Source organism: Lycium barbarum, chromosome 4 (assembly GCF_019175385.1).
Source record: "Lycium barbarum isolate Lr01 chromosome 4, ASM1917538v2, whole genome shotgun sequence".
NCBI classification, from domain to species: Eukaryota; Viridiplantae; Streptophyta; class Magnoliopsida; order Solanales; family Solanaceae; genus Lycium; species Lycium barbarum.
Window position 1 is genome coordinate 26,544,300 of NC_083340.1, and position 67,715 is coordinate 26,612,014.

The window sequence follows — 67,715 nt, forward strand, 5'->3', positions numbered from 1 at the left end:
TGCACATTTGTCTAGGAATTAATTAAATGAAAAGAAAAAAAGAAGCATGAAAACTTGTTAGTTCACGATGGTCCAAGAATTTTCAAGATTATAGTAAGGACATCTCGCACGTGAGCATCCCTCTAAAGTATATATGTTGGTCTTCTGTGTTAATCAAAGATTTATGTTTTTGATAAATATACCCAATATATAAGGGTATTGATCACCAGTCAGCTTTTACCTTCCTTCTAACATAAAATATAGGGAGGGAGGAAGATTAAAGGTTGTTATGTATGTAGTAAAATGATTTAATTTTGAAAAAAAAATTGACATAGAAAAATGAAGAAATAGTATGAGAAACAGTGATTAGTAAAGGGGATAAAGAAAGGCATCAATAGTGAAAGAAATACTAGAGAGAAAAGGGAGAAAGATAACTTATAAAGAGTAGAAAGTGACAAAAAAAAAACAAATAAATAGATGTAATGATACGTGTAATAGCAGCAAGTGAATAGAGACGTAAAAATAGCAATTGATGAAAAGACTTATTATATAATGTTGATGATGAGATAGTACAGAAATAATCGTAAGAAACATGATATAGACTATAATAAAAAGGTGTTGGTGAAAAACAACAAAAATTACGAATAGGATGAAAATTACTATAGAGAAAATATATAATGAATATTAGATTTATGATATTGTTAACAATTACAGTAAAACAAACAGTGTATAGATAAGACACGAGAACTAGAGAAGAGGAAAGAATACAGACATACAGTGTGTTAGATAGACAAAGAAATAAAATGGTTGATTTAATGTATGTGATATAAGGAACTAGAATAATGACAAAAGATAGTGAGAGAGACAGAAACTGAGAAAATGAATAAATTAGAACAAAAAGAAACAAAAAGCAAATGTAAGATGTTGACAGAAGAATGATATAAAGGAATAGAAATAATAGCTACATGAATAATAACACAAGACAGAAATTGAACGCATATGGAAGGAGAGGAAATTTAGGTACAGAGATGCAAATACAGAAAAGAGATGAAGTTTTGGTTATAGTTATAATGACTACGGGATAAAAGAAGAAGGTGTAAAATGACATAAGTTGTAATAGATAATGATGACAGGGACAAAACATGCTGGAACCTGCAGAGCAGACAATAATGTAAGTTGCTGTGTGTAATACTATGTAAAACAAATACTATTTTAATTAGTGTAATAATAATAAGAAAGTGATGGACAAGATATGAAGTAGCATATTACATCAGTATAAAGTAGAGATGGTGGAGCATGTAGGAGTATAAAAGCAATATAGATTAGGATCATATGAATTTGAAAATTGGAAATGGGGACATAGAGTAGAGTATAAACAGATAATGATGTGGGTACACCCTAAAGGGGGGAAGCGAATGAGAGAAATGCAAGTGTAAGATGAAATCAACTGACACTGCAACACGTTTAATGTGAACACTTAAACTTTAAGTGAGATCCCATGCTGAAATAAGTTGGTAAGATCTGAGAGCCAGTGGTAAACGAACAGTAGTCAAGATAGTATTTGAGACAATGCTGAGAGTTATTTGTAAGGACCTTGGATAATATGACATTAGGAAGTATATGCTTATAAAAAGGGAGAATGCGACAAGAGAATGGTAGCAAGTAACTTAAAAAGACATTATAAAGGGTAGCAAGCTATACTGGATTAGGAATTAAGATGTTGGCAATAGAGTTGTATGCTAAGGATATTGTGACTTATAAGTAGCAAAGAAGAAGGGATAGGGAATCTCCCATAGTAGAATACGAGAAAATTGAATGGTAAGTAAAGGAAGGGAAAGGAGTATGACAAAATAGACAGCAAGTGATAATTAAAAACCTTTAAACGAAAGTCGAAAAGTGACACATGATGCTGAAGATTTCAGGATACGGACTGTAACAGCATAGCAAAGCAAGGTTATTGGAGTAAAATAATGTTACACCCTGGGAAATGTCATTTATTCGTAGAAAATCTGCGAAGGGTCTACAAGTTATCGAAGGTATGAAATGCTCCAAGGATTGTAAGGAGGGGTGTCTGCGCGTTACAAGATCTTATTTAAAGATTAGAAGGTAAAGTGAGGTGAACGATACGTCATCTTAAGGAGTAACTATAGGAGGAGAAAAAGAGTCAAGTTAAGACTAAGTGCACCAGGAAGAGAGTAAGATTTCAGCGGAAGAGCTCACAATACAATCGTCAACCAACTGCGAAATGAGAAGGAGAGTAAAGACAACAACGTGGAATTACCACCTCGAGAGGCAAGAGCAAGAACAAATATTATGGAAATGGTTACAAAGATAGCTGGAATGCGTTATAATAAAGTGAAGGAATCGACCAATGAAAGAGGCATGTGAAGGACATAATTTAGTAAAAGGACATTTAAGAAAGTATTGGGGGTGCAGGACTAGTTTAACATTCGAGGACGAATGTTCTAAAAGGGGGAAGGATGTTACATCCCGTATTTTCATGTGTTGGAAAGCGTGCGAGTTAAATGATATTAGTAACGAAGACGAGGCTATCCTCCCAAGCTTATGGGTGGTTGTAGTGATGGTACAGGTGTGTTATAAATATTTGAAGTTAAACAAATCTAAGAAAATAAGTCTCGTCGAGGTTCAAAATTTATTTGAATGGAAATGCGGTCCGAGCTATAATACCCCGTATTTTTGGACTAGGAAATTGGACCGACCAACATGAGTAAATTTATTTAAGCTCGGAGAATTTGATCATATTCAAGCGTGAAATGAATATCTTGGTATATACAAGGGATGAAGTCCTGAAACAATTTAAGATGGAAAAGTGTGACGACGATGACGGGAAATAAGATTTTATGTGTGGCAAATGAGGCTATGGATTAGAGCCATGTCATATGAGCGTAATAATGAGTATATGAAGTATGTTAAAAGTGATCCATGTCTAAGTGAATTGACATCGAAGAATTAATTATGTGCGTAATTGATTAAATGTGGGATTGTAATTGAGATAAAGAATTTAATAAAAATTCATGGGAAGGGGCTGCGTGGCTAACATTCTCCAGGTGGCAACAACTGGTGACTAAGATTGTACATCCAATTATGTGGCATCTTTAGGGAATCTTCTTTTGAAAGTTAATCCTTAAGAGTGGGACCCATGGTCCACTTAGGTAAACAATTCCTATCTAACTAAAATGAATATCTATGTGGGCAGCAACGTTTCAGACCTTTTCTTCAATTAACCAGATACTTTGCTCCTTAAGAAGCTAACCAGTGACGTACATAGGCAACAACACTATTTTCCAATTTTTGCTTGTGCAGCAACAATATTTAGCTATGCAGCAACATATGCACAACAAAAATGTGCCGTACAACAACCTTTTTTTTATACATATGACGATACATATACAACAACACAGGTACATATTTCCATGTTTGGAGGAGCAATAGCGTGACTTTTATTTACATAGCAGCAACACCACTTCAAATGGATATAGCATCAACGTGAATGTCAATTGTAGTAGCAACTACATGAGTAGGTATTTTACGGAAGAAGAATATTTCTTGGCACATAAGGTAATAATTCTCCACTCCTAGATATATTTAAATTCATCTAGGTCATAGTTAAATTGTGAGACGGAAACTACGAAATTAATTACGAAAAATCGAATAAATTGTTATTGTTATCATGTGGACTATTTGGTGATTGTTATGAATTATTTTGTAGGCTGGAATATTATAGGATTGGCTGCAGTTATAATAAAAAAAAAATAATTATGTGAATAATTTGTTAAATTTTTGGATTTAGTGGAAGACTAAAAAGGGTTAGCTAATGAATTAAATAGATAAGTGGGAAAAGACCCTTTCCACATGGGAGCCACTCAGTAAAGGTTGAAATGATTCATTCTTCATATACGTATTTGGTGGAAATCATAAAATAGTTTTAGAATTTATAATTATTAAGGGTGGGCCCCACATTCCAATAAATAAAGGAAAGATAGTTCATTGAGTTTTCAACTTGCAAAGTTAATTCCCTTAAACTAGCAGCAAGCATGTTCAACGTAATAACAATACAATTATATTTAAACTTATACCTTTGCTTTATCAATTCTCATTGAAGATGAATAACTGTACATCAACCCTTTTAAGGTATCCCATCTTGAATTTAAGATATTCATCAAATGGAGTGGAGGTAGCAATGAAAACTATATGCATCAACGTGTTGTGTTTATTTCCAAGTTGTCGAAGCCGCTTGTTTCTTAGAAGCTTGAGGAAGAGCGGACAAATTCCATCTCATTTACGGTTAACGTGAGAATTGGACGGACTGGTTCCGTGGTAGCTATTTAAAAGGAAGTATATAAGACTTGCAGGTTCAAGAAATGAGACATGGGATGAGTGAGTAAGCGATGAGGTATGTAAAGCTGTCCCTTCCTTCTTTTGGCATGTCTTAGACTTAGTGATGACTGATATGAACTTTGGGGTAATTCCATTCGTAAGCTTTGAGTGATATTTATGATTCTTATTCACTTCTTGATATTACAATTCTCAAGTGATTGAGCCTCCCTTTTCAGTTTTCTGTACGTTGGATAATAGTCGATGTCTATCCGTTCCTATTCTGGGGAACTCTATGATAACTAATGTTCGGATTTCTATAAGGTGTTTCATAGTATATTGACATATGACTATGATTCCTAAGGCTCTTGATATACTTTATGATGACATTCGAAGGATGTTGATGTGGTACCGAGTGACATTCGAAAGATATTTGATACGACTATTGTCTTGATTTTCAAATGATAACTCGTGTTGATTATTCCATTGAGTCTTTGAAAATGTTTAAATTTGCATATAGTTGCTCACTACTCTGCTCGTGCGTGCCTCAATATGTCTTTCACTGAGTCCCGGGCCAGGATATGTTTTCGTGCATAGCTTCACTGCATTGTTCACCGAGTCCCTCACTAGAGGGACGGGACACGTTATATGTATATGTATATGATGATATGATGATACGGTGATGGCGGCCAGGATGGCATATGATGACTTTATCCACCGAGCCCCTCACTAGAGGGCCGGGACACGTTATGTGTATATATATATATATATATATATATATGTGTGTGTGTGTGTGTGTGTGTGTGTGTGTGTGTGTGTGTGTGTGTGTGTGTGTGTGTGCATGATGATGATATGATTTTATTTACCGAGTCCCTCACTATAGGGCCGGGACATGTTATATATACATACGTACAGGATGATTATCTAATTATGTTACTACGTCCCATAACGGGCTGAGTATGATATATGATATTGACATGCATGATTGACGTTTCAAAGGCAAGCATTTTGGTATTCTGGATATTGTATTCGTGTTCTGTACTCCTCATTTCAGATATGATCCTGTTTACTGTATTTCATGCTTTACATGCTCAGTACATATTCCGTACTGACCCCCTTTCTTCGGGGGGCTGCGTTTCATGCCCGCAGGTGAAGATACCCGTTTCGGTGATCCGCTAGCTTAAGACTCCCTTTCTGCTATCTTGGAGAACTCCGTTGTTCCGGAGTTCAGCTTTTGGTACAAACCCTTTTTGATGTATACATGTATATGTTGCTTAAGGGTACGACGGGGCCCTGTCCCGTCATATTTCACTGTTGAAACTCTTAGAGGTCTGTAGACATGTATGTGGGTTGTGTTCAGACGTGATCAGCTGTGCGTATTATCAGTATGCGTGTTCTATTGTTGTAGCAGCCTTGCCAGCTTGCATATATTGTCATGTTGTGGTAGCCTTGTCGGCTTGCGTAGAACAATGATATACACAGTAGCAGCCTCGTCGGCTTGCGTACGTCATTATGTTGTGATTGACTGAGGATCTATAGTATCAGTCCAATTATGTTGACAGGTACATATGGGTGTCCAGCTCGGGCACTAGTCACGGCCTACGGGGCTGGGTCGTGACACCGAAGATATATGCCAGAAGAAGTACAGAAGATAAGTGGCTTATCCAGAATATCAAAATGCTTACTCGAAACACAAATCATGCATGTCAGAAACGGTGTCCGGTCCCTTGCGGGACTCGGGGAACGTGGTCGCCACCCCGTCCTTGGCGCCACACACATCATACTCCAGAAGATTTACTCTGTAATCTCCGTCACACATAACACATCATAGCATATACACGGTACCCGGGAACCGGACATATATACACGCGAACCCGGGAACCGGACACATCGTACTCCATTACATATACACGGTAACCGGGGGCCGCACACATATACACGGTACCCCGGAACCGGACACATCATACTCCGAAATTATATATATGGAACCCGACACTCAAGCAAGGGACTCGGCGAACCATACGCACGATACATACCGGCCCGGGACTCGGCGAAAGAAGTAATGACACATGCACGAGCAGAGTAGTGAGAAACTAAATGCACATAAATCAGTTTTTAAGACTCGATGGGTAAGTATACTTGTCGACACCTGAAGGCTCAAAAAAACAAGTTTCAGGTCAATCCGACTTAGTATAAGAAAGTTATGAGCGTTTGAAGTACAGAACCTTCTATGAACGTTTTGGAAGCTATTTTTGGAAAATTGAAGCAACAATCATATCAAGTGTCCCTCGGATATCGTTATGGTTCAAATCAAATAGAGCTTTTGGAACCATATGTACGCATCAAAATATATCAAAGACTCGATGGAGTAATCAAACGTGTTGTCATACTTACAGAACTCTTTTAAAAACATGTCAAAAGTGAATAAGAATCATAGACAAACTCGGAATCACATAATAGAATAACCCCAAGATGCATATCATACCTTACTTGGCTCTAGGACATGCTAAAAGAAAGAAAGGGTAAGCCTTACATTGTTTTCTTCCAATTCATGAACTACACCAACAATCTACATATTAACAACTTCGTCAATCAATTCAAAATACATTCTAACGTTAGTAATTTCTTTTACATAATTCGACAACACTTTTCTTATGTTCAATTCAATCACAACAACCAACTCACAACCTTCCAAGCTCAATAAAATCAACACATTTCTCCCTTCCAAATTCATGCATTATACCCATAACTACACATTGACAACATTATTCCTACAAGTATAAGATTTCAAGCTAGTGTCACATTAGCTCCTTCAATAATCCCACAATGATCACAACTTCATTTCAAACAATCAAATCTTCATTTTACATCATGGAATCCACAACACAACAATCAAACTACTAAATAAAAATCAATTCATTTGTCCTTCATAACTCAACTATGTTCGGCCACAACATCAACACACACATGTACCATGAATTCTATCCATTTCTACATACTTCAACATACATAAGCATCTCTAACACATGTAAAAGAAGATTAAACACATACCTTTTTCACTCAACTTCTTGGCTTGGCTAGGGTAAATAAATTGCACCAATGAAGACTTTGCTTGCTCCAACAACCACTCCATGTTAATTAGGGCCTTCAAATTAGTTGGAATACTAAAAGAAAATAGTTTTTCTTGATAAATTTCCATGGCACCAAATTTTGGCACCTTGGCCGAATGGCCCTATTTTTTTCCTCCAAGTTCTCTTCTTGAGATTTCATGGATAATTTGTCTAGCTTGGTCATCTCTCTACATATATATATATATATATATATATATATATAGCTCCCTCCAATAACATGTACATGCCCTCTTCTTGAAGTTTCTTAAATAAAGATGACTAATTATTTTATTTGGTCATCACTTTTCCTTATTTATATATATATATATATATATATATATATATATATATATATATATATATATATCACACGGCCAAAATGGCCTTCCTCAAGAATTTTCTTGAACATTTTGTGAAATTCCCATTTTGCCCCTAGCCTTCCACAATATTACCATAAGCCATTTTGCGAATTTCCCTTTTTGCCCTTAGCCTTTCTCAATATTTTCATACTAACAATATTCATAACAACTTGTACATTAAAATAATTTTTTTGAAAATGGTCTTGCCCCCAACTTATCACGACTATCTCGAATTATCCGAACGTACAAAATACGGGCTATAACAATTCGTATGGTTTTTAAATATTTTAAATTGTTATTTATTGTGACTTATAGTACTTTTTTATGTAGTTTCTAAAGATGTAAAATATTTTTAAAAAACCTTAATAGATTGGATGTTGGAATTTACGGTAAAAATAAAAAAGTTTGACTCTCGACATCCGAACTTTTAATAAAGTGAATAGTAAATCTGAAATTCAAACCCGTAATATTCGAATTAGGAATTACCTTTATTTCGAGCAGTTATGAAAAATTCAATTTTGACTCTAAAAAATAATTTCAATATTAATATCAGTGTTTAAACACCTTCCTTGAAAGCAAAAATAAATGGTTACGTAAACAACAAAATCTTCAACGATGACCTTGCTTTAAAAAAAAAAAAAAAAAATCTTCAACGTTGAACAATGTGCCACAACCCACAAGAAATAAAAATCCCTGTCATCTGGAATGCTTATCACCTCTTAATAATGATGCCCATAAATTGACAGTTAGCATGGGACCCACAGCTGCCATGTCATCAGATAACACCGATTCCATCACCCGCCGCGTTACGGATAAATTATCTGCATTATGATTCATAAATTAGTTATTTCATTTGGGTAGTTGATAAAATAATTTCAAAGTTTCGTCAGATAAGGTGAGAAGGATATTTCAGGAGTAATTTATAAAATATGCATATTATGAGATCAATAATGTATTGTGAAGTTTATCAAATTAATCTATATAATAAAAATAAACTATTTTTATTTTTTTGATTAGAGCATGTACAAGAAGTAAATCTTTTAACGTTGGGAATCCAATAATATCAAGTTACTATGTGGCCTTTTCAATCATCATTTAGATGTTACTGTATTGTCTAAGGGTAGAATTGGAAAAAACTAGTTAATTTATTTCTTGACTTCCGAAGGTGACACTTATTATGAGATAATTTTTTTTGAGTAAGGTGACATGTATTATGAGACGGAGGGAGTATAATGTTTAATTGACGATATAAATGGTATATTTACATTTAACATAGTATAAATTTAATTTTGGATATTATTCCGTGTACCAAATGACCCTTATAACAAAATAAATCAATACCATCAACCCAATAATTTAATCCCAAGCTTAATTGGACATGCAAAACGACGCCTATATATACACACAAGGGATTTTTAAGGATCAAAACGTTCAAAAGTAAACTGACCGAAAAAAGGAAGCGTAGTTTAGCAAGCGAAAGTTGGGTTCTGCTAAAATGCACACACAAGAACAACAATCAGCGTCACCTTCGGCTGAGAGGAGATTAAGTGTTGTGGCGAGACACCTTGAACCGTCGTCCTCTGCCGCCGCGAACCACTGGATCATCGCTGCTCCGACGTCGTCAGGAACACAATCTGTCTTCGCTCACATCGTGCGCGCGCCTGAAGATCCTATTCTCGGCGTAATTCTCTCTCTCTCTCTCTCTCTTTCAAGTCTTCAATAACCACGAACACGCACACAAGGTGTATCTGTATGTGTGTTCCTGTTATATAGTGCTTCTCTTCTCTTATTATTACCTGAATTTGAATAATTTTTTTTTACATCTTTTAGTAATACATAATTGAAGCATCTTTTGTGAGTTTGATCACTTGAATTTTCGCAATTTTTTTTTTTTTTTTTTGAGTGAGGAAGAAATGAAATTGATTGATCAAGTTCTCAGATTCTGTTTTCTCTCACATCGTGTGTGTTCGTGTTTAATGTTCTACGTATATTTATTTTATTATGAGGGAATTTTAGTTAGTTTGTTTTTTAATCGTAAGAACATCCTCATTTTTATGTTGAATTGAATATTCTTTTTTCTTCTCTTATGATCTTTGCCGTTTTTGAATTGCTAATACAAATTAGTTGTAGCGCACACTCGCTGTATTTGTGTGTGGATGATATCTTTTGTGAGTTCAATCACTTGAATTTTTTTTCAGATTGATAGAAATGGAAATGATTGAATTTTTCAAATTCCGTTTTTTGCTTTGGGTGAGGAGGAGATGACATTCAGTGATCAGGTTGTTTGATTCTGTTAACATATCAAATGAGCGCGCAAAATGAAAATGAATATTAATATCTTGCAAAAATGTGTTTAATTGTAGAGGTCTGCTGTGGTTTAGTTTCTGTTATGATATCATTGCGATTTTCTTTTTTAAATTTCGAATATAGATTGATTGAAGTCTTCATGACATATATTGGTGTTATGTTTTTGTTATTAGGTTACTGTTGCATACAATAAAGATACCAGCCCTGTGAAGTTGAATTTGGGAGTTGGTGCCTACAGGACAGAGGTGATCATTCTTTTGCCTGATTATTTCTTATCAATGCGGCAATCATGATTCAGATATTAAATCCAAAAACATGAATAAGATGAAAATTACAATTGACAAATGGATCTGCTTTTTAGTTTCTCCCGGTTGACGTAATTCTATTAGTAGAAAGAAATTATGATTTGTTTTGGTGATTGTGTTGTTATATTGGTTTTGAATAGTTCATCCAATGCTGACCTGTTTGGCTGGTGCTTTGCTAAAAAAGATTGTTTTCGATTATGGTTGCCATGACTGATAAAATTTATATAACCTACTTGGCTGTTCTGGGATTACAAAGATATGGAAAAAACTACCTTAGATTGGCTAAGTTAGTGATATTACTCAAGTTGCTTCCATTTTTCTGTTATATCACTGTCAAATACACTAAACAGTTTGTGATTTTTCTTTTTTATATAAAACAAGAATAAAGCAGAGTAAACAGTTTTCCTATATCTGCTAAGTTTGGCGCCTCGTGATATATTTCTATTTTTAGTGTGGACCGTCTTATATTGTCCACTCAAATGTCCAGTCCTGGGCGTGCGGGGAGGTGTTTATCTCTCGGGGTTTGAATTGCTCCAACCTTTTTACGGTGTACTCAAACGATGAATCTCTTGAGTTGACGTGTTGATTTTTCACTCACAGACGAAAACAAATTTTGTTATTTGCCTGTTGGAGCCAATTGAGCTGTTAAAGTTCTTAGCTGGATTTAAGTTTTTAATATCTTAAATGGTTAAAAGGTAAGGCGGAGGAGGATGTTTATTAGCAATGGACTTGTGGATGTTTAGTGCCCCCGCTTTCTCAAATTTTAGAAGACGCGCTTCTTGGTTTGCTGCTATATTGGAACATATCAGCTAACAATACTAACGTATTTTTTCAGGAAGGAAAACCTCTTGTTTTGAATGTCGTAAGAAAAGCAGAGCAGCAACTAGTAAATGACAGGTACTTGCTTTCCACTTGACGAAATTTGAACCCACATTTTTTATTAAACCTATGTGATTAACCTTTAAGGTTTCTGCAGGTCTCGTGTTAAAGAGTACCTTTCAATTACTGGGCTGGCAGACTTCAATAAATTGAGTGCTAAGCTGATACTTGGTGCTGATAGGTACAGAAGTTCCCGTTCTCTATTTAGTTTTGCAGATAAGATATGCAGGCAGTTAGTGTATGTTGTTGCATAAGATAGTACCTCAAAATATTCAGGCTTCATTACCAAGTGTTTGATTGCTTCATAGATTTTTGTGAAGCGTCTATTAACATCTGCCACGTCACATTTGTCAACGGACTTCCTATTCCGTCCATGCCATTCCATGTGTCAGTTGTTCATGGAACTGCCCCTCACCTGCATATATTTTGCTTCCGTGTTGGCTGGTGCTATCAGATGTACTCATAATTTCTCTGTGTGGTTTCATTCTGTGATCTAATTTAAGCGATAACTATTTGCAAATGTGGTTTCAAAATTTGGTTAGAGCATTAGCATCTAAATAGGCAAATTTGGATGCACGTGGTGAAGTGTAAGATCAATATCTGGAGCTGTCTGACAGGTTTATCTTATGTGTCTAGCAAGCTCTTTCATATGTTCGTTGTATTAAGTTTAGGACAACCAAAACTTTAGACTTCATATAAATTTGGGTTAAAAGAGAGTTATTAATATGCTTCAAATTATACCAGTGGCTTTTATGATCTTTTACTTTCTTTTCTTGGGACAGCCCTGCTATTCAAGAGAACAGAGTAACAACTGTGCAGTGCTTGTCCGGCACAGGCTCATTGAGGGTTGGAGCTGAATTTTTGGCTCGACATTATCATCAAGTAAATCTGCTTTGATTTCTTAATTACATTTTTGTTTCCTTCACAATCTTCAAAGTCGAATAGATCTTGATGTAATTCTCTCTGCAGCGGACTATTTATATTCCCCAACCAACATGGGGAAACCACCCAAAGATCTTTACTTTAGCTGGGTTGTCAGTTAAGAGTTACCGCTACTATGATCCAGCAACCCGTGGACTCCATTTTCAAGGTACGAAACTCTTTTTACGAGAAAGTGATGTAACAGGATATTGTTCCAGTTGATATCTATGGCTATCCAGTTTGCTATTAATCTCTTCCGGAAAGATCGATGTTTTTTTCAGTCTTATTCTGGTATTTGATTGCAAATTATCATAAATCTGAATCGAATTGAGGTTGAATGCATTTCACTCATTCGGTTGCATAAATAATAAAAACACAATTTAGATAGCGTGTAATTATTGGACAAACTTGTAAAGCCATCATCCTCTGTGCTTTTTCTTTATAACTATTTTCCTGTGAGAAAATACCAGAAGAGAGATAACTATATAACTTGATAACAATGGAATGCAAGGTAGAGGTAAGGTCTGCGTACACTCTACCCTACCCAGGCCCCACTTGTGGGATTACAGTGGGTATGTTGTTTTTGTTGTTGATAACAATGGAATGCAACACACATCTAATTTATCTGTCTGATACTTAACATATTAGGGACTAACTACCATTAGCTCTTAAAATTTTGACATTCTAACACATAGCTGAGAACCAAAAGGAGGGAAAACAATTCTACTTCTCTGCTGAAAACATAGAAAAGTTACCAGTTAGATCAATAAATTGTTGGATCTTGTCGAAAAAATTTCAGTTGCTGAAATGTTGAACAATATGTCTGCCACCGCAATGGTCAGAGTATAGGAGGAAGAATGGCAATAATTCTGGTCAAAAGGAGGCGGTGCTTCTGAATGGACAGGGGAAAGGGTAGGGGCCAGGAAACCATCTAAAAGAGCCAGTGTTACCGGAACGATTATTGAAATGAAGCATGGTGCTGCGTAGGTAAGAGACACAGGGAACGAGGCTTGATGTTGCAACAGTAGTCACAATAAAGAGAAGTGTTACCATCGGAATCGTCACTGGAAAAGGCTGGAATAGTAGAACTGTGAAAAATTGACTTTTGGCTGGGAGACTCTTCGAAAGAGAAAAGCTATTTAGGGTATCTACATGAACATAGAGGCTCTAATGCTCTTGGAGAAAATAAGAGAGTGGAGGAATATAGATATAATACTTTATGATAAAAGGAATTTAAGACACATCTGAACTTAAATGTAATGCAATCTATATGTTTAAACCTGAGAGACTAACTTTAAATATTGTGTGCTTGTGTCGCGTATTGCCGACTTATTTACAGAAGTTTCTTCTTGTACATGACAGGTTTGTTGGAAGACCTTGGATCTGCTCCGTCAGGAGCGATAGTGCTACTTCACGCTTGTGCACATAACCCCACTGGTGTGGATCCAACCCTTGATCAGTGGGAGCAAATTAGGAGATTGATGAGGTCAAAAGGATTGTTACCTTTCTTTGATAGTGCATATCAGGTAAGACAAATCATCAGTCGACTGAAGTTAAGAGCTTTTTGGATTTTTCTAAATGACCATTTAAAAATGAGCCAATTTGTTCAATATATGTTAATTAATCCTGATATTCGAACTTTGATATTATAGGGCTTTGCTAGTGGAAGCCTAGACACAGATGCACAGTCTGTTCGCATGTTTGTGGCAGATGGAGGTGAAGTACTTGTTGCTCAAAGTTATGCAAAGAATATGGGACTTTATGGTGAACGTGTCGGAGCTTTAAGCATTGTACGTCTAAAGTATACCTATGCCTCATTCTGAAACGTTTGAATGTCCATTTGTTCTTTTGTCTTCTTTTTTCTCGAATCACGTTTGATTATATTTATGATGATGCTTTTTTTATTGTTTTCTAAGTTGTCCTTTTTTCTGGTGCTTAACTATGGAGGTACATTAGATTTGGTAGCTATATGAACTGTTTAACCCTTATAACTAACTTTAAAATATATAAACGTGACAGCCTTGAACATAACCCAAAAAAGGAATTTTTTAGTCATCCCGAGATATCAAAAGTTTGTAGCATATTGGTGCCATCTTCAAATGGATGAATATCTCAAGAATGAATCAACCTATTATGGCAGGCAGTCCGCGCAATATGGTGTACCATAGTTTTATCGCAGTTTTTTTTTTTTTTTGGATGATGACATGGGAACCCGCAACCGCTACCCTTCGGGTGCGCCTAGGGTAAACCCAGCTTCTGTGCAATAGCTCGCAAACCACACAGAAGAGGTAACCCGCACTAGGCAAGCCCGGTGCGACGAGCTCGACCCAGAAGGCAAATCCCCTACTGTCGTAGGCAGGGGGTTTCGAACCTGAGACCTCCATTATGAAAGCCCCATGCCCATGCTCAACCAACCGAACCTGTGATAGTTTTATCACAGTTACACACTGCTGATAGTTACATCTCCTTAAAGTTTCTCAAATCTGCAGGTCTGCAGGAATGCTGATGTAGCAAGCAGAGTTGAGAGCCAGTTGAAATTGGTGATTAGGCCAATGTATTCCAATCCGCCAATTCATGGTGCATCAATAGTTGCTACAATCCTCAAAGACAGGTAATATATCAACCATTTAAAAAGTCATTTCCTAGTTTCTGTATATTCCAGTTTATGTTGAGAAATTAGGTTTAGTCATTGTTCTGCAAAATAAATCACCAAAATCCTGCAGAAACTTGTACCATGAATGGACTCTTGAGTTGAAAGCAATGGCTGATCGAATCATCAGAATGCGCCAGCAATTATTTGACGCTTTACGTGCTAGAGGTAACATTGCTAGCAATACTTTCACGTACGCTTGTTTTTCATATGTGTTGCATCGGCCTCTGCTCTTTTTCTCATTTTGATCATTCTTGTTCAGGTGTCCTTATATATGAAATATACATATTAATGTCGTATATTTCTGCCTATAGAATTTGTTGCAATTTGTCCAGTTCATTTGTCCTATAATTGACAAAAAGGACCAACTAGCTCATTCTCCTTGAATGAAAGCGTAACCAGGAAAAAGAGAAAGCAAACAAAACCCAGAATTACGAAATTTCAAATATGTCCCCAAAACATAATGCATCTCGATCTTCCTTAGTGCTTTCATCAATTCCTTGTGTAATTCTCCTTGAAAAAATATTGCTTACTATTATGGGATTAAACGCCCCATAACAATGGCTGAATGGATTTTGCTACACCTTTAGAAAACCATCCTTGATAAAATATTGCTTACAATTAAGGGATTAACCCCCCGTAACGATGGCTTAATGGATTTGTACACCTTTAGAAAACCATCCCCAAGCACGTTCTTTCTGTGATATGCCTTTTGGTGAAGTAAAACTCTTGGGTCAACTCGTGTTCTGATGTTTCATTCCTCCAATATTCCCCTCAAGGTTTGTGATTTGACGCCATCCGCATTATATTAAAAGTATTACATTGTAACTCTCTGTCGGCACACCAGTGTTAGAATCATGATGTCTCTATAAGTTATCAATTCCTTTCTTTTGGTCAGGCACTCTTTAATCCATTTAAATGTCAAACATTTCATGAACCAGATATGTATTTCTATTCACGTCAATTTGATTGGCAGGTACCCCTGGTGACTGGAGTCACATTATCAAGCAGATTGGAATGTTCACTTTCACGGGACTTAACAAAGAACAAGTTGCCTTCATGACCAAAGAATACCACATCTACATGACATCAGATGGGTAATGTGTTATTTCTACGGCACAAAGCTCTGTTTGTCATATTAGACAATATTATGTCTTCCCAACAACTGATATGTGATTTTATTTCCTGGTAAAGTAACACAGTTACGACCTTGGAAGGAAGGTAAAGCAGAGAGTGGGGAAGAACTTGTTTAAAATTCTATCATCCATCACTTAGTTCTTTTTGTAGTTTCTTGCTACCTTAGCTTTCACGAACACTAATAATGAACATTTCTAGAGCGTAATTCTAACTAAGTTGGTATATAATTGTGGCAACTTCTATGAAACTTGCTTAGCAGATAATCCAAAGCCTTTGACGTGTATCATATATTTATTTTTGCAGACGCATTAGCATGGCAGGTCTAAGCTCCAGGACAGTTCCACATCTAGCAGATGCCATCCATGCTGCTGTGACTGGGGCTCGTTGAGGTGTTACTGGCTACTAATGTTCGTTCCTGTTTTATCTGAGGTTGTTCGCTGCTGTCATTCTGGTTGGACGAGTATTTTCGGTTCAAGTAGATTCAATGGCGATTCCCCCCTCCTTGTGGAATATGGTGGTTCAGGTGTAATAACTAGTTACCTCTTTGTTGGAGGTTATAATAAACCTACATAAGTAGTGACTAGAATAAACAGATTTTGCTTAATATAGCAATCCTATTTTCGTAATACCTTCGGGCTTAGTTGCTAAAATAGTGCTAAATAGCATACCTACAGTTATTACTTAGCAATTTTAAATAATTATTTTGCTTTATCTGAATGAAGTTAAAGCTTGTTTGCCAATCAACTTATTTTCATTAAGCTGATCTTCCAGAATGACACCTTCTGATGAGGACACGTGTGTGCTTCATTACTAGTTTGTCTACCCCGTATTTATTGGTTGAGTGGCATCTCAGCTTAACGGGTTTCGGATACATTTTTCATTTCGTGCAACAAAGTCTAGGTGGAACATTGAATGAATACACTAAAGCTGATATATGGATGATCGCTGATCCAAGATCAGTCCTTTCAGTGAAGTTGGACGGCAATTTTTCAAAATTGGTTTTTCTCACTTTTTTGAATTAAGTTCGGTAGAAGTGTTTATTGGGCATCTCAGATGTACACGGAAAGGCATTTATTAGGGGTAAAAGGAAACTGGAGAAGTAAATTTGGATAAGTTGGTTGGATTGCTATGTGTGGCAGCAGGATCCAACATACTCTTTCCGTTGTTACTGTTCTAGATGTCAAGAAGTTACGAACTGAGGCTATCTTAAATAAGCTGCCTTCGAATGATCAAATCGTTCTACAAAAGTGATGTGCTCGAGACAAGTCTTTTTTTTTTTTTTTGCATACTCCAGAAAAAGAGCTGATTTAATAGACAAGAACCTCTTGTCACACAGTAGATGTTGGGTCATTCACTTCTCCAGAAATAGATTTCTCGAATACTTAAAATAGTATGTTCGGATAATAGTGGAAGTGTTTTTTTTTTTTTTTTTTTGGGTTGCGAGTCAGGGAGTGTGTTATATCAGTAACAAATGAAGGCGTACTTGACCTCCCAACAGAAAAAGGAAAGAGGTGAACATTGGATATGAGAGACTCCTGTTTACACTTGAACAATCCATTCTCTACTCTTATCAGAATATACAGTTAGCTTACAAAAAAAAAATTTAGCTTTGTCATATTGTATCTTGGGAGTTACCATTTATCCGATTGAAAAGTTCCTTCTGCATCTCTTGGTAGCTGCTGAAACACAAATAGGAGTTTTGCTGCTTCTAGAGTTTTAGCATATTTTGCTAATCCATCTACCACTTAATTAGCCTCATATGAAGCAATGTGAGACATTTGCTTATAGTCCAGTTTAACATGATGCGCTGATCCATCTATGATTGGCTCCAACTTTCAGTTACTTGTAATCTTACAACATATTGGAGATAATCAGAGTCCGGTTCAAGAATAAAAATCAGTGATGACTGATGCCATTTCAAACACACCATTAAGCTCCAAACTTGGCTGTATAGGCCTCACCATCTTGTGCAAATGGCAGTTTCATCAGGCAGTGGAAAGGGCTGCTTAATATTATATCTTTAATAGATTTCTTGTACAAGTTTTTCATTCACGGGAGTTGCTTGTTTACTGAAGAATTCGTGAACTTGCTACGAGCATTCCAAGTATTTGATGTGAGCTTGTGCTCTCTGTGAGCCCTTTTGTTTCTCTTGTAATTCTGCATCTACTTGATGCCTATCTATGAAACACCTTACTTCGTCAAAAAAAAAAACATTCCAAGTATTTGAGCCACATTTTTTGTGTACCAACAGGTGAACAAAATGCAACCAAAGTAAATGTCAAAAAATCACATCTAGACCAGGCCATGTTTCCCAATTCAGATCAGAGAGGCAAGGAGTAAGAACAAAATCACTATTTTTTGTTCACCCATTGCTACACAATTCTTATTTTCTCCCTGGATGCAGTAGCATTTGTTCCTGCAAAATGAAGCTTAAAGAAGGGCTTTGTACAAATTGGTTTTCTTATTTAGCAAATTGGATTAAGCAGAATAATGTTTAATGAAATGATAACATCTAATCCATATCTTTTGACAAACAATTGGACAAGTATTTGTATAAGGCAAAAATAAATAATAAAAAAATACACACAGGTATATCAATCTTATATATGTTACATCAAGAATTTCTACCCTGAAAGGACTTGCTGCTACCTGCAGCCTTTCAAGAGGTAGGAAGAAGGACTTGAAAAGCTGTTGTTGCTTGTGCCAAAATTTTCAGTTGCCTTTCCCTTTCCAGGTGATTCACATTCACTGAAATCAAGCGTACGCCTCTCACTCTGCAAATCAACAGTAATAGAAAAGTCAAGAATTTCAGTCTACAATAACTCTCATGACTAGTAATTAACAGATGAACAGATTCCTAACTTTTTGTCTCAGGTCCCACTTAAAATGAGGAACCTTGAACTTGTTGGAGTAATATTTGTCAGAAAAGATTTACTCTGGTCCAAATGCCTCAGTACCAATTAATATGTGATGTTTGACTGGGTACAGAGTTTGAGAAAGAAAAAACAGACTTTTTCCACGCACCAAAAGTATCCTTAGGACTTGTGGTCCTAAACATGGGCATTCCTATGGATATAAATGTCATTGAGAATAAAATGGGAAGTTTCAAGCTAAAAAAATTTTCAAAGATAAAAAAGTGTCATTCTTTGGAACAAACTAAAAAGAGAAGAATAACAGTATTTTTCTTTCAAGTTCATTTCCGAAAGGATTAAAAAAAATTAAGAGGAAAAGATGTTAACATTTCTGAAAAAATGCAATATCTGGAAACACATTAACAGAACTGCATAGTTATGACATCTGAAAACACTTCCAAAAATTAGCATAGGATATTAAAAAAAAAAAAAAATCACAACTGGGCACGAGATTATTTTGCAATCATCTTGACATTGGGATTGGACATACCATAGCATTTGCGGACAAAAGAGAATGATTTTCATCTGCTTTCTGGTTTTTGGAGTTCCTCCCCCGTAGGATTGACTCTGGAGTATCACCTCCCAAGACCTCCTGGGCATCTGCAAAGGCTCCTGCAGTCTGCTCACTCAATTGCTTCATTAATCCAATAGCATCATAGCTTCTGTCACCTGGGCTCATAAACAGCGCAAGATCCTACAAAGTTTCAAAGTACTTGAATATGAACGCGGAATTTGAACAGAAGAAAAGAGCAAATATAAAGATATTAGTCTCATCGTAGCATGTAATTTCCGAAATCCTATTTACCTCAAAAGTAAGTTCATTATCAAGTCTCGGGCTTGACAGGAAAGAGTTGAGGAACCATGGAGATTTCCAAGCTGACGGAGATTCAATACTCCTTTTATAAGGTGTTTCTCCAGAGCTGCGAAGAAATGAGGTCAATGGGCCGTTAATTTTGCGGGAGAACAATGCTGTGGAAAGGGTATGAAGAAAAAACAAAAGAGAGTAAAGAAACAACAACAATCTTACATGCTTACAGTCTCAATTCCAACTACATTTCCTGAATTCTCAGCTGCGTTCTCCAAGGCAGTTGATGTTGGAGCGGATTGCATTGATGTAGTGATGACAAAACTACTTCCATCCTTCTTTCCACGTATACGAGGAGAGCAAATAACAGAGAAACATGAAGTCTCAAATGAAGATGAAACAGAACCTTGATTCGATGCAGCTTCAAGCCGTCTAGCATACTGATTTCCTAGAGCTTTATTGCTTAGATTTGTAGCTCTGTCAGACTTGGCTCCAAAACGATCAGGAGAAAAGAACAGGTCACTTGCGTTCAGTTCAACTAGAACTCCAGAAGGCTGTTTTATCTGAAACAGGCAGAGCATAAAGGTCATTTCCAACTAACGGATTCTCTGTCGAATCAGTTCAATGGGTCTTACAAAAAGAATTTGAACGTCAACCCAAAATTAGATTGGCTATAAAAGATGTTACAGTATCATGCAAACAAGACTATAAAAGATTGTAGAGCACCAGCACATTAAGAATAATGGAAACAAAGGAAATGCAGATATTCAAGATCTTGAGGAATTTCTTAACATCGAGCTCCAGTTTTTTGGTTGTGTAAATTTTCCAATGAATGTTTTTTCACATATTGAATATCAAATGGTATTGCCAAATACTGACACCAACCACCACCACTCTCAGTCTCAGAAAACACAAAGTGGTGCCAAAGGAAAATAAAATGATTGACTCACCTTTCCAACTGCTTCATTGGCTCCAAGCTTTTTTCCATCCCTTGTTCCTTGCTCTTTACAGTGAACTTCACCTCCATCTAACTGTCTCTCAGAAGTTCCACAGCCCGAAAGTCCATTGCGTTCCTTGTCTTCCTCCTTTCGTCCATCTTCAGTTGGATTTATGTTTTCTTTATCTTCAGATGAAGCTTGAAGTTCCAGAGTTTGATCCTTAGTTAGGGAAGACATTGTTGCTTTTTCATTTGCAGAGTCGTCAAACATAACATCTAGTCGAGAAAAATCCTTAGCCAGACTAGAGAATGATTCTTGACGGAGATCACTTTCAAGCTTCTTTCCACATCTCTTTTCTGACAAAGGCGACACCAGATCACGGTGTCGCTTCTTTAATATAGAAGGTGTACTGGTGAAAGTTTTGGCAGCACTTCTCAAGACGGCATCTGGACTGCCATCTCTTGATGGTGAATCCCACAACCTAAATGGAGTAAGACAGTTCATAGAACTCATCATCAACTGTCGGATGCCAAGAGGGCTGTAGTCTTGCTGTGGATCATTACCAGATTGTATAAGATCACAACTGAAAAATGGAACATCCAAGCTTGGAAAACGAGGAGGCTCATAGCATAAGGCTCCCCCATCCTTCTGATCTTCTTTTACACCCGAATTTCCATTCACCAATGGACACGTTTGAATAGTATTTGAAGGAGTTGAGCCAAAATCATTCACAGAAACTAGCTGTGCAGAATCTTTTGTTTGATCCAGTGGGTCCTTCAGGAGAGGATCACCCATTATGTTGTCACAAGGAGTATCAGATTGAGTGGGATATAGAAGACCATCACATTTACTCGTTTCGGACTCCTGTGCTTGGTGTCCTTGTGAAGGATTATGAAACTGATTTGAGGCAATACCAAACATGAGTGAGCTTTGCTCTGAAGAAAACTGTGAAGGAACAGAACATGGTTGACAGGATGAAGTTCCCATAACATCTGAACAGAGAGGATTTCCCTTTTCTATAGACATATTTCCACCTTCAGAGATCTGATAAATCAAAGAACCCGCAGTTTCATCTACACCATTCATACCAGTTTCAGAAGGAAAGCGTTGAGGAATTCCTGCCTCAGGGTATATCATCGTGCAACCCTCCACAGAAGTAAACATCTCATTCGGCGTATCTAAACCCACAACCATACTTCCGTCATTAGTCGTTTCGAACTTCATTGCATCTTGCTGTGGAAAGGTTACCATGTCATGATTCCCATTACCAGTTAGACACTGCATGAAGAGCCCTGAAGAATCCTGCATCAACTCTAGAGGAGAAATATTAGGTATGTCATCTGGATTAAACTGCCAATCTTTTCCCATGGATGCTGCCCAGCCACTGGGTACTTCTGCCATTGAAAAAGTAATATCATCAAAATTTGGGGCATAGTATTCAGAACATGGTGCTGAACTAGAGTTTGGGTCCTTCCAATAATTTGAATCCTCCAGCAATTTTCCCTCCTCTCTTGTATGTACAAATGCGTTTCCCATGTCACTTGTAGATTGGGAACAGCCAGCAAGATTTGAACCTTGACTGCATTCTGAAACTTCCTCCATTTCTGCTCCTTTACGAACACTATCATCTTCACTACTCTGTTCCATCTTTGTCGAAGAAGGGATTGATTGGATCTGATGGTTGACATTAGGAAGAGAAGGGAACTGTGCAAGTAAACCTGATGCCAAATACGAGTCCAATTTCTTTTTGACAGAACTATTCCAGTGATTTTTAATTGCATTATCTGTCCTGAAAATCATAGCAAAATCTTTACATGTCATATAGAATAGTGTAGGAATTCTCAGCGTAACAACTCAAAGGGAAAAAGAAACGAAAACACTCTTGTTTTTAAAAAGAGAATGGCCGACAGCTTCACAGTACCTTCCAGGCAAAAATTTTGTTAACTCTGCCCACTTGTTCCCGTAAATTTGATGGGCACGAATGAGAGTCAACTCCTCCTCTTGCGTCCAAGCTTCCTTGTTTATTCCAGGATTCAGATGATTGTGCCACCTGAAAATATCACTCTTAAAAATTATTATAACATATTCACAAATAGAAGTGGAAGATAATGAGCTTCATATTAATAGAGAAATAGTACTTGCAATTTCAATTATGGTAAATAAAAGAAAATCGAACACAAATGACACCACAGAACTCCTATTCTTCCATTGGCAAGAAATAGATGCCTCTACATTACCATGCCATTGACATATATTTCTTAAATTTTACTGAGACTTGTCCAAACATTAGTTGATGAACAGCATCTAGCACTGGCTTTAGATGGAAAACAGCAATCAAGTAGGTTAAAAAAATTAATACTCATTGGGAGTGCAGAGCTCTAATTTAAACTGACTAAAAAAAGTTAGGAAGAATTAGGAAATTGAAAACCCACAAGCTACCTCATACAAGCTCTCGAAACTTTACTCACAAGAGAAATTTGGAGAAAACTGAAACCATATCAAAGTAAAAAAGCAAATACACACATACCAATTACCATTTAGGAAAACAAAAGAAATCAACTTGCTTACCTTTCCCGACATTGTTTTCCAATACGTCCTGGCAAATGTTGAGCAATGGTGGACCACTTTTTGGGTCCATATTTCTTTACTAATTCGGCTATTACTTCATCCTCCTGGAAGTCAAAAAGTAAAATAGTTAGTAGCAATATAAAAGACATGGATGCCAAGTTTTCCAGAATAGCCACGTATGTGTATTATTCAAGCACATGTATTTACCTCTTTAGACCATGGACCTTTGACAAGTTCAGGGTTGAGAACCTTCTGCCACCTGTGCAAGCATTGTACATCAGTCCGATCCTTAAAACATTCCGCTGCATGGAGTAAATTTCTCAAATCAGTACATTCGAAATGCTGAAGTAGCAGAAAGCTGATATTATGTCAAATAGTTTCTGCTATTTGGTTGTGTCATAGAACTTCAAAGACAGTTGTACCAATTCAACGTGGCATATATTATAACAGGAAAGACTCTGATGACAAAAACTTAATCCACCAAATATTTCTAAAGAAAATGATAGTGGAGAAAGGTTAAACAAACTGGGAAGACCAACTCATTTTTAACTAGCACATCTCTAACCCAGTGCGCAACCAATTTATGCATTAATGATGTCAGGAAATATATGACTACCAGCTGCTGCATCCTCTTATCAAATATGGATACTGTGAATAAAAGTATGAGCAGAAAAAGTAAGGACAAGTGAGCAATGAACCGTTGATGCAGAAGACAATAGCAGTGAGTGGGAGCTATCAGGTTAGAGTTGCTCTGAACAGACAAGGTTTACCTCATCCAGAGCAAATGTCTTTTTTTGACTTAGTACTGCTATTAAGATGTGCAAAAGAAAAGTAAGTATGTAATGTCAAATAAAAAACAATGTGGACGCGACGAGTTAACTGTTACTTTAGAACTTGTTATGCGAAAAGTAGCATTGCAAAGAACCTCCATTCAAAGAGTAAAAGAAACATAAAACAAATCAAGAGAAGTTGAACCCTTGGAATATGAAACGCTTTTCTCTTTAAAAGCTCCATTAAGCATATTCCTGCGGTGAATCTCAAAGAACTCAACCAAATATAAACACACCATATCCTAATTCCTAAAACAAAACTGCCTCCCTATGAGGACCTCTAGGTCTTATTCTTGAGCTATGATCAGCTTCCAACTCGAAGTAAATGTTGGTTTCTGCAGGATTGACCAAAATTGAGCTAAGAGGATGTTTTTGGGCCAATTTTTCAGAGACTTGAACATTATTTCACTTATTCCATCTTGAAACAACCACTACCTGTGTCTTAAACTTTGAACAGCTGCCCTGGTATGACCTTTATTTCTTGAACTACGATTGACTTTTTCCTTCAAAGTATATGTTAACTCTAAGCATAAATGTTAATGAGGTCTTTTGTCCTGAAATTATGGCTTAGCACATTATAGTAGGTCAAGACAAGTAGAAGCACTAGTGCGCACATCAAGAGAAACTGACATTTTACAGAAGTCGACAAATAACTTTTACTTCCTGTGTCTGTAAAATGACAACTCATTCAAAGAAACTCAAGTTAATGTAAAAACATCACACCGCTGTATAACCCAAGTGATCCCAAGTGGCAGGATAGCGTTTATCATTAGCGTAGTGTGCCCCACAAATGTCAAGCACATTAGTTTCGTGTTTTTACCTATCTTTTTCCAGTTTTTCCCCTTAAAACGTTGGACTGCTTTGCGTAGGATTTCATCCTGAAAGAAGGGATTTATGTTGTTAGGAATATATAAAACAAAGAGTTGGAAATGTATACTGAAATTGATCATGCCCCAGCACATGTAAATATGTATAAAACGAAAATCAAAACCTAGTTCAGAAGGAACCACAGAATTCAACAACTATTGCTTACAAAACTTTAAGTAGACGTCCAATCAATAGCCATCTACCACATAGGACGCTGACGTTTTTTCTACATAGTGACTTTTCCATCAAAATAAATTCTCTGCTATTATGTAGATTCAAATTGAGTATCGCTCATATGTATTGATCAGGATAATCAGCTATAGAATTGTCGGGGAAAAGGGAAATAAGATATTCTTGTCCTAAATTTATAACAGTAAAGGAGGCTATCAGCAGCTGATGGGTAGGAAAGTGAACAAAAACACTCAGGCCCATATGATTCCCTATCTCTGCCTGCATCCTATGAGATACAGTCATACAGGTGAACGAATGAAAGATGTTTTAAGAGCTCAGCAGCTGCAACGCTTACACACAAGTATGTAATATAGTTTTTTTGGACAAACCAATAGACACAATGTTGATAATCCTTTTGAGTTCTTACATAATATAGTAAGTATACATGAACTGTAGGATACCTCTCTTTCTTTTATCACACTAGTGCATATCAGTATTTTCTTATTGCTATATCAATTAAGTTATGTTACTTACCAATAACAGATATTCCTGGGCTAACTTTACGAGGAAACAATTCCCAGAAGGAGTTTTCTTACAAATTCAGATATTTTTATGAATACGAAACAAATACCATAAACCTATTTAAAGTTTCAAAATATGTAGCAGTTAGTAGTCAATCGCTAGTGCCGCTTAGCGTAGTATTCTTTTTTCTCAGAAGCATGGGTAAATCGACTATGCCACAGCGCCAAACTAGTTGAAAGCAGCGATATGAATCTTCCACATAATTCTGCTATATGAGGATTCATCATAATTTAATTATTGTTACACTCCCTCTTTTACTTTTACTTGGGACCTACACCTCATAGACGCGGACAAGAACTTTTTATTTAAGAATCACCATTCCCACCTTATTTTATAGCGTTATAGAACCTGGAAAAAAGTCTCCATCCTAGGTATGGAACTATGGATTACCACCCTCTCCCAACAGAGGAAGAGTAAAGCTTAAGAGTAAAGAAAAAGGAACAAAAAGGAAAAACACATACATTAAAAAAGACAGTAACTATCCATTGCTTACCAAGAAGGAAGGCAATAAAAGAAATTTAAAATAAATAAATAAACAGATAAAGAATAGCTTGAGTGCATGAAATTTTGACTTGTTCTATATGGAGGAAGTGCCCACTTACTTCTTCAGGAGTCCATTGCCCCTTTGTGGAACGTCTCGTAGGACCACTAGTTCTCCTGTTAATATTAGCACCAGATGAGTGAGTAGTTCAACATTCCACAGACTATTTGAGTGAGATTTACCGAAATAGACTATATCTGAACTCAAAATTCATCCACTAAAAGACTGAAGGATTTGTGTAACATAGCAGAAAATATTCAATAAGCAAAATGCACAAAATCACGTAATGGCACTTAAAATATAGAGTATGAGAGAAGCAATGGTCCAGTGCTTTGAAAATTACCCATGTAAAGGTCGAACTCTTTGGAGACTAGTGCTTTGGAGACTAGTGCTAGTGCCATCTGAAGGAGTGCTTACTCTATCACTTTCCATGGTTTTTTGATACAAAGGCAAATCTACATAACCCAACGCCGAAAGGTTGATAATTTTCTCCACAATGTCTTCCCCAATTCATTATATGCCACCCTAAGATGTGGGTTCTCCTACCTGATCTTATGACAAAATGAGAGGATAAGGTCAGAGAAAAAACAACAGCACAATGGTTGCTAAAAAAGCATGAGATAACTATTAAAGAAATAAAAACCATTCAGAGAATTTCCTCTGTGGAAAAGGAGGAAGCAAAATATACAAAGAGGCCTCGACTGCCTCATTTATCATTATGCCACATCTGATCTTTGATGAACAAACTAGAAGCCGAGTTTCAGCAATTAAAAGTCTGTTCGATCCTAAATTATTTTTAGTTTTGGAAGTAACTAGCTTTAACTTAGCGCTGTTCAAATCGTGAAACATTCGAATTGTGCTTTCATTTCAAGCGAAGCTTATTTTATCAGAAAGCAAGAAATTCGAACCAACAAAGAAAAGAAAATATGGCATATGATTCTGACTGGATCAACAAAATCAAAGAAAACGTAACATCCACCCTACTCACAAGACCTTCAAATGTTCTAAGCCACGTTCGGACAATGCAATCAGCTGATCCTTTTGGGTTTTATGATCAGAAAGTCAAAAAGAAAGCTTACACTATAGTCTGATATAAGAAGCTTAAATAAAATCATTGATCTTATTTTTTGTCTCTCTTTGAAGCCTAAAATCGCATTTAGATTCTCTCCCCTTTTAATCTCTTTTCTTCGTCTTTTGATTAATAAATTTCAGAATCACCTTTACAACTACTAGAACAAAGTGAAAACATAGCTCCATTAATAACTATAGCCAGCATACTTCAAACTCAAAAAGTGAAAGCAAAATTTTATAAACCATACATTATCATAGACACCACAGTCATTATAATTGAGGTTTAAGTCAGAATTAAACAAAAAAATTTGGGTCTAAAATGAACAAAAAGAAATTACTAAAATGATCAACAAAAGAATCTGATCAAACACATTGGGTTTACTAATCCAAGTGTCATTTCATATAAAAATCAAATTAGGGTTCAAAATACAACTTTTAACAAAAACAAGATTCAAACTTTACAACTGCCCAAATACCAAGAATCATAAATTAAACAAACCCACAACATAAAAGATCAATTTAATTCAATCAAACCCAAAAAATAAACATAAACAAAGAAAATTAATTACCCATCATAGAAAAAAAAAATGCACTTACCAAACTCAACTTCAAAAAATTCAACCAAACCAATGGAATAATGAGAACAAAACACATTTGCAGATCCCCAAAACACAAAAAGATTCACAAATAAATTTGAAGATCTGCAAATGAATTTTAGTGAGAGAAAGTGTGTAGAGAGAAGTGGGTATGTTTTAGTTGTTTGAAGAAAATAATAATGGGAAAAAAACGGTCTGTAAGGAATTCAAATGTTTAAAGAGGGGGGCGAGGCGGCCAATGAGGATTTAAGGTTTCAAAAACATATTAGGAAGTGATCTCAGCCGTTGGATTGGTTTTATATTTGGTAAATTTTCAAATATTTTCAATGTTAACGGGCAAGTTTCTACCTGCTACCTGCTTTTGTGGTTTCCTATCTCTTTTTCACTTTAAAGGCATGGAAATCCTTTTTTTTTTTCTTTTTTTTTTTCTTTTTCAAGGAGGCTAGATTTAGTAAAAAACTAAAAATAATTCTGAGAAATGTCAATTTATAAGATTATTTATATGTATTTGACCTCCCAAAAAGTTTCACTTCTCCAACATTTAGAAATTAACGTTTTCTATAGTTTTTATTATATCACTAGAAGCCGTAGTAGTATACACGATGTGTGTGTGTGTGTTCATTAAAAATTTTAACTTTAATATTTTAAGATATAAGCTGCTAAAAATTTGAAGTGAGACTCATCTTTTTAATTTAAAAATTTGAGCAAAATAAGAGAATTATGTAGAGGAAAATCCTTCTAGCTAGAAACTGAGGAAATATCTAATTCAGTTCGGATACTAAGTAGGATTCGCCAGCCGCTAGATATTATAACACGCAAGCCAATAGTCATATGAATGTAACATGAATTATTCGGCCTCTTTTAAAAAACGGCCTTTCACACAGGAAACATTGTTAATCCTGCTGATTCGCCGTGACTCATGAGCATTTGCACGAAGAAAGGAATTTTGTATAAAAGGTTGGAAAGAAGGTTTTTTATCTTATTTTAAGTGGGTCTTTGTTTTTATGTGCGTGTGAAGGTGAGAAAGGACTGAATGATGTCAACCAACTAGACAAAGACATTCGGATATGAAAAAATTAAAAAATAAATGTATTAAGCTTGTAATCTCCTAGCAGGCTAGCTCATGACCGCCTTTTTTCTAATGAGAAGTTGGAATCCTTGAAAAAAATAGTAGCATCTTAAAAAAAAAATTAGTAGATAAAACAATTTCTTTCACTTTTAAATCTCAAACAATTTTATCCGGAGACAGTACATAAAGATTTAAGGTTATTTCTTCAAATTGCTCTCCATTTTGAACCATGTTTATTATAAAGACAGTTTTTGTTATGTCATATCAAATTCATAATATTAGAAAAAGAGATTTATAGAGAATCAAAAAATAATTTTTCCGATAGTATAGTGTGCTCGCAAGATTTAAATAGTCCCCTAGAACTGAGATGTGAGATCTAGCTGACCATTCAATGATTTGCATTTTGATTAGCAACACAAATTAAAAAATAACCATCACTAATGCGTTAAATTGTGCTAAAAAACTGAAGTGGCTCTTTGGCATATATTTCAAAAATATCAGACTGGGAAATTTGTAATTTGTCCTCATTGACTCGAAACTTACAAAAAAATGTTGACTGATGTTTTTTCTCGGCCAATTTTGAATCGAGTACTATAACGGTTCAATTGGGATATATGTTGATAATCAGATTGCTATATTATTTTCTTATCATATTTCAATAAGTAAATTGCAGGAATTTTCAAAAAAAAAATTAAGTAATATTCGGTATGCGGCTCGTCGAGATAAACTTTCAACAAACGAAAGATCATTAATAAATTGCAATGGCCTTTTCAGCTGCATTTGGTGTATGAATAAGTCGGTGAAGGAATGAATATTTTCAATGACTGTTAATCGGGTGAAGTTTACTAAAAATTTATAACAGCTTAGTCATCGAGACATTAAAATGCTCATAATCGAATAGCTATATTATCTTCTTATTAAATTTCAATAACTAAATTGCTGGAGTTTTCAATTTTTTTTTTTTTTAAATATTAGGTATCCAGCTCGTCGATATGAACTTTCAACGAATGAAATGTACATCAAGAAATTGTAATGGTTTTTCAAATTCATTTGTTGTATGAATAAGTTGGTGAAGGATAAAAAATTTTTTGCATGAATGTTAATGGGGTCACGGACAAATTTTTAACTACTTAGTCATTGAGATATTAAAATGCTCATAATCAAATAGCTATATTATCTTCTGATCATATTTCAGTAAGTAAATTGCTTGAATTTTCGAATTTTTTAAAGGAATATTCGGTATCCAGCTTGTCTAGATGAGCTTTCAATAAATGAAATGTCATCAATAAAATTGCACTAGCTTTCTCAACTGCATTTGGTGTATGAATAAGTCGGTGAAGGATTGAATATTCTAGACAGTTGTTAATCGTTGAAGTTCACAGACAAATTTTTAACAGCTTAGTCATCGAGATATTGAAACGCTCATAATCAGATAGCTATATTATCTTCTTATCACGTTTCAACAAGTAAATTGTCGGAATTTTGAAAACTTTTAAGGAATATTAGGTATCTAGCTCGTCGAGATGAACTTTCAACGAAGGAAACGTCATAATAAATTGTAATGGCTTTTTCAATTGATTTGGTGTATGAATAAGATGGTGAAGAATTGAATATTTCCGATGATTGTTAATCAGTGAAGTTCACAGGCAAATTTTTAACGACTTAGTCATCGAGATATTAAAATGTTCATAATGAGATTGCTATATAATCTTCTTATCATATTTCAATAAGTAAATTGCTGGAATTTTTGAATTTGTTTAAGGAATATTGATATCCAGCTCGTCGAGATGAACTTTCAACAAATGAATTGTCATCAATAAATAATAATGACTTTTCAACTGCATTTGGTGTATGAATAAGTTGGTGAAGGATCCAACGACTGTTAATCAGTGAAGTTCACGAACAAATTCTGAACGGTCTGGTCTCGAGATATTGCAATGCTCATAATCAGAGTGCTATATTATCTTCTTATGATCATATTTTTAATTAGTAAGTTGCTGGAATTTTCCCCAAAAAAAAAGGAATATTCTCTATCCAGCTCGTCGTGATGAACTTTCAACAAATAAAATGTCATTAATAAGTTGTAATGGCTTTTTCAATTGCATTTGGTGTATGAATAATTTGGCGAAGGATTAAATATTTCTAAAAACTGTTAATCAGTGAAGTTCACCAACAAATTTTTGACGACTTAGTCATTGAGATATCAAAATGCTCATAATCAGATTGCTATATTATCCTCTTATAATATTTCAATAAGTAAATTGTTGGAATTTTCAATTTTTTTAAGGAATATTTCGTATTCAACTCATCGAGATGAACTTTTAACAAATGAAATGTCATCAATAAGTTGTGATGCCTTTTCCAATTGCATTTGGTGTATGAATAAGTTGGTTAAGTATTGAATATTCCAACGATTGTTAATCGTGATGTTCCCGAACAAATTTTTAATGACTTAATCATCGAGATATTAAAATGCATTTGTTTCATTTTCAACGGCTTGTTGTGGAGAAACAAAATGAAGCTTTAAAATACCTTCTTTTAACTCTGTCCACTTGCTCCCTTAAACTTAATAACTACTTAATACAAATTTGCGACATACAATTTTTGTCTCTAAATTACAAAAGTTCATTTGTAATCCAATTTAGTAAGGTATGGTCAATTTTTTTTTGCTATCTACGAGTTATTTAGCGACAGATTAGCAATAAATTTCGTAGCTAATTCTTTTTTCTTTTTGAAGTTTGATGGGCACGAATCCGAGTCATCTCCTCCTCCTTCTCTTGCATATAAGCTTCCTTGTTTATTGCAAGTTTATGCCACCCGAAAAGATCACTCTTAAAATAACTATAACAAACTCAACAATAAAAGTGAATAAATTAAGAGCTTGGAGAAACAGTCACTTGCAATTTTAATTATACTAAATAAAAGAAAATACTAGATAAATGACACCACAAAACTCCCATGAGAGTTAAGGACATAGTTAATGAACAACAACTAGCAGTTAGTGGAAAATGTTCATTCACTTTAAAAGAGAGAAATTAGCTACATAATATGTCGCTAAATCGTTCGTAGCTAATAATATGTTGCTAATCCATCGCTAAATAAGATTAGCGACGGATTTTGTTGTTTAGCTAGAGTTTGTCCGTCGATAATCCCTATTTTTAAAGTGATAGGGAGAACAACAATCAATAAATAGGTTTAAAAAAATTAATGTTCATTGCGAGATGGCTGCATATAGGGGGACTGGATCCCCTCCGGTGATGATCTGCTCAAGTTCCTCCAGTGGTGCCTCAAATTAATGACACGTGGCTCTTCAGCATTTTAATGGACTAGATCTGATTTATTAACCAACACACTTAATCATGGTCAGAATCTTTTCTTACCGTTTCTCTCCTCTTAGAACCTTGACTATCACAGACCAGTTCTTTCCTTTTTTCTTCCAATTATCTCAAGAGAGAAAGAAACAACAGTAGTTTTAACAATCAATGGCTTGTTAGGAATTAATGGGATAATTTCTTAGTCTTCTAAACTTGAAAGCAAATTCTAGTTATGGATGTACTACGATTTCTCCCTGTTTGCCAATGACAATGTAAAATAACTTGCCTTTCCTCGCCCCTGTCCGACCGGCTCCTTTCATCGAATCAAATACAACAGTTGAAATTTTATTGCAGACTTCTAGATCTTAATTTTGATCTGCACCAACGAAGTTGTTGTTTCTGGTTTTAGTTGGTGTTGGATTTTCTTATGTATACTGTATAGGATAAAAGCCGTCGACACCAAGTGGACGTATCAAAGGATGACACGTGGCGATGGTGACATGTCAGATTTGAGTCAGCAAATGAGGGGCTCCGGGAAAGCATAACGACGCTCCGGAGGAGTAACTTGGCAGCCGCTACCGGAGACAGAAACTACAAAGGGTCCGGAGAAGCATGCCAACTCACGGGTCAAACGTCATTCAATGTGCAACCGTTACAAGAAATCCCAAATCTTCCTCCGATCTTAAATGTGCATTATTTCCATTCATTGTCATAGCATTAAATCCCTTTATTACCTTTTATTATCTTTGGCATTAATATCGATAATGAAGAGGGCATGATTTGTGGATCCTGCACCCCATGCTCTATTATAAATAGATGTGCTCACCTTATTGTAAGGATCATCTGAAAATATATACAAGAATTAACCTTGCTCTTATTTTGCTCTTAGTTCCTAATTGTTTTTGTTCAACTAAGCTAAGATCTGATTGTTCGCTTGCCCGGAGGCCGGAGGCTCTTGCTCAAAAGCTTCTCCAAGGCTCAAGCTATTGCTTTGAATTCCTTTAGCTTTCTTTATAATTATCTTGCTTAAATTTACATATTATCTCATTATTCGGTCATACCAATCCACGTATGCTTGATCACGTACACAAATTCAACTGTAGCGATTTTTCGTGTAAACATGTACATTAATAATTCGATTTATATTATGAATCTGATTAATTCTAAAGAATAAACAAAGGCGAGAATTATCAGCGGAAATGACAAGCTTAGAACTCTCCGATGATTTACTGTGCCAGGCTTGATTGTACTAGATTATTTGTCACAGTGACAGTGAACTACTTTGACTATGGTTAAGTGTTTTGGTTAATAAATCAGATCTGATCCGTTAAAATGTTGAAGAACCACATGTCATTAATTTGAAGCACTACTGGAGGAACTGGACCAGATCATCACTGGAGGGGATCCAGTCCCGCATATAGGGGGACCTTATGAGGTTAAGAGAGTACCTAGGAGTGTAGATTATTTAAGCTGAATAAAAAAATTAGGAAGAATTAGGAAGTTGAAAGCTCTTAGTCAACAGGAAATTATAAAGTTGAAGAATTATTATGGAGTTAAGAGAGTAGCTACTAGTGTATGAATGATCAGTTGGTGAGAGTTTGAATATTTTTGACAACTGTCCATCTTTCATAGGTATGTGTGGCTAAGTTTCTTATTTTACGGTTATGTGAACTTATTAACATAATTGCTATGGATTTTATGTTCTTTCATTGATTTTATCATATTGAGCTATTTATTTAAATTTTGTTCTCAAGTGTTCAATTGTTTAAGTATCAATGGACACTATCATCTTTATTCGAACTTGAAAAAGGGGTTTTAGGATTAATGGCATAAGATCAAATTTACTGAGTCTGTAAACCGTAGGCGTTAGGGGGAATCATGTGTGAATTGAATATGGATATGATGATACCTAGTCATCTTAGCTAAGTAATACACGAATTCTTTATGCATAATTCTTTTAGTTCTAATCCCATAATAAACCTATAAGTCAATAATCCAAATAAATGAATACCATTAGACAAATACAAGACACAAGATTGTCAATAACCATCATTATAGGTTTATTCATGTTCATATTGAGGAGCGGAATTAGCGTAGAGTTTATGAGTTCGGTCGAACTCAACAGCTTTAGATTAAAGTTTGTATTGATTTTCAAAAATTCACTGAATTTGTACACATTTTAATTTACAACTCACTAACTTAATAGAACTACAATCTGAAATTCATAAACTTCAAATCCTTACAACACCTTTATCATTTTTTTGCACGGATTTCCCTTCAAAAGCGTTGACTTTAATTTTTGCCCTTCGCTTGAAAAAGTGGCCCGCTCAGTCAAAAAAAAATCGCATGGCAAGGCTTCGCAAAAAGTCTGCTTTAAAACTCTGCCTTAAGGCAAAAACAAAACAAAACAAAAAAATATTACTCTGCTGGAATTCTACAAAAGTTAGGCTTAACTTTTGCGACGGAACTCTGCCTTGCGAATTTTTTATTTTTTTACTGAGCCAGGTTCGAACAAAAAAATTCAAGGTATTTTAGGCAAAGAACAAAAATAAAAGACTACGCGAATAAGGGCAATGTGCAAATTGCCCCACCTCTATTAATATTAATTTAATGCAACTCATTCTTTGATACCTTAGCTTTCACGACTAAATAATTATTTATAGCTTGATCACAATATGTAGTTTATAGTCTGTTATAGTCAGCCCTGATGAAAACAATACTTGTAACAATAATTACATGTGCAACCACATATATTTGTTATTTGTTTGGAAGGCATAAATGTAATGAAAACTTTTACATCGCGCCTCGTTCAACCTAATCTAATCTAATAATTAGTATAATAGATGGGATAAGAGTCAAAATTATATACTAGCTCCAAACCACATATCCAAATTAGGGTTGGGTATAAATACCGAGAAACAGAAGAACCAGACTAAATTGAATTAATTGAGTTTTTCAGTTTAGGTTGGTTACGGTTCTTGTTTTTCTAAAAGTTCGGTATTCGATTATAGGGTTGCGGATCTTCAGTACTTCGGTTTAACCGTTGTTCTTTCCTGTATATCAAATTTGCAATTGGGGAATAACCAAATATAACATGACATTGCTCTACCTGTATATTTATTAACCATAAAGAAGTTAAGTCAGATACACTGAGAACGCAATTGTTTGTTTGTAGGGAGCTGCTACGGTAGAGTTGGGGTGCAATAAAGTTATCATTACATACCCCAAACTGTAAGCCAGTGCAGAAAATATGTTAACAAGAGATGAAAATTGAGAAGTAAATGACGTCAACTTAGAATAGCTTTTTATGAATTAGAAAGCATAAGTACTTGGAACACAACTTAAAATAGCTTTTTATGAATTAGAAAGCATAAGTAACCTATTTTTAATTAAAAAAGTAACTTATTAATCAAGCCCATACCCAAAAAAAAATTAGAAAAACCAAACTTCATACCGACTTTCAAGAAACCGAAGAACCGAACCGAACGCCATCCCTAATTAAAACGGAAAAGTATCCACAATGTTCTTCAATATCTTTGTTGAACAAACCTGTGAAACAAATTTAGGAACGTGTAAACAGAAAGAACGGACAATTTCTTTGCTAATTTTGTAAGAGGTATAAACAGAATCTAAAACAAACAATTTTCACTAATAAAGCAAAAGGTTGTACATATCTAAATAGTCTAAACGTTATAATCAACAACGATAATAAAAAACCACTACAAGTTAATCCTCATCAGATTCAATTTCATGAAAAATTCATAATCAACAACAATAACCACTGCAATTAATCCTCATCAGATTCAGTGTCTTACAAACTTCAAGTCTCAATAATCTAAACGTGATAATCAACAACGATTACCAACAACCACTATAATCTAATTCTCATCAGATTCAGTCTCTTCCTCATCATCGGATTGTATTACTTAAGAAAAGATGTAAGAACTAAAAAAATTGGTGTCATGCTGATTTTGCTCTGAATCTTGATGTTTTACTGGATTTTCTGGGGGTTCGGTACAGATATAATCGGATCCCTGGCAAGCTTTTCTAAGATAGTACGGCTAAGTGTTGTTCTTGGTGTTTTATCTGTATTGTCTTAGTACTGTGCTTCATTAATAAAATTACCCTATTAATAAAAATACTTACGTTGGTTTCAGTTCTAATTCGACTCCTTCGTAAACCAAGTTTTGGTTCACAATGTTAGCAGCATCTTCTTCACTGGAGAACTCAACCAGAGCAGCGCCACAAAACACCCTTTTGTCAGCTACATGACGAGGCAGTCTCACACTGTTAACCTAAAAGAAGAAGCAAACAAAAAATCATTGACTGGCAGCACACATTTTACTATCTTGGTTATCTTTTGTTCGTGCAGTGCCATTTTGGAATATCAATGCAAGTAACCGAAAATTCACAGTGGTCAGCCGGAATTATGGATATGTCAAGAAGGATACAGCATAAATCAATTGTACTGGAACACCAAAACAATTTCAATAGCTGCTCATCATGCTAAGTTGCTAACAGTGTGGGAATGTATTTTTAAAAGGAATAAGAATATTGAAATGTTTTATTTTATCCCAGCCCACCCTCTTTTCCCCCTTTTTACCAATATTTATCAGTTTAACAAATAGAATAAAGATAGAAAATTTCAATATAAGTAAGACAAGAACAACACTTGAAAAGTAAGGCAAGAGCAAAGTTAAAGACGACACCTTGCCATGCTGACTAAAGAAGGACTCAACATCTTCAAGCTTGACACTGTATTCCAATGGAGAAGCAGCAATCGTCCTAACATCAATTTGCTCAATAACCTCCTCAGGCTTTGCAAGCTCGCTGACTCTACCAACTCTCTTCCCTATAATATAAACCAAGTATAATCAGCCAATTTACTATTATGTCATCCAGTAGTGATCAAAGAGAACAACACATTAAAAGCAAAACCAAAGAAAGAACGTACCATCTTCCGAAATCTTAAGAGAAGAAGAAGCTTTTAAAGCCTCAACAACAGATTGTATAGTATCATCTGATATATCTTCTGGCTTTGCATCCCCCAAACCTAAGTGACCACTCATCCGTGAAAACATACATATCAAAGCTAAATTGACCACTATAAAGCTTTAGTTAAGTACTACAATACATTTTACCCAAGAAAACATACAACAAAAACAATCATTAATATCCATTTGGATCCGTTTCACTTCAGTACCCAGAATTATGATGATTCTTTGAAAATTGACTGGTTTTATTTGCCAGTCTACTTATTACAGCTCTCCTCCAATATCCGGTTTGACACCAACAGAGTTATCCAGAAATACATACAAGTCCAAATTTAGGTGAGTTTAAAAAGAAGTACTAGTCTTGTGCATATACTTCCTGAATTTCAAAAGACCCGCACAACTTTCTGATCACATTATAAACAACATTCTTCCAATACCTCAATGATTAAAGAGATCATCTTTTTTTTTTTCTAAGGTTAAAGAGTTCAATCTCTAGCATGAATGTCAAAGCTAAAGTTACCACTATTTAGCCTTTTGTTCAGTACTAGTCATAAGTCAATTTTCTTGGAACACAACTTAAAATTGCTTTTTATGAATTAGAAAGCATAAGTAGCCTATTTTTAATTAAAAAAGTAACTTATTAATCAAGCCCATACCCAAAAAAAAATTAGAAAAACCAAACTTCATACCGACTTTCAAGAAACCGAAGAACCGAACCGAACGCCATCCCTAATTAAAACGGAAAAGTATCCACAATGTTCTTCAATATCTTTGTTGAACAAACCTGTGAAACAAATTTAGGAATGTGTATAGAGAAAGAACGGACAATTTCTTTGCTAATTTTGTAAGAGGTAAAAACAGAATCTAATACAAACAATTTTCACTAATAAAGCAAAAGGTTGTACATATCTAAATAGTCTAAACGTTATAATCAACAACGATAATCAACAACCACTACAAGTTAATCCTCATCAGATTCAATTTCATGAAAAATTCATAATCAACAACAATAACCACTACAATTTAATCCTCATCAGATTTAGTGTCTTACAAACTTCAAGTCTCAATAGTCTAAATGTGATAATCAACAACGATTACAAACAACCACTACAATCTAATTCACATCAGATTCAGTCTCTTCCTCATCATCGGATTGCACCATGTGTTATCTTCATAATTTTTTGCAAATTTAGCTTCGAGTTTATCACTTTTGAATCAACTCTGCAATTTGACTTCATATCGCTTCCATTTTTTGAGATGTAGAAGCAATAGACTCCACGAGAAACGCAGAACTCCAAGCCTGTAGACTCTATGGTTAGGAGAGGGTGACGAGGTTAGTTGGAATCCGAGATTCCTGAATATTGCTAGGATATTGTCCGGAGGAATGACGGCTTCAGAAGCGAATTCATCAAAGCTCTCACAAAAACATCCTCTTTGCAAAAGGCATCTATGACACAGCATACGAAATTATTCCCTTTGCAAAGGGCATCTATAACACCGCATATAAAATTATTCCATTTGCAAAAAGCATTTATAACATCGCGTATAAAACTATACCCTCTGCAAAGGGCATCTGTGACATATCTAATAAATTATAGAAACCCAAATTCTTATACAAAGAAACCACGGTCGAAAATCGATCTAATTCAACAAACACAAGCAATCAGCAACATCAAGTTTTACAACATCCTTAAACTCAAACCAGAAGCTTAGACAACTCTCATCCTTAAATCCTAATTTGGAAAGAAAACGGAAGAAAGCCATTGAGGCGAAGTGGTAAGTTCTACGTGAAGGAGGCAGAGAAGATATAAATAGAATATAAACGTGTGGTTGCTAGGGTTGCCGACACATGAGATTGCACATTTGTACTCTCGTTTTTGCACTCTATATTCTTTCTTTTTCCTAAAATAGTTGCTTTAGCTTTCCAAAAGTTGCATAAGCACACCTATACTTACTAGGGGTTTTCATGGTTCGATTTCAGTGGGTTATTGATTAAAATCTTTAATCAAACTAATTTAGTCGATTTTTAAATGTCTAAAATTATAACCAAACCAAATAAAATAGTAACCATCGGTTTAGTTATTGTCAGTTTGGTTCGATTTTTTGGTTTATCACTAGCAGCCATGAGGCTTATCAGTAAAATATTTTTTTTAAACAAACTTATCAGTAAAACATTAAAAAGTTAAAAAAGACATGTCTTTTTTTTTGTTCAAACGATAACTTTTATTTATAGTTTAAGGTGGAACATACATCACAAAAACATTTTCACTATTAGTGACAGTGTAGTACTCAAGTTACCCAAAGTTGCTAAACTATTACATATAGAGCTAAAAACTAACTTAGTAGTGGCTGCACATTTTTGTCATCTTAAATTCTTAATACACATACGTGGAAATAAAGTAGAGCATAGGAGCTTTTGGTTGTTGTTACAAACATACATACTAATTAAACTTAAAGACTATCTAAAATTAAAATGAAAATATATGAAATAAAAAAACTTTTTGTAATGATTCCAAACTTTGGGGCAGTACTTGCCTTTTGCCCTCAATTCTCCCATTTTATTAAAAAAAAACTTTGCGTCGTAATGATCCCAAACTTCAAATGTTTTTCTATCATTATCTCCAAGGCTAGGGTCTCGACTACAAGGAGTTGTTCTTTTCTGCTTTTTAGGAAGATTACCCACGGAAGAAGTATTAGGGCATTAACATGTGCTTGAGTTTTACTAATGCTATAAATAATTTATATCATTAACCAGGTCGTATAAGATAATTATAAATAAATTTTATATTAAATATTAATTAATAATCTAATAAAATAATTCATAACTAATTTATTATCACATGTTAAACTACTTGGCAATTGGCGTAAACAGATCTTTAAACCCTTTTCTCTAATATTGTACTTAAAAGATGTTCTTTTTTTGCTTCAACTGATAAAAGGAAGAGATACTATGTGTTGGTAATAGGGGTGTGCGAATCCCCGTTTAATCGATAAATTGCATTGGAAAAAGTGTTATTCATCAGTATAGGTTATTGGTTTATTGATTTTTAAATTGCTATATATTTTTTATATCGACCTATCAGATAGGTTATCAATTTACTTAAATGTTAAATCGATAAACCAATGAGGTCCTGTTATTTTTATCTTTTTATCCCTTATTATATAAAAGTAGCTTTAGAATTCAAAACTGTATCCCCAATTTTCTATTTCCCTTTCCTATATTAGCTTGACTATAATAAATTGAAGTTTGTTAGATAATTAAACAGAAATGTGGTTCATAACTTACCAAAGACTCACTACTCGGTGAATGATTGCATTGTTATCTCTTCAATAAAAGAAAGTGAAATTTACCATCTTATATGATCCATTTAGTAACACTAAATTTCCTAAAACAACTTCACCAAAACTAAACTAAATTGATGCTAAAAGGTTGTGATTTTGCATTAGTTGTTTGTTGTGGTAATACATGCTAATGTGGAACCCGAAGAAAGTAAATTTGGCTTAGAGGTACATAATTGAAGAAAGTACATATTAACAAATGAAAACAAGAAACTAAAAGTAGGTTATCTTGAAAAGCAGATTGGCCATTGGCCCATACTAGACATCTTCTTATCAGCTAAAAACTAAAAACCGAACCGTTAAGGATTACTAACTGATTGACCGATAACGAATATTTTATTGATTTAATTATCGTTTAGAATGTTTACGGACCAATAACCTATATAAATGAACGAATAACGTATATTTTTTTGTTTGAGAAGGCTTCCTCTCTCCTCTGATCTCCAACTCTCCAACGGTAACATCTCCTCCCTCCCTCCTCCCACCCCACCCGCCACCCCGTCAGGCGACCAGACTGCACCACTGCCCAGGTAACTCCGGGGACCAGGTAACGCCAGCCACTTTTCCGGCCAGATCTACTTTTTTCTCTCTTTCCTTTTCTTCTTCTTCTTCTTCTCTTCTCCTTTTCCCCTTTTTTAGCTGCTCCTAGCGTTGCCAGAACACAGCTGCGTCATCGCCGGAGACTTTTTCCGGCACCATTTTCCGGCCAGCCCTCTCTTTCTCTCCTTTTTTTTCTTTTTTCTTTTTCTTTTCTTGTCCCCCTCTTCTCTGCTACTGTTTCAGGTCTCTGTGAGAATAATTCCGGCAATGAACAGTGAACAATAACTCCGGCAGTGAACAGTAACTCGGACGTTGAACAGTGTTTTCCGGCGGCGATCAGGTTCATTTCAACTGGAGTTGGTACCTCCGGTTGTCATATCCATTATTTGTCCATACACTTGTAGTTACATTTTTTGCTAACTTTAGACTTTTGAATAATTTATTAGTTCATACTCATTTTCGTGGCTTTGCTTAGTGATGGTAGACTAGGGTCATGTTCTCGTTGGGGGACGGGGGCGAGGGTTAGGAGGGGTAAGTGGGTTAAAAGAGCGTCTAGGTTGAGAGTAGGATCTTGGAACATTGGAACGTTAACGGGGAAGTCCATAGAGCTAGTTAAGATTCTTAAAAAGAGGAAGATTAATATAGCTTGTATCCAAGAGACCAAATGGGTAGGTCCTAAAGCTAATGAGGTAGACGGGTATAAGCTGTGGTTCTCTGGTAGGTCGAAGTATAGAAATGGGGTGGGCATTTTAGTAGATAGTGAATTAAGGGATCAGGTGGTAGAGGTTAGGAGAGTCACTGATAGGATGATGTCGATTAAGGTGGTCGTTGAAGGACTCACTTTGAACATTATTAGTGTATATGCGCCGCAAGCGGGCTTAGGCGTCGAGGAGAAGAGGCGCTTTTGGGAGGATTTGGACGAATTAGTGGGAGGCATACCGCCTACTGAGAAGCTATTCGTGGGAGGTGATTTCAATGGACACATCGGACCTATTTCGGAAGGTTATGATGATGTGCATAGAGGCTTTGGCTTCGGGGACAGGAATGGAGAAAGAGTCTCACTTTTGGATTTTGCAAGAGCTTTTGGGTTGGTGATAGCCAATTCGAGTTTTCCAAAGAAGGAGGAACACTTAGTAACCTTCCGTAGTTCGGTGGCTAAGACTCAAATAGACTTTTTACTCCTTAGGAAGGATGATAAAGGTCTGTGCGAGGATTGTAAGGTCATTCCGAGCGAATATCTTACAACCCGACATAAGCTCTTGGTAATGGATTTAGCGATTAAGATGACGAGGAAGAAGAGGGTCGTGGAGGACCGACCTAGGATCAGATGGGGGAGTTTGACCACTATTAGTGCCCTGGAGATGGGAGAGAAATTGAAGGATATGGGGGCCTGGGATAGTAGTGGGGATGCGACCAGTATGTGGGATAAGACGGCTAGTTGCATTAGGGTGGTAGCAAGGGAAGTGTTGGGGGTCTCGACAGGTAGTCGTGGTCAGCATCGAGGGGACTGGTGGTGGAATGGAGAAGTTCAAGGGAAGGTGGAAGCAAAGAAGGTGGCGTATGCGAAGTTGATAGAAAGCAAGGATGAGGTGGAGAAATGGACGAATACAGAACTTTATAAGATGGCGAGGAAGGAGGCAAAGTTGGCGGTTTCGACGGCAAAAACGGCAGCTTTTGAATGCATGTATGCTGAACTAGAAGAGAAAGGAGGGGACCAAAAATTGTTCAGGCTAGCCAAGGCGAGGGAGAGAAAGGCACGTGATATGAATCAAGTAAAATGCATCAAGGACGAGCATGACAAAGTATTGCTAGAGGAGACTCTCACTAGACGGAGATGACAGTCATACTTCTCCAAACTCTTGAATGAAGAAGGGGACAGAGACATTGTGTTGGGTGATTTAGAACATACAGGAAGGCGTCGCGATTTTGGCTATTGCAGGAGTATTAAGGTTGACGAGGTTAAGGGTGTTGTTCGTAGGATGCGCAGGGGAAGAGCGACCGGACCTGACGAGATTCCGGGGGAATTCTGGAAGAGCGCGGGCCCGACAGGTTTGGAGTGGTTGACTAGGTTGTTTAATGTCATCTTTAAGACGGCATTGATGCCCGAAGAATGGAGGGCGAGTGTAATGATCCCTCTATACAAGAATAAGGGAGATATCCAGAGTTGCAACAACTATAGAGGTATCAAGCTGCTAAGCCATACTATGAAAGTGTGGGAAAGGGTGGTGGAGATGAGGGTGAGGAAAGGTGTGTCTATTTCAGAAAACCAGTTCGGATTCATGCCGGGACGTTCAACTACAGAAGCCATCCATCTTATGAGAAGGTTGGTGGAGCAGTATAGGGAGAGGAAGAGGGACTTACACATGGTATTCATCGACCTAGAAAAGGCTTATGACAAAGTTCCAAGACAGATCCTATGGAAATGCTTGGAGGCTAAAAGTGTACCTGTGGCGTACATTAGGGTGATCAAGGACATGTATGAGGGAGCCAAAACCAGGGTGAGGACAGTAGGACGAGACTCAGAGCACTTTCCAGTTGTGATGGGGTTGCATCAAGGATCAGCTCTTAGTCCGTTTTTATTTGCCTTGGTGATGGGTGGATTGACACGGCAAATTCAAGGTGAGGTGCCATGGTGTATGCTTTTCGCAGACGACATAGTCCTGATTGACGAGACTCGTAGCAGAGTTAACGCTAAGCTGGAGTGTTGGAGACATACTCTGGAGTCTAAAGGGTTTAAGCTGAGTAGGACCAAGACAGAGTACTTGGAGTGTAAGTTCAGTGAAGCACCTCAGGAGGCTGACTTGGAAGTGAGGCTTGGTATCCAGGCCATCCAAAAGAAAAGTAGTTTCAAGTACCTTGGGCCTATTGTGCAAGGCAGCGGGGAGATTGACGATGATGTCACACATCGTATTGGGGCAGGGTGGATGAAATGGAGACTTGCTTCCGGAGTGCTATGTGACAAGAAGGTGCCACCAAAACTTAAGGGCAAGTTCTACAAAGTGGTGGTTAGACCGACTATGCTGTATGGGGCGGAGTGTTGGCCAGTTAAGATCTCTCACGTTCAAAAGATGAAAGTTGGCGAGATGAGAATGTTGAGATGGATGTGTGGCCACACCAGGAGTGACAGGATTAGAAATGAGGATATTCGGGATAAGGTAGGGGTGGCCTCGGTGGAAGACAAGATGCGAGAAGCGAGATTGAGATGGTTTGGGCATGTGAAGAGGAGAGACACAGATGCCCCAGTGCGGAGGTGTGAGAGGTTGGTCATGGATGGTTTCAGACGAGGTAGGCGTAGGCCGAAGAAGTATTGAGAAGAGGTAATTAGACACGACATGGCACAACTACAGCTTACCGAGGACATGACCTTAGATAGGAGGGTTTGGAGGACCCAAATTAGATTAGAAGGCTAGTAGATAGTCTCGTTATCCGTTCTTATTAGTAGTCGCATTATTGCAATATAATTTCTTGTTGATTATCCTGTGTTATCTGTGTCGCTTGCATTATTTCATTTCCATATCGCTTTGAATCTCTTATCCGAATCTCTTAACCTTATCTGACTTCTTTTTATGCTTTTATTGAGCTGAGGGTCTTTCGGAAACAGCCATCCTACCTTGGTAGGAGTAAGGTCTGCGTACACTCTACCCTCCCCAGACCCCACGATGTGGGATTTCACTGGGTTGTTGTTGTTGTAACGTATATTTTTTTGTTTCGATTGTCATTTAGCATATTTAGAAACCAAACCAAATCGACCAGCAAACAGCCCTAGTTGGTAAAGCAAGCAAGGTTGAGATACTAAGGCGCTTTGAGATTTTGGATTCTACTACTCGAAGTCATTAGACTTTTCCATACTTACTGCTTCCAGTAGGTAACTTGTAACTGTCAAATGATAGTCTGCTATTTCAAACTATTTCACTTGATCTATGATATCCTCATAGTGAATTAATGGGCAATTTCTTCATTCAAGGAAATAAGAAAGAATGAAAAACAGATTTAAGCAAGAAATTTTATTGAGACCTGTGAAAAATAACCACTTCATTCATGTGTATACATCAGACCAACTCAATCTTCTTTCGTTATTGTTGTTTTATTTCCACCCTACCCTGAGAACAAGGGGGTAGGGAATTAAAACAGGAGACCAATCTTATAGATACCATACTAATTTGTTTGTAGTTTAGGCTTTTTCACAAGAAAATTTTATTTTTATACAAGAAATCTTAAAATAAAACACAAGATCTTTCCAGTCATTATCTTCTATTCACATGATTATATAGAACCATTTCCTTTAAACGCCCCCCCTAGAACCCAACAAAAAAAGCATGGAGACACTTTCAACAAAGTTGTACTAAATATATTTAACTAAGGAACACAGAAAATGGGTAACAAAACCATTTTATGCTATTGAAACATAAATTAAGGCACAAAATTGCTAACACGTTACAACGAAGAGAGTATATCATCGTAGTAACGTGGAACTAGATAGGTTAACATGTCCATCGTCAATGTTACAAATGATAAATTCCTCATCCCCTAGCTTTCTGGAATTTGTTTGGACGTCCACCAAAATCGTTTCCCCTTCCTCGCTTCCCGCCTCTGTTGAACCTTCCTCCCCTATGTCCGAGAACAATAACAAGAGTATCAAGCAAAGCATACAAGCCCACATAAAACCTAAAATATTTTTTTTGCTCCAAAACGACTAATGAGCATTAAAGAGAAGTGGTCAATTTTTGCTCTATACAACTATCGCAAGTAACAGTATATGGGCATTACATTTCTTTTCTATTCACCATCTTCTGGTACTTAACATCTATTTAGTATTTACTGCTTGCTTATCTTTTTTCAAGAGCCCACCAATTAGTGGGATCATATAACCTAACATGCTTTTTCAGAAAGAATACAGCAGAATAACCTTGTGACTACAAATGCGTTGCCAAGTCAAGCAATAGACAGCGAAGGGCTTACCTTCCCCTGTTCCCTTTAAAGTCACGGCGTTTGTCCTGTTGGTTATTACGGAACATGCTCCAGTATTCCCTCTCAGCATCACCTGATAAAAAAGCCACACACAAGTACCTATCTTGTTAGAGAAGCGATTCACACACAAAAGGATTAAGATATAAATAATAAAATAAAGGAAAATTGTTATAATTGAAGAGCTAGGTCAAAAACAAAGGTTTATTCACCCAAAGAAACTATATATAGCTTTGACAATAAACATTGGCCAATTAATAATATTAATGCAATTCTAGATAGAACAAAAGCACCCACCAGTTACAGGGTCTAAGGCAGCAATGAAATTTTTCACTGCCAAACCACCTTCCTCAGCAAGTGCACCAGCAGCACGTGCTTTTTGTGCAGCCTCTTCATTTTCAAACCTGATATACCCTGATTCTGCTCCAATCGTGAAATCGATGAACTGCACAAGAAAACACATGAAACTAGAAATGTCACTCTATGCTTGCCTGAAGCATTTACAGTTCTATTTGACATAGATATCCTGGTCTTATACAACTTTCAGGAAAACAACCATTTTGGAGTTCCGATTATAGATAAAAATGGAATTGTGGACCAAAACCAGGAAACATGGTATCATGTCCTTAATAAACAAGTATTCTTTAACTTTTTTGAGAAATGGTAATTATGTCCTTAATACACAAATATGCTGCAACGAAAATCAACTTTATAACAGGTTCATTACTCTAATATGTACTCCCAGCAAACTGCTATATAAATTAATAATATATTGGGATTGCTAAAAATCGTCATATTTTTCCAGTTAAATAGCATTTTTTTTGAGAGCGTGCAAGACCAACATGACACCGCTCCATACTTCTCTTCCGCAATGGCAACTGATTTAATAGGCACAAAGGGGTGTTTATCCAAGCAGGAAGAAAACAACTACATTCATTTTGCTAATCCAACAGAAGGACATAAATCAAGACATCAATAACTAATACGAAGAAACGAACCTAATAATAACATATTTAAAAAGAAAAATGACTTATCAAAAGAGGAACATCTACAGAACAAAATGATGCATGACTAGTATGAACAAATATCAAACAAATAAAAAGGGGAAAATTTACCTTCACAGTGCCAAATTTTTGAAATACACTCCTCAAGTCTTCACGCATAACAATGTCCTTGTTATCCTTGCAAGCAGCAATTGATAATTTTTCTTCAGCTGGAGCTTGCTCATCATCTTCAGTTGGACTGTCCATGGATTTCTCTGCAGCTTCAGGATTCTGAACATCAGGCTCCCCACTTCCATCCTCTGCATCTTTTTTTTCACCCTTCTCAACATTCTCATTGGTGTTTTCATCTTTAATATCTTCTGCCATCTTCTCATCTGTCACTTCGACATTATCTTTTGTTGTATCTTTATTGCCTTCGGTTTCAGAAGCGCTTGCGCTTTCAGTAGCCGGTTTATGATTACCATTCTGTTCCGTAGAGCTTTCAGCAGAGATTCTCTTCAACTTAAATGCAATGATCAAGCCCTTCGGATAGCTGCCACCATCACATCAATCAAGTTAACCACATGGAAAGCATGCTAAAAAAATTCCAAATTAGAAATGACCATTTAGCAGTAGTATTATACTCACTCTGGTTCAGCCTTCGAATTATTTTTACTATTTGGACCACTACGAGGATGGTTAATCTCAACTTCTTTCTCCTCTTTGGCTCTTTCAACATCGAAATCTTTCCTGAGTAACCAAAGATCAGAAATATCTATGAGAAATTATTGAAAGGAATACATGGATGGAACGCCTACAACTTAAATCTATGAAAACTTATAGTTCAAAGTAGTGGCCATCAAAATTAACTGTATCATCCACTAAAATAAAGTCATCATCGTGATCTAGAATTGTTAAATAAAACCACATCTTGTTTACTTACTTAAAAGTGAGCTACCAGGTTACACAGGCAAAGTTTGGACACGATTAACTGAAAGAGCACATTTTATAACTTATAAACCCCCTATTCTAGGACAGCAAAGTCTAGACAAATAGATTATAAGATCTACCCCTAGGGCTCACAAGTTTGAGCGTTGTGCCAAGCAAACGAAGTTTGGTATTTAAGTGTGGAAGTATAGAATGCTGGCTCCGAGTTTTGAGGTCTGCGGTTGACCCGACTTCTCGATCATAAAAAGATAGAATATAAGATCCACGCTTTCCCAGAACAAACAAGTTAAGAGATTATACACCAGAGATTTCTAAGCCCTGGTGACGACAATGAACATCCTCTGCTGCCTGACCGGGGCGAAAATAAATATTATCCCCCCTCCCCCCAAATTTCATTGTATGAGTGTTGGATTTGTTTAAACAAGCTATTATGTATGAGTTTGATAAACATATGTTAAATATTGCCAAAGTTGGGTTTTAGTTTAAAAGAAAGATAAATCTTTGACGGTAGAAATCTACCAATGTATGGGAAGAGTTTATCATGCTAGTTCATACAGACGATATGCCACTAGAAGTTGTTACCTTGTAAAAAAAATGTCACTAGAAGTTTTTAACTCTAAAATAACATAGAAACCAAAGTACCCCCAATTGTCACGGTATTACAGGAAGTAACACCAAAGAAAACATCTTTTTTTTTTTTGAAACTGGTACTATTAACCAAAGAAAACATCATTGAACTCCTAACTTACTTTGGTTCCAACCAATGTAAAGCAAGCTTTGCGTGACTGGCAAGACCAGAGGATCATAGAAGAAGAATTGGAAGACCACCGCATTATATGACTGTTTGGTTTGAAAGGAGCCATAAACGTTTCGAAGCAAAAGAACATATTGTATTACTTCAGAAAAGATGTAAGAACTAAATATTTGGTGTCATGCTGATTTTGCTCCGGATGTTTGATGTAATGCTGGATTTTCTGGGGGTTCATTACAGATACAAAAGGATCCCCGCCAAGCTTTTCTAAGATAGTACGGCTTAGTGTTGTTCTTGGTGTTTTATCTGTATTGTCTTAGTACCGTGCTTCGTTAATAAAATTACCCTACTAACCAACAAAAACTTACTTTGGTTTCAGTTCTAATTCGACTCCTTCATAAACCAAGTTCTGCTTCACAATTTTAGCAGCATCTTCTTCACTGGAGAACTCAACCAGAGCAGTGCCACAGAACACCCTTTTGTCAGCTACATGGCGAGGCAGTCTCACACTGTTAACCTAAAAGAAGAAGCAAACAAAAAATCATTGACTGGCAGCACACATTTTACTATCTTGGTTATCTTTTTCTTCATGCAGTGCCATTTTGGATTATCAATGCAAGTAATGCAAAATTCACAGTGGTCAGGCGGAATTATGGATATGTCAAGAAGGATACAGCATAAAAAAATTGTACTGGAACACCAAACAATTTGAATAGCTGCTCGTCATGCTAAGTTGCTAACAGTGTAGAAATGTTTTTTTAAAAGGAATTATGTTACCGTTTGCAAAAAAAAAAAAAAAAAAGACTAAGAAAACATTTCTATTGAAATATTTTATTTCATCCCAGCCCACCCTATTTTCCCTCATTTTATCAATAGTTATCGGTTTGAAAAATAGAACAAAGATAGAAAATTTCATTATAGGTAAGCTATGTTGCTCGGACTCTTCACTTTCGGTGCCGCACCCATGTCGACACTCTGGCCAACCAATTTTGGGTACTTTGACCAAAATCGAGGGAGAAATTCCGGACAGATTCAATGATTTATGTAATCAAAACAAAAGCTACGGTGAAATTGAAGAAAATAGAATAGCTTGTATATACAAATTGCTATGTCACTCCTTTTCCTTTATCTCCTTCCGAGATTCTCCTCTTGATCAATATTTTCTCAAGTTTTCCACATATTATCTCATAATTTAGGTTTTATAACTCTACTTTTAGAATTTTGAATTATTTTTTGCCAAATCCCCGCACCCGTAACCCTACATGGATCCGTACCCACAAATCTTAAAATTTAGATCATGACGAACCCGACCTCTAGATCCGTACCCGACACCCGCACCCGAGTCCGAGCAACATAGTAGGTAAGGCAAGAATAACACTTGAAAATTAAGGCAAAAGCAAAGTTACAGACGTTACCTTGCCATGCTGACTAAAGAAGGACTCGACATCTTCAAGCTTGACACTGTATTCCAATGGGGAAGCAGCAATTGTCCTAACATCAATTTGCTCAATAACCTCCTCAGGCTTCGCAAGCTCACTGACTCTACCAACTCTCTTCCCTATTATATAAACCAATTACAATCAGCCGATTTACTATTATGTCATCCAGTAGTGATCAAAGAGAAAAACACATTAAAAGCAAAACCAAAGAAGAACCTACCGTCTTCCGAAATCTTAAGAAAAGAAGAAGCTTTTAAAGCTTCAACAACAGATTGTATAGTATCATCTGATATATCTTCTGGCTTTGCATCCCCCAAACCTAAGTGACCCCTCATCCGTGAAAACGAACATATCAAAGCTAAATTGACCACTATAAAGCTTTAGTTAAGTACTACAATACATTTTACCCAAGAAAACATACAACAAAAACAATCATTAATATCCATTTGGATCCGTTTCACTTCAGTACCCAGTATTATGAGGATTCTTTGAAAATTGACTAGTTTTATTTTGCCAGTCTACTTATTACAGCTCTCCTCCAATATCCGGTTTGACACCAACACTCAACAGAGTTATCCAGAATTACATACAAGTCCATATTGAGGTGATTTAAAAAAAAAAGAAAAAAAACAAGTCTTGTGCATATACTTCCTGAATTTCAAAAGGCTTACACAACTTTCTGATCACATTATCAACAACATTCTTCCAATACCTCAATGATTAAAGAGTTCATCTTTACCACGTATGTCAAAGAGTTCATATACTTCCAGAAATAATTTTTAAGGTTAAAGAGTTTATCGTTTTTATAGGGAAGGTTAAAGAGTTCATCTTTAGCACGAATGTCAAAGCTAAAGTTACCACTATTTAGCCTTTTGTTCAGTACTAAGTACATTTTACTGACAAAAAACATATAATCCCATATTTAGGTGAGTTTATAAACATACAAGTCCTTGCGCATAAACTTCCTCTCAACAAATAACTTATTCACAAGATAAACAACATTCTACCAAGACCTCAATTACACTAATTAATCTCTTTCATCATATTTTTTGGTTAAAGATTCAATCTTTAGTACAAATGACAAATAAAATCAGCAAATAACGTATTCACAAGATCAATAACATTCTTCCAAGACCCCAACAACTCTACTTAATCTTTTTCATCATTTTTTTTGGTTAAAGATTCATTATTTAGAACAAATAACATCAACGTGGACAGAAAAATAATGGCGTAAACCGTAAAAAAAAAAAAAAAAGGATTTACCCAAATAACTTATTCACAAGATCAACAACATTCTTCCAAGACCTCAATTACTCTATTTTATCTCTTTCATCATTCTTTTTTGGTTAAAAATTTAATCTGTAGTACAAAAGATAAATAAAATAAAGTAAAAATGGAGTAAAACGTTAAATAGTGTACATATGGGTTAAAAAGGATACACCCATCTTCACTTTCTTCCACAGTTTTCCTAAGAAACCCATCCTTTGGTAGATTACTATCACTAAAGTAAAACTCAACCTTCAAGGAAAAAATGGTTAGAAGAACAATCAGATAGACAAAAGGGTGCTAGGATTGTAATAGATGATACAATAAGATTGAAAGAAAAATGGATAAAAACTAAAATATTAACCTGTCTAATGACCTTCTTGACGGTTTCTTCGTCCAAAGTTTTGGCCATTGTTGTAAAGGGACAAAGAGAGGAGAGAAAGCAGCAACTAGGGTTTTGGGTTTTGGAAAATAGGAGGTTAAGTTTTCTATTCTATGTTGTTTTGAAGTTTGTATAAATAATAACTTGACCCGCAAAGCCGGATGTTTGTTTGGGCTATTATTGGTCGGGTCCGGATCAAGCTATCCCCTGAAACTTTTCGACCTGTTATTTAAAAATACTTGCTATAACTTATGTCACGTTTTTTTTTTATTGCACAATTATTTTAATCTAATGTCACATTAATCATGTCTCGTTGGTAAATCTTCATGATTATTAAAGTTTCTTAGTCAAATAATTGAATAACTTTTGAAGAACAAATTATTTATGAGAAAGAAAATTTGGAAGGAGAATTAGCAAATACCAAGGGACACAAGATTTGACATTCACTAAATAAGTAAAACTTTGGAGGTTTAAAACAAATAAAGGTCGTGTTCGGTATGGAGTTTGCAATTTTCTAATGTTTGGTTGGTTAAATTTTTTGGAAAACATTTTCTCTAAGAAAAATAATTTCCTTAAAAATGAAGAAAATCACTTCCCTAGTGGTAGTAAGAAAATTAAGCTCCACACGTGGCATGGCATTTCAAAAAGTTGCACGGTTTACCCTTCAAATGGGCTGGTCTTTAATTTTTACCTTTCAAATGGAACTTATGTCTTCTGGGGCATAAGTTTTTTAAGGAATCCGGTACAACTTGTGCCGGATCCTTAAAGAACTTATGCCTCAGAAGGCATACGTTCCATTTGAGGGGCAAAAATTAAAGACCAGTACAAAATAGGGGCAAACGTGCAAATGACCCATGGCATTTCCACATTCATTATGTTCCCCCTGCCGTCCAATACAACTTATCTTCATCCCGACTCCCTTAATCCCCATCCCTACCATTCACCACCCCATTATGTGGCACAAAAATTGTGAGAGTCAAACAGTTTAATTTTGACAAAACAATTTAATTTTGACCATGAATACATGCATATAATCTTTATTTTTTTAATAAAATTTATATATTTGAAAGCTACGTAAAAAGCAAAATATTTAAAAGTAATAAAAAAATACAAGTAAAAAAGACTTGTTTGAATCTGAAAATCCAAAACGTGTCACATAAGCCAGAATGAAGAGAGTATATATAGTTCAATACAAGTCCAACAAAGGCCCAAATGAGAATGACCATAAGAAAATGAAATGGGGCATATGCTGGGAAAAAGCAACACCATGTGTATTAGCCTAATAGGATCAAACAATGCTGTGAGGACGACAAATCCTTATGGTTCGCGCTTATATATAGTTAAAATAGCCAGTTTTAAGTATTTGGGATTTTGGAGTCGTTTGGTTGCTGGTTAGGAGTTAAGTTATTCATGTATTGAATTGTGTATTAGTAGTATCATATTTGATAGCATTCTTTTACTATATATAAAAGTCAACACATTTAATGCGTTGTTTGGTTTGCAATTTAAAAACTCACATAACTAATACATATATAAATTATGAGAGATTTTATACAGTATGAAATAACATAATACTTATAATCCTTCATAACTAATCTCTGCATTATCACATGCATAACTCTAACCAGCTACGAAACAACCCCTTAAAGTATAGCCAGTTTTTAAAATGTATTTAGAATACAGCCTCATAGAGGAAACTTTAGATTGCTTGTTACCACTTCTCCTCCTCCTCCTCACAATAATATAGACAAAAATAATGATAATTGTGAACACCTAATTTTGACCATACATAAACAATATTTACCGTTTTGATGTTAGATATTTCTTTTAGGTCTAATCATGGCATCTTCATTTTTATGTCATTTCTTTGATAGTTTTACTTAAAAAGAAAATTAAAAACGTTTTGGGATATAAGTTTTGCTTTTATTTTCTAAAGAATAGAATTTGCAAGAAAAAGATTATATTCTATTAATCTAGGTTTAGACAAATAAACTAGTGACCTCAGTACTTTTCTCAGTTACATTTTATTTTAGTCAAGTTTTTTAGGTTTTTTCCATATTTTTAGTAGTCTAGAATTTGTTAGCTAATATTCTTATTTTTTTATTTTATTTTATTTCATTTACTATCTTTAAATTAAAAAAAAAAACACACAAAAAAGGAAGAGGCGAAAAGTAAAACAAAACAAAAAGAAGAAAAGAATCTATCCTAAAAGGCTAACCTGCCTGTAATCACCAAACTTGCCCATTTTCCCTTTAACCGTATGCACGTTCTCATTCCCATTTCCCCACTAACACACGATGCGCACATTGAGCACTTACAAGATGCATACATAAAGAAGACTCACGAGTCAGGCACAATGGGAAGGGGAATGAATATCAAACATTAATCATTTCTATGAGGTAGAAAATTAATTTGGTACAAAATTAAAATGATATAGCTTGAGACAAACATTGCAACACAAGTTGTTGGTGGTTAACACAAAAAGAGGTTTGTTGTTAAGTGCGCCTTAGAATTGAGGGGTCATGTCATAGCCTAGATCATAATTTTACATGTTGAGGTGCATTTTGAGTTAAAACGCAACACACAAAATCACGTAGTCTCAAAGGTTGAACTAGAACGGACAATATCTTGACACTTAGTTCTAAATCATTCAAGTGTGTCATAACTATAACCTTCTCTAGCACTTGGTGGCACAAACTTCAGTGAGAACCCATAATCTTTAAGGGGAAATGGGTGAGGTAAACACCCACAGCTAGAGGTTGAACTAGAAAAGGAATTCGCTACGCTTGTCTTATGTAAACCCCACCTCAAATGGAAGAGAAAGTTGGGAACAATATAACGTGAGATTACAGATTCAATTGTTAAATGGAAAAAGGACATACAACGGCCAACCGGCCAAAGTAATCCCACATTTGAGCTTAATACCGTGAGCTGGCCGGTCGGCCCAATATAATGGCAAGCGCTTGCCGGCCCAGTTCAAGGCAACAACCAAATTTTGGCCTTTTCTCCCTTCCTTATGTTTTGGGCTTCTTATTCAAATAGTGAGGAATTGAAGAGAAGCTGGGCTGAGGGTTGCACGTCTTGTATTATTATTATTATTATTATTATTATATTGTGCTCAACAAAAAAAAAAAGTCATATTAACCTTAAGAAGATCCCAAAACATGTATAATATGTGTATAATTAGTAAGTATACGTTAATTGAGCATTCAAGAAATATCCCAAAATATGTATAATAAGTGTATAATTAGTAAGTATACATTAATTATACATTTATTAAACATAAATTATACGTTGATTGTACATTTATTATACACAAATTATACAACAACGATACATTTTCTACACTAAAAAATTAGTGATACATATTTTATACAACAATGATACAGTTTCTATACTGATACATTTTCTATACATATACTTTAGGGATACATATTCTGTACAATAATGATACAGTTTATATACGTGTGATACATTTTTCTATACATATACAATAGTGATACATATTCTATACAACAATGATACAAATGATACAGTTTCTATACATATGATACATTTTATATACATATACAGCAGGGATACATATTATATACACATATATACAGTTTCTATACACATGATGCAGTTCTATACATATACAGCAGGGATACATATTATATACACATATGATACAGTTTCTATACATATGATACATTTTATATACATATACAATAATGATACAGTTTCTATACATATGACACATTTTATATACATATACAGCAGGGTACACATATTATATACACATATGATACAGTTTCTATACATATGATACATTTTATATACATATACAACAGGGATACATATTATATACACATATGATACAGTTTCTCTACATCAAAACTTTTTTAGTCCTGCAATGGCGTCTTCATATGAATCCTCTGTCATTTTCGTAACCTGCAACTCACAAAAAACAACGACAATCATATTAAAAACAACAACAACGTTGTTGCGCACAAAACCTTATGTTAATTTCACCAAAACATCAAATTTTTATTTTTTTTGTTTGTTGAGGGGAATAGGATGGAGAAACTTGAATTTGTATCAAATAAAATAGAAAGGTGTCCTCTCAGGGCATCAAATAAAATTGGAGAAGAAGGTGGAAGAGGAAAGAGGAGGGGAAGATGGAGAAGAAGGTGGAAGAGGAAGAAGAAAAATGGAGAAGGCAGAAAAAGAAGGGAAAGTGGCTAACGGCTGGAATTATTTTAGTAGCTATAATTTGGGTTTGTACAAACGTGGGTCATTGGATGGGATAAGTTTGGACCGAACGGCCATTTATGTCCTTTTCCCTTGTTAAATTGTGGGTAAAAGTAAAACCCAAGAAGACAAAACCATAAGGCCCCAAATATTGGATCAGAAGCACAATAACTTAGAAATCGAAAATGTATCATATTATCAAATCTATATTAGAGCATATTAATTTGTAAATATATATCTATCACAACTTATAGATGCTCATCTCCTCATATATTTGCGATTACATACTCGACATGTTCCATAGATAAATGGGAAAGCCTAGACTATAATTTAGGGGAAAGAGCGCGTGTGCCCTCTCAAATCAAAATGTTTATCTATCCATACCCTCATTAATTTTGTACCCTCAGGAAAAATCAAAACTATTTACCCATGATGCCCCCAAAATTATGATACTAACATGGTATATAAATATACTGAGATGGTAGCATGCAAGACTGCTTTAGTCCTTTTCTTAGTCCTCTATGATACCATCATGATATATAAATATACTGAGATGGTATTATGAATGATCATGTTTATTTATTCAAAAAGACACACTTTACTCGAAAAAAACCTTTATGATATCATTTTTTTATATACATATACTGTGATGGTATCATAGAGGAGTGCTTCAGTCCTTCAATGAGACACTCCTCAGGACTATGGTACCATCGTGGTATATAAAGATTCTCATATGGTCTCATGTAGGACTGTTTCAGTCCTTCTATTAGTCATCCATAATGATAAATAAATATACTGCGATGGTATCACGGAGGAACGGGTTTGGGCAAGAGGATATGTCAGATAAATATTTTCTGTCAGCTGGGGTAGAAGCAAAATTACTTTAGAGGGACATGGAGCGGATAAATATTTTATATTTTAAGAATATTTGGTGTTGTTTGCCTTATAATTTATGGAAGTAAGGCTCATAACTTCATTTAATCCTCGATAATTTGTCAATTGAAAATTTGAAGCTATAAAGTTTGATCTGTTTAACCAGCTAAGCTAGGGAATGATATTTTTCAGTCACATAGGAATGTTGCATGCGTTAGAAAAGAGGAAGGGAGAATTGGCACAGGTGTACAATATTCTCACCTATTTACACCCTTTTAGCAAATAAATACATTTTGCGAGAAAAGGACCAAAATAGTATATTATTTTTGGGTTTAGAACTAATACCATACATGTTCTTTTACATGGAGCATTAATAGTCCATTATGTTTGCATAAGTGGTACATTTTTAGTCAACTCCCAAATATTCTATCAAAAAATTTAACAAAAAAGGACAAAAATGCCCTTGAACTATTAGAAAGGTCTAAAAATACCCTTCATCAATCTATTTTGCTAAAAATACCCCTCAGTTCAACTTTTTGGCTCATTTATACTCTTAGACGGTCAACATTAAATTAAAAAAAATTATTTAAATTACACATGGCATTTTATTACTAGTCCGATTTCCTAAATCTGAAAAATTTGGATTTTTATAAAATCTGGAACAACTATTTTTTTTTAAAAATGAGGTAATCCCTTTTTTTTAAAAAAAAAATAAGGATTAGATTTTTATTAACAAATGTGGAATTTTTTAAATCCGAAAAACTTTTTTTTTTTTTTTTTAAAAGGGTGGAAAACCTTTTTTTTAAAGGGTAGAAAACCTTTTTTTTTAATATGGAAATTGAATTTTTTTATTAAAATTTGGATTTTTTAAATCTAAAAACTGTATTTTTTAAGTAAAATGTGCAAAACTGATACTCCATAATTTTCTTCTAGATTTAAAAAAAAAATTAGTTTTATGGATATTTTTTTAAAAAACAATTTTTCCACAATTTCTGTAAAAAATTCATTTTTTCCAGATTTTATAAAAATCCAGTTTTTCAGATTTTGAAAAAAAATCCACTTTTTCCTTTGTATTTTTATTTTAAGTGTCCTAAAAATAAAATCATGAAAATCTAAAAATTTTAGGACAAAAAAAATCAATATTACTGATTTTGAAAAAAAAATCATTTTTCCAGATATTTTAATTTAAAAAATCCAGTTTTCCAGTTTTTGTTTTTCTAAAAAAATAGTTTTCCTGATTCTAAACCATTTTCCAGATTTTTTTTAAAAACAAAATCAATTTTCCAGTAATAAAATATCATGTGTAGTTTAAATATTTTTTTTTTTTAAATTTAGGGTTGACCGTTAGTCAAAGGGCATAAATGAGTCAAAAAGTTGAATTGAGAGGTATTTTTGGCAAAATAGATGAATAAAGGGCATTTTTAGACCTTTTCTAATAGTTCAATGGCATTTTTGCCCTTTTTCGTTAAAGTTTTAACAAAATATTTGGGAGTTGACTAAAAGTGCACTACTTATGCAAACATAACGGGCTATTAATGCTCCATGTAAAAGAACATGTATGGTTTTAGGTCCAAACCCAAAGATAATATACTATTTTGGTCCTTTTCTCTACATTTTGCACTAGCCATAGGAGCTCTCGAGTCAATTCTCATATGGTCACTTAACTTAAGGAAATTACCTAGTAAAGTCATTTGTCTTATGTTTGTTCAAGTTTATGCATTTGCCTTACAAAGTAACAACGGCCAAAAGTCACTTTAAAAATAAAAGAAAAAAAGGTCAAAGTAATCCCTTAACTTTGGACTTTGAGTTTAAATATCCCTTACTTTTTAACACCGAACAATAATAGTCCTCCGACTATTTTTCACTTTCTTACTTCGTAAATTAGATTGTGTTCGTCCTATAGGAAAGTTCATAATATGGATTAAAAATTGGGTAAAATAAGTACTAAATTTTTTAAATGAGATAAAGGGGAGGAACAACTATTTTTCAAAATTGGGAGAGATATTTAGATTTTTTAGCAGGGTTGGAGGGGGGAAATAATTTTCATCCAAATAATATTACAAGATTGACAAAAATGATATTTTAAAACTTAAAAAAAAAATTAGTACACAATGATGATATAGAATCTCCTCTTTTTATGTGGTCGAATAAGTTATATTATTATTATGATGTCCTTCAATATGTATGTATTTTTTTCTTTATGACCCTTTATGGTTAATCTTTACATATGATTTTTTTTTTTTACTATTAGGACCTAATATTTTTTTTGTTTGAAGGAATTCATCGTCTTCCTTATTTATTATGAATTTGCTGGCAATACTTTCTACTGTAGAAGAAACTAACAACTAATTTAAACTATTTTATCAAAATAAAGATTACTCATTAAATGGATAAATAGAAAACAATATTTTATTGTTGAACTCCTAAGTTCCAAGCAAATAGAGTACATATAGGCTATTTCATATTCTTTTTTTTAGCAGTGATAAATAAAAAAGTTTTTCTTTTTCATTTCTAAAGTTATCAGTCTTAATTTTTGCTAGTTTCGTCACTTTTAACACTTTTAATACCACAATTAGAGTTTTACTAAAATTGTATTGTTTTGTATCATTAAAACGTTGTTAGTATTTTATGTTAAAAAATAAGGGATATTTTAACTCAAAGTCCAAACTTAAGGGACTACTTTGGCCATTTTCTGTTATTTTTAAAGTGACTTTTGGCCCGTATTACTTTGTAAGGCAAATGCATAAAACTTGAATGATCATGTGAGAAAAAAAAAAGATAAATGATTTTATTAGGTAATTTGCTTAAGTTGAGTGGCCATTTGAGGAATTGACTCACGAGCTCTCAAACTGACGAAAAAAATACCATCACTTTTTATTCCTCATCCTTCTTTTGATATTCTCTCTATCTCAGACTTTTACACCACATACTCTTCATCTAAATAGGCCTGCGGAGAGATAACAACATGAAGCGAGTGTTCTCTTCTTCGTTTTGGTACCTTTGATTGAACATAAAATGTCAATACTCTAGGATTTAACGAATAGTTGAAGAAAGTCTTGAAGAACCACTACTAAAGGCTCATTTGAAGCTTCATTTACAAATTTGAATTTTTTAGCAGTTGTTTTGAGTTGGTATGGCTGAAATTTACTGAACACCTGGACAAGAAATTTGAGGACGATTCATTGTGATTTGGATTGGTTTGAAGTCAAACTTTAAAATTGAAAAAGGGCACCTCTACACTGTATATAAGGCGTATATCATGTATATCACTATGTATACAAAAAAATATACATGGATATGCATAGATATGTAGGTGTTGTGCTACACGCCCTACGTTCTATCCTAATTAATATCAGATTTTTGTCTATGGAATAGAACACGTTACTCTACATTTTCCAAGCTAGCGTTTGCCGAATAGTAAAGAACAGTAAAGTAAAAGACACAACAATTTTTACGTGGAAACTACCCGGCTCATGTCACCCCCCCCAAAACCCACCCTAAACGTGACTGGCATCCGACGTCATGAACAACATCGGAAGGACCTAAAAGACGCAATAACGACAGTTGGACCAGCCAGGTTCAACATTCGCCTCTAACAGTTTAATACATAAATTTAAACGAATCATGATATAAGAATAAAATTAGCGGAAGTCTTTATAACGTAAACCTCAATCAAAACGTAATCACATGCCCAAGAGTTAAACAACTCAAAAACTACCCACAAGAATGAATGCTATGGAGCTTCTAATATAAAGAATGACTGTCTAACACATCGGGACGCAGCCAGCTAAAATGCTAAACTCATGAATAAATATAATGAGGGTGTCGCACGAATGAACATGTGGGCTCACCAAGTCAGCAGCAACAACAAGACTTTCCTAAGCGCCTGAAGTATCAAAAACCTGCTCTTCTCCATTACCGAACATACCATAAAAAACAACAATGATATGCCTGAGTACTTCGTACTCAGTGAGTGCCTCGGGGACAACAAGTAATATGAAAATAAAGTACAATAATACGTAAAGAAGTCAGTTTTGAAAACCGTATGAAATCAATGTAAAAACAGATATTCAACTAATGTATCTCAATAAGCATTATCAAAACCGATTAAGAAGCCTCTTGTCAAGTTGCAACTTTCAAATATGCCTTTCAATTGATCATGATTATCAACAACAATTCCATGAGAGAATAAGAATATCACACATGCCAATACAGGCCCAAGAATCAAGCACATCGAAGGGATGACCGTCGAGGTTCCCTAGTCACAGCGCACCACATCGGAATATGTAATTCTCGGTGGCTATCCTTCCTCCCGAATAGCTAGGGATAAACCGCACTCCAAGTAGCGAACCCGGTAGTGGCCATTCTTCCTCCCGAATGGCGAACCCGGTAGTGGCCATTCTTCCTCCCGAATGGCTAAGCAATTATCACACTAGGATCTATAGTGGCTACCCTTCCTCCCGAGTAGTTAGGCCAAACACAACAATAAAGTTTATAGCATAAAAGTCGATTCACAATTTGTCTCAAAGTAGTCACACCATCAATTAACATTAAAGTTCATTATGCCATATCGTAAAGATAAACCATTTCAAAGAACATCTTGAAAACGTTTACACTTCTTTAGCCAAGATTTCAATGTCATAGTTCAATATGAAAATATTATCACCAACCCTTAGGCATCCTCATTGACCATCTCTTATAGAAGAAAACAATTATGATTTCATATACGTATATAGAGGATAATACAATCAAGGTTTAATTTGGGCTTGTCCCCTCACCACACCAACCACAAACAAAACATGAATTAGGTTTTTTTTTTATAGTACGAGATGTTCACCTCTCTATTCAATAAAGAACCTTTGGAAAAGAAGACATACATCCAGAATAAGGTTTTTAAAAGGGAGACATACCTTAATTAAGCCTTACGTAATTCAACAATTTACTTTTACAACGAAGAGCATCCAAAACCCTAGCTTGAGTCACCTTGAGAAGGATTACTTTGCAAATCCTAGGTTTTTCATTCAAGAATCATGTTAAGAGTCATGGGTTTAATGCTAGGATTGATTAATAATGTTAAGATGCTCTTACCTTTATGTTTGGAGACGTGGAGAAAAGATTTTCATCTTTAAGGTTTATGGGAATAAGAATAAGTCATAAAAATAACTGAATCCCGCTATTTATATACGCAGCTGGCGGCGGGTGAAATACAGCCAGAAATACTGACCGTATTTCAAAATACGGATCGTATTCTGTGGCTGTAGTTAAGGATTAACAAAACAGTGAGCAATCTAGGGAACGAGTGAAATACGCCTAGAAATACGGGCCGTATTTCAAAATACGGGCCGTATTTCAAAATACGGGCTGTAAACTCTGGCCATATTTTATGGTAGCAAAAACAGTGAGCAACCTAGGAAGGTGGTAAAATATGCCTAAGGAATACAAACCGTATTTCAAAATACGAGTCGTATTTTACATTTAACCAAAAACAGTGAAGTCCAACCCTCCAGTACACTTTCACACTTAACTCGGATATACGGAGTGTCACAGCTCACAAGGGTGAAAAAATCACGACCTACACCTCTGTAGGATTTTTCCCAAACTCCACTACAACTGTGAGCTTGTGCAAATTCAAGTAAAAAACTCTATAACCTTGGAACTAACCTCTAATTCCTATCTTACTAATCTCCCTAGACTAGCAAGCACCCTTCAAGTTATCCCAATTTGAAGTTGAATTCGACTAACTGTTTGTACCTACAATTTATGTTTCTATGAAAGCAGATAAAGATACAACTCGATAAACAAACCTAATACACCAATCTGGACTCAAGAACTGTAAAACATAAACTCTGTAGAACAACGTCTTCAATCTTCTTCGTAGTATCAGGTGGCATTTTTGGAATCAGAACATTCAATATAGCATTGACTGTTTTCTCTCAATATTCCAATTTCTCTCTTTGTAAATGTGCAAACTTTCTTCTTGGTAATACTTGGATATATATAGGATTGAGTGCGCACCAGGTTGTCAAAACTCAAACCCTTCGTGAATCGGTCCATTAGTTGTAATAGGGTTTTAGTTGACTTAGGATTCTTGCCTTTCCATGTGGCTTCATTGTCCTTGTAGAAGTCTAAAGTATCTTGATAATTATGGCAAGGAATCTTGCAAATCTTGACCGCCAAGACCATAAAACACAAATTCTACTCCGAGTAAGACTGTGATCTAGACATGTTCTTGAACCTGGTCCATGCACCTGGTTCTTTTTTCTCCGAATCTTCTCACTTGTTTGAGATGGAACATGTCCAAAACCTATTTCACTTCCCATTGTTCTGCAGCTGTCTCTGACTCATCTTCTCCTAGCTCATCTCTGCAGACCTGTTTGCTTACGCCTACAGACTTCTTCCATCTGTCTTCTATACTTGCTCACTTCTGCGCATCCTGGTTTACTTGCTTTTGTTCATTTGCTTTGTTAATCATCAAAACTCACATGAGTTATGCCAATAGTAGATGTTACCCAGATATAGAGTGTGGATACACAGAGACATATACCACCCCTTCCCTTCAAGATCACCAATACACAGTGATCTCTCCACCTAAACTGCCGTAACGCCATCTTCCCACTACCATTAGAGTACTAACACATCACCAACAATTTTTTTTTTTTTTTTTAAAAGAAAATTATTATATAGGGGGTAGGGGATATGAACTCTCACAAAACAAGGTGAAAGTTCAAGTAGTCAACCTGTTAGCATTATTTAGGGAAATTAGTTGGCTTTCCTTTAGGTGTAGATCTGTTTTAAAGTATAAATCAATTAGAATATTCTGTGGGATTGTAGTAGCATATTCTTTGGGATTGTAAATATCTTCTCATATCTTTGTAATCCTATATATTGTACAGCCTGTGCATAATGAAAAGTATTCAATTCTAACCATTTAAGTTGGTATCAGTAGCAACTGTTTATTCTCTGATATTATCCTTTTGTATCCTAAATATATTCTACCATTGGCGACTCTTCTAAAAATACAAGCATCCTTCCAAAACCTGTAGCCATTCCTTTTGGTGTGAAACTCAATGAAAAAAAAATTATTCTCTTTGGTCTCAACTTGTTGAGATGTATGTTGCAAGTCATGGAAAATTGGGATATTTGTCGGGAACAATTAAATAGCCTACCACCAGTGATGCCACGTATGAAAAGTGGAGTATGGATAATGCTATTGTTAAAAGTTGGCTCGTCGGTGCCAAGGAACCCGACATTATGAGTTTATTTGTTTGTCTTCCGACAGCCAAGAATATTTGGGACACTGTGTCTCAAACCAATTATGAAGGGGCTGATACATCAGTTATTTATGATCTATCCTGTCAAGCAATGCATATGAAATAAGAGGGAAAATCAGTTTCCACATATTTTGCAGATTTGCGCAAAATATGGTAAGAACTGGATCATCGTAAGCCAATCTCTTTCACACAACCTGATGTTGTTAAGGCCCGCCTGAAGGAAATCGAAGAAGAATGTGTGTATGTTTTCTTAGCTGGTCTGGATGATATTTATGATCCTATTCAAAGTGATATTCTTCGCACAAATCCTTTTCCCAATCTAGAATCTGCTTTTGCTATGGTTCGAAGTGAAGAACAACAGAGGAACACTATGTTAAACAATAATACAGATCCCATCATGGCTATGGCATCAAAAGTTAATTCTTTGACCCATAATAGAAATTACCATTCAAAAGCTCATAGCAATGGTGAAAAGGGTTTTACTCATTGTGGCAATCCTAAACATGTTGTTGAAAATTGTTTTAAATTACATGGCTATCTAGATTAGTGGGATGATTTTAATGAAAAGAAGTCTCAGGAACGATGAAAGGATGGTAAAAAATATGACGTGAAAGCTGCTGTAATGGTTTCATCTAACTCATCATTGCCAACTGCTGGAACGACTTTGGTTTCAACTGAAACTGGTGATTCTGATTTACATATGGTCAACCACTCATCAGGTAATATTGAATTAGCTCTCATTAATACGGATTCTGATAAAGATACAGGATGGTTATTGACTCCGGAGCCACTGATTATATGACCTTTGATCAGTCGCTTCTACAGGCTCCTAATAAACCACATCGTTCACATGTGTCCAATGCAAATGGTGTATCATCTCTAGTTACTAGTGTTGGAACTGTTGTTTGACACCCTCATTATCTCTAGAGCATACATTATATGTTCCTTCACTATCAAATAATCTTTTGTCTGTGTCTCAAGTAACTCAACAATTAAATTATCGAGTATTAATATATTCTCATTTCTGCATTTTTCAGGACCTCAACAGCAAGGATATTATTGGGCGTGGTACTAATAGAGGAGGGATTTATTATGTTGAGGATATATGTCATGGTGTTGCTTTAACAAGTCAAGGTTCCTCTTCTGCTAAACAACACCAAATATGGATGTGGCATTGAAGATTTTGTCATGCTTCTTTCGGCTACGTTAAGCACTAATTTTCTACTTTATTTTCAGATGGCAATCTCTCTAATTTGCATTGTGATGTTTGTGTATTAGCTAAAATTCATCGTGCTACTTATCCTTTAAGTACTAGTAAGGTGACTGAGCCGTTTGCATTGGTTCACTCTGATGTGTGGGGTCCTTCTCCAGCTCCTACTTCAACTAGATATCGGTGGTTTGTAATATTTGTTCATGATTTTAGTCGTTTGACATGGCTTTATCTAATGAATAATAAAAGTAGTGTTTCTGAATGCTTTCTCTCATTTCATAAGATGATACAAACTCAATTTTCGGCTAAAATAAAAGCTCTTAGGTCGGATAATGGTGGAGAATTTGTTAATCAAATTTTGCAGTCTTATCTCCAAAATCATGGCATCATTCATGAAACAACATGCCCTTTTACACCTCATCAAGTGTCTGAATGCTTTCTCTCATTTCATAACATGATACAAACTCAATTTTCGGCCAAAATAAAAGTTCTTAGATTGGATAATGGTGGAGAATTTGTTAATCAAATTTTGCAGTCTTATCTCTAAAATCATGGAATCATTCATGAAACAACATGCTCTTTTACACCTCAGCAAAATGGCGTAGCAGAGAGAAAAAATCGTCATATATTGGAAGTCACACGTGCATGTTTGATTAGTTCTCATATACAACCTGCATCTTGGGAGGATGCTATTTTGTATGATGTTTATTAATAAATCGCGTACCTAATAGTATTCTCCATTTTAAGACTCCCTTAAATCAGCTCTCCAGTTTTATTAACCTCTCATCTACCTTAAACTTGGAACCTCGAATTTTTGATTACGTTGTTTCTGTTCATCTCCCTAAACACAAACGTACCAAGCTTGATCCATGTGCATTACGATGTATCTTTGTTGGGTATTTACCTTATAAAAATGGTTGCAAATGTTATCACCCCCCTACCAAAAGGTTGTACGTGACTATGGATGTTACTTTTTCTGAGACAGAGATGTATTTCTCTCCGAAGATATATTCTTCTCTTCAGGGGGGAAATAAGGTTGAAGAGCATAATTGGATGGTGTTACTACCTGATAACAGTGGTACAACTTCAGATAATTCATGGATTAGCTCAACAACTCCAGACCCTGGCATTCTCGGCCAAGCAGTACAACAAGAGAGTGAAGAATCCCCCTCTGCAGAACCTATAGTACTGTCACGACCCGACTAAGGGGCCGCGACGAGCACCCGGTGCTAGCCCACCCGGGCACCCTCTTAGCTTACTCTTATGCTTACATCTAGGTGAGCCACATAATTAAACATGCATTTCCATTCATTCGTCAAACTGGTCCCATTGGACAACATTACCATTATATCATAATTGGCATTTATGCCACATCAATGTACATGGGCCAACGTGGCCGACAAAATGATATACAAACATAGGCCGACAAGGCCAGACATATCTAAACATATATACACGTGACTACGAGCCTCTAAGAGAGTATGACATATCACATGAGCGGGACAGGATCCTGCTATGCCCATAATCATATACACAAAAGAATAAGTACCCAAAAGCTACGACTCCGAAAGAAATGGAGCTCTGCTATGCAATCTCTGAATAAGCAGCTATGAATCAAGTCTGTCTCCCTGTACCCCTGCGGGTATGACGCAGCGTCCACAAACAAAAGGATGTCAGTATGAAGAATGTACTGAGTATGTAAAGCATGATCAACATCGATATATAAGCATAATGAACAACATATGAAATAGCATAGGAGGGGAGACAATAATATCATCGTCATAGCACTTACCTGCCTTTCGTAGGACTTTCCATTTTTCATACGTATTTGTACACCTACGTCATCATCCGTATTCCATAATAGTACTCGTACCATACTTGTGCTCATATTCGTATACATGTCCTTATTCGTATTCTTATACATAGTCTTATCACATTCATATTCATATTATATACATAGTCATTTCATATACATAGCATACCCGACCTCATAGGATCGGTGTTTCATACATACTTGGTCAACCAAGGCTCAAGGTTACTCATACCTGGCCCTACCAAGGCTTCAGGGTTATCCGTACCATCTGCATAGATGTGCGCGCGTTTCGTAATCGTATACATACTTTATACATATTCATATACATATATCCTACCCGGCGTTATAAGCTCGGGGTGTCATTATAGCCCTTCATAGGCACATATAAGTATAATAGCCCGTAGGCACCTTTAACATCATTATTATTATCATCGTCATCACTATCATCATCATTTTCGCTAC

The 67,715-nt window shown here is 35.5% G+C and overlaps 4 protein-coding genes across 5 annotated transcripts; 1 reads left to right on the forward strand and 3 right to left on the reverse strand.

Annotated features, from left to right (window-relative positions):
• Positions 1–9,198: 9,198 nt before the first annotated feature.
• On the forward strand, positions 9,199–16,722 carry LOC132635654 (aspartate aminotransferase, cytoplasmic). Its single transcript, XM_060352130.1, has 12 exons — positions 9,199–9,464; positions 10,264–10,335; positions 11,231–11,292; positions 11,372–11,455; positions 12,057–12,156; positions 12,244–12,364; positions 13,558–13,721; positions 13,848–13,985; positions 14,685–14,806; positions 14,919–15,013; positions 15,822–15,942; positions 16,286–16,722. The coding sequence occupies exons 1-12, from the start codon at positions 9,279–9,281 to the stop codon at positions 16,368–16,370; spliced, it is 1,350 nt and encodes a 449-aa protein (XP_060208113.1). The 5' UTR covers positions 9,199–9,278; the 3' UTR covers positions 16,371–16,722.
• Positions 16,723–18,424: 1,702 nt separating this feature from the next.
• On the reverse strand, positions 18,425–28,255 carry LOC132635653 (transcription factor MYB3R-1-like). Of its 2 annotated transcripts, none has more exons than XM_060352129.1 (12): positions 27,865–28,255; positions 26,540–26,747; positions 26,258–26,312; positions 24,856–24,913; positions 23,413–23,507; positions 23,206–23,309; positions 22,559–22,687; positions 20,650–22,426; positions 19,922–20,262; positions 19,700–19,814; positions 19,385–19,588; positions 18,425–18,756 (listed from the first exon to the last, which is right to left on the reverse strand). In XM_060352129.1, the coding sequence occupies exons 2-12, from the start codon at positions 26,626–26,628 to the stop codon at positions 18,628–18,630; spliced, it is 3,096 nt and encodes a 1,031-aa protein (XP_060208112.1). In that variant the 5' UTR covers positions 26,629–26,747; positions 27,865–28,255; the 3' UTR covers positions 18,425–18,627. The 2 variants fall into 2 exon arrangements, with proteins under 2 accessions (XP_060208112.1, XP_060208111.1); XM_060352128.1 differs by having other exon boundaries at positions 26,540–26,742; positions 27,865–28,254.
• A 7,184-nt stretch (positions 28,256–35,439) lies between these two features.
• Positions 35,440–39,161, reverse strand: LOC132635655 (la protein 1-like). Its single transcript, XM_060352132.1, has 4 exons — positions 37,201–39,161; positions 36,956–37,098; positions 36,393–36,541; positions 35,440–35,795 (listed from the first exon to the last, which is right to left on the reverse strand). Exons 1-4 carry the CDS (start codon positions 37,325–37,327, stop codon positions 35,774–35,776), a joined length of 441 nt encoding a protein of 146 aa, XP_060208115.1. The 5' UTR covers positions 37,328–39,161; the 3' UTR covers positions 35,440–35,773.
• A 6,284-nt stretch (positions 39,162–45,445) lies between these two features.
• LOC132635656 (la protein 1-like) lies at positions 45,446–51,991 on the reverse strand. The gene is made up of 10 exons (XM_060352133.1): positions 51,836–51,991; positions 51,645–51,723; positions 50,426–50,575; positions 50,182–50,324; positions 49,135–49,283; positions 47,716–47,817; positions 47,200–47,620; positions 46,382–46,529; positions 46,079–46,160; positions 45,446–45,727 (listed from the first exon to the last, which is right to left on the reverse strand). Exons 1-10 carry the CDS (start codon positions 51,881–51,883, stop codon positions 45,640–45,642), a joined length of 1,410 nt encoding a protein of 469 aa, XP_060208116.1. The 5' UTR covers positions 51,884–51,991; the 3' UTR covers positions 45,446–45,639.
• Positions 51,992–67,715: the final 15,724 nt, after the last annotated feature.

Excerpts from the sequence above, each read along its gene's own strand:
- LOC132635654 (XM_060352130.1), top strand. The coding sequence starts at position 9,279 with ATGCACACACAAGAACAACAATCAGCGTCACCTTCGGCTGAGAGGAGA. Across the intron at positions 13,722-13,847 it reads TCTTTGATAGTGCATATCAG|GGCTTTGCTAGTGGAAGCCT; the intron begins GTAAGACAAATC and ends TTGATATTATAG. Across the intron at positions 13,986-14,684 it reads GTGTCGGAGCTTTAAGCATT|GTCTGCAGGAATGCTGATGT; the intron begins GTACGTCTAAAG and ends TCAAATCTGCAG.
- LOC132635653 (XM_060352129.1), bottom strand. The coding sequence starts at position 26,628 with ATGGAAAGTGATAGAGTAAGCACTCCTTCAGATGGCACTAGCACTAGT. Across the intron at positions 24,914-26,257 it reads GGCAATGGACTCCTGAAGAA|GATGAAATCCTACGCAAAGC; the intron begins GTAAGTGGGCAC and ends CCCTTCTTTCAG. Across the intron at positions 19,815-19,921 it reads GGAATTGAGACTGTAAGCAT|CTCTGGAGAAACACCTTATA; the intron begins GTAAGATTGTTG and ends ATTTCTTCGCAG.
- LOC132635655 (XM_060352132.1), bottom strand. The coding sequence starts at position 37,327 with ATGTTTTCACGGATGAGTGGTCACTTAGGTTTGGGGGATGCAAAGCCA. Across the intron at positions 37,099-37,200 it reads TCTTAAGATTTCGGAAGATG|GGAAGAGAGTTGGTAGAGTC; the intron begins GTACGTTCTTTC and ends TTTATATTATAG. Across the intron at positions 36,542-36,955 it reads TCTTTAGTCAGCATGGCAAG|GTTAACAGTGTGAGACTGCC; the intron begins GTGTCGTCTTTA and ends TTCTTCTTTTAG.
- LOC132635656 (XM_060352133.1), bottom strand. The coding sequence starts at position 51,883 with ATGGCCAAAACTTTGGACGAAGAAACCGTCAAGAAGGTCATTAGACAG. Across the intron at positions 47,621-47,715 it reads AATTCGAAGGCTGAACCAGA|CTATCCGAAGGGCTTGATCA; the intron begins GTGAGTATAATA and ends TGATGGTGGCAG. Across the intron at positions 45,728-46,078 it reads TTTAAAGGGAACAGGGGAAG|GGGAGGAAGGTTCAACAGAG; the intron begins GTAAGCCCTTCG and ends TCTCGGACATAG.